Below are 72,089 nucleotides of genomic sequence, written 5' to 3'. Positions count from 1 at the left end.
TATTTCTCATCTGAATGCAACAAAATTGTTCAGAAAGAACATCTATCTTTACCAATAAAGTGAAATACTCCCTTTTCAATTGCCAGCATGGAATGACTAAGTTTAAATGTTTTTGTATTATAAAGTAGGAAATGGTTTCTGTTTTATTAAAAAAAAAAGGTACTGAACATGATTACAATAAAAGCTATCTAATGACTGAATGGAAGTTTGACATTTTCTTAAAGAGTTTATAAAACCATAATAGATTTTCATTCTGTCAACTCAGATATTTATAAGTCATTCAGTCTGGTCTTCTGCCACAATGCACCTATAATTCCTTGTTTTGAAATATTAATTAACTTTTATACACAAGTCCTTTAGCTCTGGATACAGCACTGCCTATATGAAGGAAATAACATGACTGAGGTGAAGAATGGTGTGTCTTGGAATAGGTATTGTTTGCCAAGCTGTATCTAAGAGCCCTACAGAATGTAAAAAAAGACATAGAAGACTGAGCAGACATTTTTATAAGGTCACTTCATTCAGACTGGAAAGTGGCCAGCACAATGTCATTATTTACAACAGGATCTGGGAACACTTGAGGAAATTACAGACCATTTAGTTTTGATTCCATTGTGGGGGGCAAAGTCTTAGGAAGTATTTTAGGAGATTAAATGGGGAACACTGAGAAAAGCACAGCTTGATTAAGGATAGCCAATGCAGTCTCTGGAATGAAAAAGTCATGCTTCGACAATTTTTTGACTTCTTTAAGGAAGTAAATGCCAAGAAAAGCAAATGAATGCCTCTAAATTCTGTACTCTAAATTTCCCGGAGATGTTTGTTAGTTTTGCTTGACAAATTAGCACACACAAAGAAGTGGTTCTTAAAATTGGAGAAATGCAGAGGCAAAGATTAATTGTACATTTCATTGTTTTTAAAGTAAAAAGTCATCAGGCAAATATACTTTTGGATGAAAAGAATTTTATGGAAACAAAGGCAATATAATAGTTTAAGTCAGTTGAGACACTCCATTATATTTACAACCAACATTGGCATCATATTTCTGTGTATTTATTACATAGTTGTGTAGAAATTTTCCATGACAATGGAAAACAATAAAAATCCCAACTCTCAGAAACATACAGTCTAATAGAAACAACACTGATTCAGAAAAATAGACAGAAAACTAGACAAATATATAATAAAATTTAATAAGGCTGACTCTTAGATTGCTAGAACCAGGGAAAACATATTGGTTTTTAAGATTCAGGAGAAGCATTCACAGAGTTTCTCTTTGGGAAGGGGAGGCAGAGATGCCATGAAAAGATGCTAGATGGAAGAGCAAACCCTACAAACACAAAGAACCAAGCAAAGCAGGGAATTTTCTGGGTGTGAGAGTGATCCTGGAACTCTCTGGGAGGCCGTCTAGTCTGAGAAGGTAGGAGAGAAATGGCCCTAGAAGGGTAATCTACAACTATACATGAAAAGAGAATTAACTGAAAATGAGTAAGGAGTAGACCAAAAATAAGCCAATGCTAGTAAGGTATTGGATTATACACCTCTACACCCTTTTCAAATCTAAGTACTATGATCTCCTAGAAGAGATACTACAAATTTAGTAAGGACAGGGCCTCAGTTAATCTCTTTGAATTAGACAGGAAAGACTTCCTGGATCATGTGACCTAAGGATCTATAACACTCTCAGGTGGCAAGATTGCTGGTATCATAAAAGGGGAGAGAGTTCACTACATCTCAGCCATTTGTTGAACACTATGTCCCAGACATTATGCTAAGTATTTAACATACACTATCTTTTACTCTAATTCTAAAATCCTAATAATAGGTAAATACTATAATTATCTCTCTTTTACAGTGGAGAAAGCTAAGTTAGAGAGGCAAGATAGCTTGCTTATGAGTCACATAGCCAGTGAGTGAAGCTACTGGAGCCAGTTATTTTAAGCCACTATATGAAACTGTCCCAATTCACTTGATCGTAAGATTTAATCTGGGTGATTGTTAAAAACAGATATTCCAAGCCCCTCCCCTGATGCTTCTAGGAAGTTACTATTTGGGATACCAAATTACTGTATCCCTAAGCCTAGAAAATTTTGGCAGCTGGAAGACTATGCAAAGGTAGGTATGGCCTTAACTAGAGGGCTGGCAGCCTAGAGCCCCACAGCAGCATCAGTCCATCAGGCTGCAGCCGCACATGGGCCTGCAAGACACACCCGCCCTCCTGGCTCCATCCTTTGTAAGCACACTCTCTGTGGCTTAAAGCAAGTCCCCTTGATAAACTGCACTTCAGAGAACCAGACCACAGCATTCTCTGAAAAATCCTTACATGAAGTAAAAACAGGTGAGTAAGAAAAATAGAAGCAAGTGGGATTGATTATCTAGCAAGGGATCATTTCTGAACAAAAGGGGAAAAAGAATATGAAATAAAAGACAGATGATAAAATATCTAATTTTAGGGAGACTGCAATTGGTTAATACTTGAACCCCAGTTATTTCTTATCATTGGTGTCTTTTTTAACTGAATACTTAATTGATGCATAAGCCTTTATTTTGCAATAAACAATGAATACATTACAATATGCAATCTATCTTCTTGGTACAAGAACTCTAAAAAGATTACACATTTAATTAAATGCACCAGAACTTCAAAGAGCTGCTAAGGTATCAACACACTCTTCAAGGGATCCTTGGGGAAACTACCACTTACATATTCAAATAAACATACCCATAGCAGAATAGGGCTTATTAGTGTTCATACTTCATTCAATTCAACAAACATTTATTGAGCCCCCTACTATGTGTCTGGCACTAGGACAATGCTCTAAGGTGAATATAAAGATGAATACAATAGCCTCTACCTTAAAGAAACTTATAATTGAGTAAATGAGATTTATACAAATGACTGTAATACCAACTCCAAATATCATGAATGACTCTAAAAAGTGTTCAAGGAGTTCAGAATGCTTCTAGGCTCTGAAAAGTCCTCAGGGAGAAGAGGACATTTGAGCTAAGACTGGAAGGATGAAAGGGATTTGTAAAGGGAGTTTATAAAATTCTCATTTTTCACCTTTGTGTTCTCATCTGTAAAATAGGGATATTAACAGTTGGCGCAGACTACTCTGCAATGGTGATCACAGGGTCAAGCCAACTTTGTGGGTAGGTCAGAAGTAACAGTTTCTTCTCTAGGAATGTCTATACTTGCCACTACCTATTATTAACTCATTTTAAAAATGTTTCCAGGGTTATCTTTCAAAGCACTTTGGAGTGATAAAGCATAAGTTTTAGAGTAGAAAGGTTACCTTTTGACAAATCCCACAAAAGCATACCATAAGAATGAATGTATTATCTAGCCGTGTACACATCTCTCTCTCTCCCCCAGCCCCCTGTGGGGTTTTTTCACAATTGGTTGCTATGTGTTGAGGTGAACCAGGTAGGTAAGCTCTCTTCTGTGAGTCAAGAGTAAAGAACTCATCAGTGTCTTGACTTGTCCAGCAAAATGACTCTCACATCTGTCTTGATTGTTCTGCTCCCACCGCCCTACTTTGGTTCAGTCCTTTATCAGTTACCTCACCATTACAATCTATCACACATTTCTTCCAAATGATCTCTTGGTATCTAAGCCTTCCATCTGCTATTCTTTTACATAAACCACCATCAGATTAATTTTCCTAATGTGGTGCTCAATTTGCTCAAAAGTCCTTCAGTGCCTCTCTCCTGCTCTCCAGAGAGAATCCAGGCTCTAGGGCTTGCCTTTCTGGACTCTCTACAACCTGGACACTTGTCTAACCTTAAATCTCTCGACACTCCCCTGTCTGTGACTTCGCTCATGCACCTCTCACTGACTAAAACACTCAACCCCCACCTTCATATATCAAAATAGTAACCATCTCTCAATTCCTGCCCAGCTCAACTCCCACCCTCTATCAATATTCTGTATATACTGCTTGGTACTGTACATATGTGAGTACATGGCTCACATATTCATTTGGATAAATGACATTAGCTGCTTACAATAATACACTATTGTTTCCTGCTCAGAGTTTGCTTATTTTAGGCACTCAAAAACTCATTTGATTATACAAATATTTAGTAATAGTAATAATATTTAGTGTTTATTAACTATTATGTTTCCAGTGCTATTTAAATACATACATTGCCTCACTTTATCTTCTCAAGGACCCTCTGAACTAGGTGTTGTTATTATCCCCATTAAGAAAAGAGGAAACAGGGGCACAAAAAGTAATTTGCTCAAAGTCACACAACTAGTAAGTTGGGCAAAGGCAGTCTGCTTCCCAAGGCCCTTAGTACACACACTCTGCCAGCTCCAATGTTTTTAAAGTCTTTACAATCAATAAAGCACTTCTACAAAATTTTCATTTTGTCTTTGCAACAAATTAATGAGAGTAGAATTATTATCCTCTCTTTCTAGATGTGGAAACTGAGGCTTAATGGTAAGCCCAAAGTTATCTAGTGAGTTACAGAGAGAAGATTTGAGCACTAGAGGTCATTCCTCCTTATTGCTCAAAGGAGTCACAGCATTATGTCCCCACAAAATGAACAAAGGCAAGCAGGTGCCAGCAACTATTAACTTAGTCCAGGACCTTTTCAAGATCAGCGTGTGAAACTAGTGCATTCCTGTTGGCAACTGACCATCTGACAATGTAACCCAAGTAACAAAATAGGGAGGTGTCCTCATTGAGCTCTAATCTTGCCATTCCCATTTCCCCTACCATGTTTAAAATCATATTGGTTTGGGGGAAGAGTATTTGCTTCTCACTTTCTGGAAAACGCCTCTTAGTTTGGGCTCCCTGCAGCTAAAAATTTGGGTAGAGAAGTTGTCTTGGGAGATGATTCTAGGAAGCAGAAGTAAAAGAATGATGCAAGTGGGACAGGAAAGGAGGAAGTAGCGATAGTAGGTGTGTTATCAAGATGGTTGTTGGGCAAAGGTGGCTCCATTACACACAGGTCTTCGAGAAATATGCAGAATGCCTTCCAGAGCTGTCGCCCCAAAGGCAGAAGGCCACAGTATTCATCCACCACACTTTCCCCACCTGGTTGACAACATCCTGGTGGCATTAACCCCATCTGCTTCTGGACTGCCTTTGAAGGTAGGTCCAGCAAGCTCCTGTATCTCTGGAGTAGATACTGGGCAAAAAAATAAAACATACAAGTGTATCTTTGAAGTGGGACAATATGAACCTGAGTCTGAACATGCACCTCTTGTCCACCACAGCCATGGCAGTAATCATAGGCAGGCTGGGGGTATGCACAGTGGGGTGCCAGAGGTTTCTCTCATACCAACAGAATTTCACCTGAAGAATTTTTAAATCTCCCATGGGCCACCTGGAAATTCAATTCTTTGGATCATAATGCTTTGGCAATATCCTAAAAAATCCTAAGTAACCAAAATATATATCCTAACCATAATAACATACCTTTGATAATATAGATCCTAATTATTTAAAAACTTCCCATTTTAAAAATGTGAGAAATATAGCCTATACAAAGATATCTCAGTTTTAAAGTTACCAGTTTGACTACATAAATATTGTTAGATTTTATGATAAATACCTGAGGATACTTTTAAAAATGGTTAAAAATATAAATTTGTAGTGTAGGAAACAAAAATAACTCTACAAGACACTTCAAAAATATTTCACCTAGCACTAGTAGGGTTTTGTTTCCATGAACATAGTCTTAGCTGAGTAGTATAAGGTAGGATAAAGAGGATAGGTTTTAGAATCAGACAAACTCATTAACTAAGAATATGAATTTGAGCCAGCATATCAGTCAGACACACTGAAATAAAGATATGTGACAACTCCAAAATTTCAACTGCTTATGCTTATAAGCATATATTTTTTGTACACCAAGTGTTTGGGGAGATTTGATTCTGATGGGCTCATCCAGGATTGGCTTGGCTTGGCTCCAGGCTTTGAATTAGGTTCAGGTCTACTTATGTTTCTCTTTATTCTCCTCAGAACAGTAGCTATGCAGGCAGGTTCTTTTCACAGTGAATAGCAGAAGCACAAGAAAGAAACCAGTTCACACAAGTACATTTAATCCTTGGTTCAGATCACTTCTGCACACAGACCCTTGGTCAAAGTAAGTTGCATGACTAATAATCTCCACAGCAGTGGGGTGAGGGGATGTACTCTGCCTACCCTTGGGGGAGGTGTTGAGAAGTCACGGCAGAGGGAGGCAGTGAAGAACAGGGAATAATAATCCAATCTACTTGATCTATAAAATAGGGACAATAACATTTCCTTTAGCGTCTGTTGTAAGGCTTAATTTAGATAATTCATGTGAAATGGATATTACACTTGTGGCACATAGTAATTGATCACCAAATATTAATTTCCTCTATTTTATCCCATTTCCTAACAATTAGGAGAAAGATAGAAGAAAGCAATGCTTCCTTTTTTAAATTTGGTAGAAAAATGATCAATCTTTCAAAGGGAAGAAAAAACACCTTCATTAACTACTCTTTTTTTCATTCTTGACTGCTTTAATGTTTATTACCACATTTCCTCCTACCTAACTGCAAAATAACCATCAAGATCAGGAAAATAACACTGATACAACTGCTGCTAAATTCTCAGACCCCATTAAAGTTTTCCCAATTGTCTGAACAATCCCGTTCAGAATCGTGCAAAGTATTCAGTTGTCTATCATTTCAGTCTCCTTTAATCCGGAACAGTTTTTCAGTCCTTCATTGACTTTCATAACTCTGTTTTCTACACTGAGTAACAATTGCCATAATTTAACAGCTAAAAATAACACATACGTATAATTCCAAGGTTTCTGTGGATCAGAAGTCCAAGAGTGGCTTAACTGGATCTCACCAAGCTGAATTCTATGTGTCAGCCAGTGCTGTGGTCTCATCAGAGGCTCTATTGGGGAAATATCTGCTTCCAACCTCCCCCAGGTTGTCTGCAGAATTCATTTCCTTGCTGCTGTAGGACTGAGGTCACCCTGAGCTGCTAGAGACTGTCCACAGTTCCTTGCCATGTGAGCTTCTCCAATAAGGCTGCCTATCTTACGGCAGCTTACTTCAAGGATAGTAAGGGGTGTCCCCTACTCTCTGGTTATGGAAACTGAGGTACAGAGAAGTTGAATACAATCAGGCCATAGTAGAGGCAGGATTTTAACCCAGGCCACTTCACTAGTGGATTAAACTTCCATTGATTCTCCTTCTCCTCATTTCTAGATACTAGTTTCCTTTCCAAAAAATTAACTCAACTCATTCCTGTTAATATGCTAAAAAGAAGTTGGTTGATACTAGTTAGGACTATTAAGATTCCATAATATTCACATGTTAATAATGAAATCTTAAAAATAAAACATCTTCAATTAACAAATTATTTTCAATAGGATGTAGAATTATTTCTTGAAGAAAAGTAATTTGATTGGTGCTTCTCAAATAAGGAGTGGCCTGTTTGCCCTGCTTATGGATATCAGGAAACAGGCACTGAATTAAATGAGGTATAATAGCTGTGAAATGTACCATTAGTGCATACTCTTAGTTTTTAGTAATCATGTTAATGCAGATTGGTATTACATAAACTAATCTCAGTGTAAATACTAAAAAAACCCAATACTGAAAAGCATCTTTTTAAAGCTAAATTGGAATAGAAATTTTGTAAGATGTATTAGAACCAATGTTCTCAAGGAGGTAAAAGATCTGTACTCAGAAAACTATACAACACTAAAGAAAGAAATTAAGGAAGACACAAGCAAATGGAAGCATGTACCATGTTCATGGATTGGAAGAATTAACATCATCAAAATGTCCATGCTACCCAAAGCAATTTATAGATTCAATGCAATCCCTATTAAAGTACCAATGACATATTTCACAGATATAGAACAAACATTTCAGAAATTTATATGGAACCATAAATGACCCTGAATATCTTCAGCAATTTTGAGAAAGAACAAAGTAGGAGGGATAACAATACCTGATGTTAAACTGTATTATGAGGCCACTGTAATCAAAACAGCCTGGCACTGGCATAAGAACAGGCACATAGACCAACGGAACAGTAAATGAGTGGATCAAAAAACTGTGGTACATTTACACAATGGAATACTATGCAGAGAGAGAAAGAAGGAGCTCCTACCTTTTGCAACAGCATGGATGGAACTGGAAAGCATTATGCTAAGTGAAATAAGCCAGGCCATGCAAGAAAAATACCATATGATCTGACCTTTAACAGGAACCCAATCAACAAAAGAAAAAAGCAAACAAAATATACCCAGAGACATTGAAATTAAGAACAATCTAACAACAGCCAGAGGGGAGGGGGGAGGGGACAATGTGAGGAAAGGTTTTCAGGAACTACTATAAAGGACACATGGACAAAACCGAAGGGGAGGGTAGAAGCAAGGAGGGGAGGTCGGTTTGGCTGGGGTTGGGGAAAGTGGAGGGGGGAAATGCAGACAACTGTAATTGAAGATTCATAAAATAATCAAACAAAAAAACAAATCAACTTTCTCATACTTGGTGAAATAAAGAAATAGGATTCACTGTTATTACTGTCCTACCTAAGAAAAATAAAAATTGTAAGACAATACCATGATCTAAATAATAAATATTACCAATGGGTATACAGTGATGGGGAAATTATGGGTAACTTTCAAGATTTTCTATATTTTTATATATTCAAAATAAATGTATCCTTTTGTAATCAGAAAAAAATGGTTACATGTTAGAAAACACTAAAGAAGCTTGTGTTCATAAGGAGAAGCTTTAATTGCTAAACATGTAAATAAAGTTATTATCTCCATGTTAGGTTTCTGCATATATAAATAGTTGAACAACTTATAGATTAATTTTATACAGGTACAATTAAGATTGCCACTCTGAAACTTACTACATAAAGAACTTAACATGAACTTTCTTACATGAAGACTTCTCTTGTAGTTTAGTCTTTACTACTAGAGGAGGCAGCAAGTAGTGGCTAAGAGCTTGGGCTCTGGAGCAACACAGCTCCGGTTCAAATCCCAGCTCCATCACCTGGCTGTGGAACATGAACAAGCTACTCATAACCTTTGTGGCTCAGTCTCCTCATCCATAAAGGCAGGCAATAATAATTCCTGTTTCATAGTGTTATGGTGAGGGTTAAATATGTTAAGCACTTAGAACAATTCCAAGATATGTATTTGCTATCATGATTATTACCAAGTTGGAAGCCTCTTCAAGGTAGGGGAGCTATTTTATTTACCAGTCTACAGTACCTATTACTGTCCCTTGCACATACAAAAACATCAGTAAATAAGTATAGAATGAATGATAGAATTATTTAGTCTGAAAGCTGCAATTAAAATAAGAACTACATAGTAACTAAAACAAAAGCTAGAAGTCTTATGAATTGTCATGTGGGAACTCTCAAATATCAACCCTGTCAATATTTTTCTTTGGTTCCCTACCAAGAGCTCTGGGAGAAAGAACCCACTTCTATTTTCTCACTGTAAACTCTAAAGATTTTACTGAGGGTACACAAATAAGAAACAATTGAGTATGTTTATTAGCAAGAACTTTAAGGTTTGAAGGTAATAGAATACCAATTCTAATCAGTTAATGTAAAAGAATAAAAAGGAATGTAAGTGGCTTATCTATTGCTATAATACAAGAAGAGAGGTGCTGAAGCTGGCCTTTGGGACATATGGAACCAGATGGATCAGTCTGCCGGCAGCTGTTTCTTGCATGCATTCTCTCTCCTTGTCTCAATCCTCTCTCTTTGCCTCTTGTTCTATTTCTCTCTCCCATGTTAGCTTTGTTCTCTGCAGTTGCAGGCAGTTTCTGTGTAGGGTAGGAGCCACGGCTGCCAGGAGCCCTAAGCTCACATCCTCAGGTCTTCTCAGACAGGGAGGAAAGAGATCTTACCCAACATCTCCATTATAAAACATGCCAGGGAAGGCTTTCTTGGGCCCTGCCTGGGTATTTTGCCCATCTCTGAATCAATCATCATGTGTAGGTAGGAGGATTACATAAAACAGGTACTGGTCTTCCCCTTTGGGGTTTGTTATTATTGTTTGTTTATTTGTACTCATTGGATTAGTTTAGTGACTTCTACATTCCCTCACAGTGTTTAGGCTTCTGATGTTGCTCCTCAGGGAGCATATCTCAGGACATGTTGTCACTCTTTCCATGACATGCCCAGCTGTTAACACCCACTAATGTCTGGCATTAGAGGAGAAGGGCTTTCCCCAAAAGCAGGTAGACGGGTAGTCCAGATGGGCTGCCATAGGTGTGCCAAATATCAGGCAACTATCTCAGTGTGTGTCTACTACATGAAATCACTACAGGGATTTAAGTGACTATATTAAATTCTGAAATGTATTGCTAAGATAGGACATTGACACTTAACTGAAAGTATTCAAAAGTCTAATGTCTCAGTTCTCTGCAAGGGTTAGATGTAGGATTAATATCTTCAAGCTCTTTAATTAAATTCTTTAGGTTCAATGATTAGTTACAGCTCTCTACTTGGAAAGCAGTTAAAGCCCAACAATATCTCCAAGCTTACTTAATATCTCTAATAGTCTATTAAATCAAAATATACATTATTTTGCTATCAATGCAAAGCATAGAAGTTAGTGGCTTTCTCTGGTTCTTTTGAGTTTTCTTGGATTATCCTGGGGGAGAATGAAGAAGACTTGGCATAATTATTATGTAAAGCATGGTTAGAATTGACACACAAAAAGATTTCTGAGCCACAGTGCAGGCCAGTTGAAGCTGAATAGCTTAAATTAGAGGCAGTCCAAAACTAATGGCCTTTTTATTCTTTTTTTAAAAAGAGATTTTATTTATTTGTTTTTAGAGAGGGGGAAGGGAAGGAGAAAGAGAGGCAGAGACACGTCAATGTGTGAGAGAAACATCGATTGGTTGTCTCTCGCACGTTCCCAACTGCAGACCTGGCTCACAGCCCAGGCATGTGCCCTGACCAGGAATCAAACCAGTGACCTTTTGCTTTACAGGACGACACCCAACCCACTGAACCAGAAGGTCAGAACCTTCTGACTAGTAGAAGGGGTCCACTAGTCAGGACCCTTTCACTCTTTATTTAATTTTTCAATATTAAAGGCATGAGACCAATTAATGCATACACACATAGTGTTTCAAGGTACACCAGAATTGTTTACATATATAATGTTTAAATATATACCAGAGTTCTTTCCCTATAAAGGTCTAAATAATGACCCTGGCACCTTGAATATTCACACTGTGCTGCCAGGCACTGCATATTTATAGTTTGCAGTATATAGATTCGTTTTACTGAGATCTCATAACTACAGAAGCCACCTGCTGACTAATCAGATAATAGCTGGTCAATTTCCTAGGCAGAAGATCTTATTTTATTCACAATTTAGTATTTGAAACTAAACTCCTTACTTTTGCTTTAAAATCTTTCTACAATTAAAATTTCACACCTAGGTGGAAAACAATGAAGAATTTCATACTAAAGATATTTTTCTTCTCTATGAAAATTGCCTTAAAACCTGTAGCTTTAATTAAAAATTGCAAGTATTCTTAGATCCAGCATTTCCACTACCAGGAATAAGCAAATTATTATGAATTTAGAAAAACATCTAGGTACAAGAGTATTCATTAAAGTATGGTTTTAGCACCAAAAAATGGAAATAAGCTAAGTGTACAGTAACAGTAAATTTAAAAATAAAGCATGGCATATGTATGCACTAAATATTATGTAATCAGTAAAAATTATGTTGTGGAAGAGTATATAATAGTATAAGGATATTCTAAGTATATTATAATATTATTTCCCATTATTTCCCATTATTTAAAATGTACATATATATTTTATATGTATATAAATGAAGAAAAATGGAGATAAACATTGTATATAGCAAAATATTAATAATACCTGAGCTAGGTAGTAAAATTATGGATTTTTTGTATCTTACATATGGTTTTAAAATTTTCTATAATAAATAAATATTTCATTTGTGTAGGAAAAATAAGAAATAAAACACCCACAATTGAGGCTTTAGGTATTATAAACACTTGAACATTATTGAGGACTCAATTGCCATTTGCAGATTATCTGTTCTCCTTTACGATGATTTTTCTGACTTTGTACACTATTTTACAATTTTGTCCTAAACTTTATCAAAATTCATAGACATATCTGATCTAAATGAAAATTAACAAAAATCTTCAAAAGAGCTGCAAGGGATGTTGCTTTTGTGAATAAGTGGTCAGCACTTGAGGACAGACATTGTCCTCTTTCTATCTAAGATTTCCCCGCTGGGCTGAACAGTTTTGCCCGTACCATGGCCAAAAGTTGACTGACCCAGTGTTGAATGAATGTCAAACTCCTTTAAGTCCTGCCTAATCGCTGACAGCACTGTACAGGGCTTGCTATGAGATATCCTAAACTGTACCCTGCCAAAATGAGATCCCAAAACTGATTTGGGGATCATAATTAAGGACACCACCTTTGCTTTATTAACTCTGAATTGGTAAAATAAACAGCATTGATCCCAGAGAGGAATGTGTATAAAGAGTTCACATTTGTCATATCTCAGTTGGTATTTTGTAATAAGATTTTAATAGGTACTCCATTTTGATTGCATTTGCTATGATCCAATGTGACGGCAATAGGTTGGATAAACTGTGTATCTCCAAGAAGAATGGAACAACTTCTCGGAGATACACAGTCCGTGCAGGACAACTGTCATGATTTTCAAGTGACATGCCTTTTGCCTAGCCAATTGTCCAAATGTATTTCAACTGCAGACATAGTTTCTAAATTCATTTTAGTTTTATCTGTTACCCAACAGGAGCTCTTATCTTCAGGCATGCTTTTGCCCTATCACTTTAGTAATTCAAATCACCCACACAAGTTCAAGGAAAAGATGGTGAGTGTAACAAGCCTTTACCCAAGTCCAGTGTATTTTGTTCACCTAGTTTACTGCTTTACCATCTGCCTTTCACTTCTAGAGGAGTTGCAATAAAGCAGGAGCCAAAGTAAATGCAGATACCCCACTGCTATCTATTTAACTTTCATTAAGTGAGTTGGTGCAGTGCTCAGGCGCCTTCTCAAAACCAGCCCATCATCTAAGAGTATTTACATAAGACTCTTTGCATTATATGCCGACCTCTGCAACATTAGTATTAACTACTGACATCTGCCAACTCTGACTGGTAAGTGCTTTACAGTATCAATTCATCCCAAGCAAAAAGCATTTCTGAGTGCTGCAGTGCTCTTGTTAATGCCAATAAGAAGTATCAAGGCTCATATGACACCTAGCAGAAATTAGTACCCACATTCAAAGAAAAGTCTTTGTTATTTCCCACAGTATTATGTGGACTTTATTGAGATGACTGCATCTGACACCTGCTGTAATATAAAATGCAGCTATAATTAGCCAACTGATGCTCACTGCAGTTTAGGTCGAATCCCTTCTGTGGGAATTATGCTTTAAAATATTCAGAACTCCAAGTGGCTCTCATTACATTTAATTTTAACTTAGAATTAGGTGGTCTAGAAAAAAAATTTAGGATTGTAATAGCCCCCTGCTGAATGCCACACAGCAACATGAAAACCCATAGGGTTTTTTCCCCTCTAAATTTAAAAAAAAAAAATGAGAACAGCAGACTACACGAGAGCCTTCAATTGAAGTCTGGCTTTGCTTAATTGTACTTTTTGCACTCATCAGTCTCTCCTCTTCAGAGCAAGCTCTAAAAATTGCCTGAATAGCCAAAGGAAAGTTTCCCACAGTCACTGGCCACAGAAAAACACTATTGTCCTTCCTCACAGTTTGATGGACAACATTTCTATAAATGGGTAGCCAGGCTGTCAATGGTACCCTCGCTGAAAAGGCAAAAGAAGAGAACAGATTCTGCCAATATCTAACAAAGCATGTTAACACATAATCAGGCATTCACTGGTCAGGCAGCTGCCCCTGGGACCTTCATCACACAGGTGCCTTTAAGCCATTTCCTATTCACAGATAAAGGAAACAAGCAAGACATACCTGGGAAAGGAGCAGTCTATTATGGCTTGCCAAATGTCCATCTTCTGGGCTATAAAAATAAAAGAAGAAAAAAGAAACTGTAGTTTCAACTGAAAAATTATAAAACAGCAGAACATTTACAAATCTATAATTTAAGCTGTGGTGTTTTCCCCCTTTCTCTTTCTTTTTCTTTATTTTTTTAGGGTACATTTTTTATTTGTTTGTATGATGTAGCTGCACTCACTTCAAATAACAAAGCTCTTTTTTTCTCAGTGGCTTGTCAGATGTATTTGTCCCAAAGCCCCTTCACACATTAATGCTGAGATACTTACCTGGCCCAACTGAGTCACAGAACATTTATTTTGTCACCTTAAGTGAGTTTTACATATGCACACATACACACTCCATTTCAAGATCTGTGATCAATAAAATGTAAGCGGTGAATTATGCTCCAATAAAAGAGAAACTCTGGACCATCTCTTAAGGAACTACTGAAGTAAAATACTCCAGGAGAATGATCACCATTGTTCATTTATTCATAATTGCTTAGACTAAGAACATTAGTTCCACATTGTGCTGATCTACCCAGTCAGAGGAAATATCAGACCTCAATACTCCATTAAGCCAATGGCCCTCTAGCATATTCATAGGACATTTTCAAACTAAAATGTCACGATTACTACCTTATGGGTATTAAATATAGATTTCTATTGTATTTCTTCATTTTCATTTTACTTATTACCATACTTTAAGATCTCCTATACTCAAAGTATAGAGCAAATATAAGGAAAGAACAAGTAACACAATTTTGAGAAGGATTAAATCCCCATGGAACTTAGATTAGCTAAATATGGTCCTTGGGATACAATTGGAGGACTGATGCACTAATACGCATAACTTTTTCTCTACAAGACAAGGTACAACTAAGCTACTGGAGAACAACAAAATCAGCACAGTGTATAAACCAAATGCTGTGAGTTAAATAGTGCTACATTTTCAACTTTTATTTTATTTTATTTATTTTAAAAGAGGAGAAGGGAGGGAGAAAGACAGGGAGAGAAACAGTGATGTTACAGAGAAACATGGATTGGTTGTTTTCCATACCTGCAACCCAGACATGTGCCCCAGTCAGGAATTGAACAGGAAACTTTTCCTATTGCAGGATTATGTTCAACCAACTGAGCCAGACCAGCCAGAGCTCAACTAACTTCTTGAATGCTACTTATATTGTATAGTTTCCTCATCAGTAAAATACAACTGCATTGTTCACTACAAACAGTTTTGGGGAGTTTGCTGAAAATTTCTGTTCTTGGGGTGAGAAGAGAGAACATCTGCTAAGTGGAACAAAACCAATCAAGGATCATGAATACTTTAGAAATACTCAACTGTCAAAAATGGATAGATCTTCCAAACAAAATATCAACAAGGACATTGAGGCATTGAACAGTGCCCTGGATCAAATGGACTTAACTGATCTATACAGAACCTTTCATCCCAAAGAAGCAAAATACACATTCTTTTCAAATGCACATGGAAATTTTTCAAAGATAGACCACATGACAGGACACAAAACAAGACTCAACAAATTCAAGAAAATTGAAATATCAAGCATTTTCTTGGACCACAAGGGCTTGAAACTAGAAACCAACATCAATGAAAAACTCAAAAGCACTCAAATTCATGGAGATTGAATAACATGCTGTTAAACAATGAATGGGTCAAGAATGAGGTTAAGGCAGAAATCAAAAAGTTTCTGGAAACAAATAAAATGAACTCACAACAATCTAAAACTTATGGGACACAGCGAAGGCAGTCCTAAGAGGGAAGTTCATAGTGACACAGGCCTACCTAAAAAAAGATAGAAACATTTCAAACAAACAACCTAACACTACATCTACAAGAACTGGAGGAACAACAACAAAGACAGCCAGAGAAAGTAGAAGGAAAGAAATAACCAAGATTAGAGCAAAATTAAATGACACAGAGACTAAAAGAACAATCCAAAGGATCAATAAATCCAGGAGGTAATTCTTTAAAAAGATAAACAAAGTTGACACGCCTTTAAGAAGAGTCATCAAGAAAAAAAGAGAGAGGACCCAAATAAATAAAATCAGATATGAAAGAGATTATAACTGATACCACAGAAATATAAAGGATTGTAAAAAATTACTATGAAGAACTGTATGCCAAGAAATTTGAAAACCTGGGTGAAATGGACAAATTTCTAGAAAAATATAATCTCCCAAAACCAAATGAAGAAGAAGCAGGAAGCCTGGACAGACTGATAACAGCTGGTGAAATTGAAGCAGTAATCAAAAAACTCCCAACACACAAAATCCCTGGACCAGATGGTTTCACAAAACATTTGGATTTTACAAAACATAGAATTTTACAAAACATTTAAGGAAGAGCTAACTCCTATCCTCAGACCATTTCAAAAAATCTAAGAGGGAAGACTCCCAAATTCTTTTTACAAAGCTAGCATCATCCTAATCCCAAAACCAGATAAAGACACAACAAACAAAGAAAACTACTGGCCAATATTCCTGATGAACATAGATGCTAAAATCCTCAACAAAATATTAGCAAACTGAAACTGCTTACTAAATAAAGTTCATTAGTTCCACATGTAAGTGAAATTATATGGTATTTGTCTTTTACTGACTGGCTTATTTCACTTAGCATAATAGTTTCCAGTTCCATCCATGTTGTAGCAAAAGGCAGGAGTTCCTTCTTTTTATTGCTGCATAGTATTCCACTGTGTAAATGTACCATAGTTTTTTTTATCCACTCATCTGCTGAAGGCCACTTGGGCCATTTACAGACCTTGGCTATTGTAAATAATGCTGCTATGAACATGGGAGTACAAGTATTCTTTTGAATTGGTGTTTCAGTATTCTTAAGACATATTCCCAGAAGTACGATTGCTGGGTCAAAAGGTAGTTCCATTTTTAATTTTTTGAGGAAACTCCATACTGTTTTCCACAGTGGCTACACCAATTTGAATTTCCACCAACAGTACATGATGGTTCCTTTTCTCCACATCCTCTCCAAAACTTGTTGTTTATTGATTTATTGATGGTAGCCATTCTGACAGGTCTGAGGTGATATCTCATTGTGGTTTTAATTTGTATCTCTCTGATGATTAGTGATGTTGAGTATTTTTTTCATATGTCTATGGGCCCTCTGTATGTCCTCTTTGGACAAGTGTCTATTCAGGTCCTTTTCCCATTTTTTTAAATTGGATTGCTTGTCTCCTGGTGTTGAGTAATATGAGTTCTTCATGTATTTTGGAGATTAAACCCTTGTCCGATACATCATTGGCAAACATGTTCTACCATATATTAGGTTCCCTTTTCATTTTGTTGATAGTTTCTTTAGCTCTGAATAAGGGTTTTAATTTGATATAGTCACATTTTAAATTTTTTTCTTTGTTTCACTTGCCCCAGGAGATATATCAGCAAAAATATTGCTACATGAGATATCTGAAATTTTACTGTCATGTTTTCTTCTAGGATCTTAATGCTTTTGCAACTTACACATAAGTGTTTTTTCCATTTGGAGTTTATCCTTTTGTATGGTATAAGTTGGTAGTATAGTTTCTTTCTTTCTTTCTTTTTTTTTTTTTTGCATGTATCTGTCCAATTTTCCCAACACTATTTATTGAATATTTTAAAAAATTTTAACCAAGGACTACTTTTACTTCAAAGGCATGGTCTATCTCCCTAACCAGATTGAAACTCCTTGAGGTCTAAGAGGAACCCCATTTTCAGCTTCCTTAATATTTTTTTGTGGCCAAACAAAACCTCTTAGGAATTTCTTTTTTAAGTATATCCTAAAAATTCTTACAACTTAAAACACTCTTTTAATTCTGGCTTTGGTTAAATTCATAGTTTCTCATGGTTGACCATCAGGTCGAATACAAACATTTTAGCCTGGTGTTCAAGTTCATAGGCATCTGATCCTAATGTGCCACTTCAACCTCTAATCTCACCCTTTACTCCAGCTGAGGAAATATCATCTCTGCTTCTTCCTTGCTCATTCCCATTTCTAGACTCTTAGTTGCTGTGTTCCCTAATAGAAATACACTTTCTATAAATTTGAGCCTAACATTTCTTGTTCATCTAGTGGTATATCTTTGTCAATGAAATTTTCTAAACTTACTCCACTCAACACTGATCCTTCACTTAATGTCACCTGTCCCTATTGCTTTATTATGTGGTCTATCACCATTCACGTGAATGAAATGATATTCTGCGTCATCCTCCAGTTCCTTCATGGAGCCCAGGCCTATGTTTTCTACCAAATTACAGCCTCTTGGAGAAAAGGAAGACCATAAATACATAAATAAATGAGGGAAGAATAAAATAGTTTATTCTAGTGTTCTATATAATATTCACTTACATTCAATCTTTGAAGAAAGTTATTCATTAATATCCTTCCAGTTCTATACCTAGAAAAGGAATCTGCACTCAAATTTGGCTTGAACAAAGAATGAATTAGAAGAGTTACCATCTCCAATCTTTTCCAGATGGTTGTGGAACTCATTAGCACACTAAATTTTCTGGTTTTTCTCCTGAGCAAATAAGGGCATTACTGTTGTTGACCCCATTTGAAGTTAGCATGGCCATATGATTTGCTTCAGTCAAGTAATGTGATCAGAAGTGACAAACAGCACTTCTAGGGAGAAGTTTTACTAGTTTTGCTATTCAACATTTTACTTTTCCTTTCTGCAGTGATTATGAAAGAATGGAGGTGGAGACCATTCCTCAACTATGGTCCCTAAATGAGAATGATGTGCAGCAGAATCCCTAGCCAACTTATGGTGGACATGTAATAGCAGCAAGAAACAAACTTACCTTGTTTTAAGCTGCTAAGATTTATTACTGAAGTATAGCCTATCCAATGCTGCCTAATAGCTTACTAAAGTCAAGATGCCACTCAGAATGTCAACACAGGACAAGACTGAAAAACAGAATAACTGGCTAAATTAAAACATGTTCAAATATGATCCAGAAGTATATAAGATTAGGCATGTAATTGCTTAAACTTGTGGGTGAAGACTCATGTTCAATAGATCCTTCAAGCATCCTGTTGTTTACAATTCCTTTTCTTTCTCCACTTTGGTATCCATTGTATCTTCAAACTCTGCATATTATTTTAGAATATTATAATTTTATACTAACACTGACTCCACTAAAATCTTAATCATTGCAAAGTTTAGTGGTAGATTTCCATGACTTTTATATATGTAATATTTCTGATTGAATATTAAAATATCATTTGTGTCCTTGTAGGTACAGCTGCAAAATGATATGTATATTTGGCATCATTTTCTTGTTGGTATTGTCCAGGTAGTCAAAATAAGAAATCACATGTTTGGCTTTACTAAAGCACTGGAGTTGCTTTTACCTATGATCTGTCTTGGTATGTAGCTCTTCAGGTTCTTCTTGTTTGGAACTCTATGAACTTCCTGGACATGTGTTTTTTTCCTTCACTGGGTTAGAAAAGTTTTCAGTCATTATTTCTTCAAATAGGTTCTCAATCCCTTGCTCTCTCTCTTCTTCTCCTAGTACCCTTGTGATGTGGATGTTGTTACACTTCATGTTGTCCCGTAGGTCTCTTAAACTATCCTCATTCTTTTAAATTCTTTTTCTTTTTGCTGCTCTGATCTGGTGTGTTTTTTTTTCCACCTTGTCTTCCAAATCAATGATTCAATCCTCTGATTCATCTAACCTACTATTTATTCCTTCCATTGAATTCTTGATGTCATATATTGTATTCTTCATTTATGACTAGTCATTTTTATGTTTTCGATGTCCTTTTCCATGCTGTTGTAACCCTAAGTTCCTTGAGCATCCTTATCACTTAAACTTTGAACTCTCTATCTGGTAAATTGCTTGCCTCCCTTTCATTTAGCTCTGTTTTTCTGGAGAGTTCTCCTGTTCTTTCATTTGGGGCCTGTTTATTTGTCTCCTCATTTTGGCTGCCTCTTTGTGTTTGTTTCTGTGTATTAGATAGATCTGCTATGACTTCCAGACTTGGTAGGGTGGCCTTATATATATTAGGTGTCCTGTGGGATCTAGTGCCACAGTCTCCTCATTACCTGAGCTGGGTACCCTAGGAATGTCCCTTGTGTGGGCTATGTGTTGTAACTGAGTCTTGATTGTTATTGGCCCGTTTGGGATCAACCCTCAGGTTGGCTGAGTGTGAGGCCCAGCCCAGATTGTGATGTGCAAGCTGCTGTGCAAATGCTGACCACATGAAGAAGAATTTGCTTTGGCAGGATTTGGTGCCTGCCAAAGCCTCCCTTTGAAAATACTGTTCGTGAAGCTTATTGGTTCCTGCTCTGACATCTGAAGAAGGAGACTTGACCTGGGGTGGTAAACACACAATATAATACACAGATGTTTTATAGAATTGTATACCTGAAACCTATATAATTTTATTAACTAATGTCACCTCAATAAATTCAATAAACAAGAACAGTTATGAAAAAAAGAAAAAGAAAAGAGTTGCTTTTACCTAGTTATGTCACAAATACACATTTTATTTATTGTTTTATCTAGTTATGGTATTAATATGCACTTTAAATATTTGTTTTTTGATATTTGTTCCAAAAATTAATATATATATATATCTCTAAAGTTTCAAATATAAAATACAAGAACCTACTGAGTATGCTTATTTTGTTTTTACTTTTATTCTTTTTTACAATCAAATATGCTGACAGATACATTCCTCTATGACCACATTCTTCACCACACATTAAGCACTACATAGTTATGAATAATGAATTGATTAAAAAGCATAATGAAAGAATGGTACAACTGTTTTTTCATTTCTCACTCTTGAGTACTCATTGTAGTATTTCCTGCCTCATATTGAGTTTGAGAGCTTCAAAGAAGTATCCTCAGAATTCCAATCTTTTGGAAAGAATAGTGATTCAATTAGAGTTTTTTAATCATGATTATTTTATGATAATGATCTTATATGGCTAAGATTTGCATTTATATTGCACTTAGATGCAACATTTCATTTTACCAAATTCTAAGAACCATTCATGACTTTTTAATTGTACCTAATCTTTACAAGTTCTGTATCCAAGAACCTCTTCATTCTCAGTTAAAATGGGGGTGCTATTGGATACAGTGATAAAGCAGTACCATCTGAAAAACATCACAAAACATGACACATCAGAACCATTTGAAAGCAAACCAGAAATCCTCATTTGTAGTTTTAAGGAATACAGTTTGAAATTGATTCAGAAACCAGTCTTTCAGAGATGACCTGCAAGTCTCTTGAAGTTTCACTAGAGAAATCAAGATTTTAGTAACACATCTGATATTAAGGCATTAGTATCCTCCCACAATTGAGGGAGGAACTGAGGTTATGCCACCATCACCATTTCTAACAGTATGCTGCCAGCTAAAGATGGAAGCTAGCCAAATTGCTGATAATGTCATTCATTCTAGTGGTCAGATATGAATAGAAATAGCATTTCAAATGAATTGTTTATTAGAGTGATTAAAGGAAAAAGTTTATTTTGTAAAAAAAAATCTTTAACCTTTTTTGCCATCCTCATTTAAGGTATTCAGTTTATCAATGCACATTCAACCAGTATCTATTGAATCTGGGTGTGTTATGAAAATGAAACCCATCGTATTGCATAGAGTAAAAGGCAGGTTAGGCTGCATGTCATAGAAGCAGCATGAAATATGCTGGCTCTCTCAGGAATGCTTCCAGTTACAGGAGACAGAGAAGGCTTGGTGGGAGAGATGATTCTTAAGCTTAGTCTTAAAAAATAGGTGAGATTTCAGGTGGTGTGGTTGAGAGTAATAAAACAGACAAAATGAATGCAAGGGGACCATATGGTGGCAAAGACATTGGTGTACTCTAGTAATTGTAGACCACTTATGCAAAAGGAAACTATGAAAATAGGATGTTTATAGTCAGTAAGTACAGTCAGAATTTTAGTTGTTGATAATGGTCATGGGGTTTTTTGTTTCTTTGTTTTTTGTTTGTTTATGAAGGGAGAGATTTAGGTGTAATGAAGTGATCCACCTTGGAGAGAGTCAAATCAAGTTCACAGAGGAAGGGGAAAGGATTGGAATGAGGAGTTCAGCCTTGCTAATAAAAAACACCTCTTCCTTAGAGTTAGAAACCATCCTTATTCACTAGGAAAGAACATCTAAGGAAACAATATCTATTGTGTGCTTCTTTTCCCCCTCCTCAACTTAAAGTATTTTGGCCTCTAGATCTACCTTTTCATGAATACATATATTCATTTCAACAATCATTGAGCACCTACTATCTGCCAGGAGCTGTGCTGGTGTGGTATATATACAAAAATCAATCGGCTATATCACTTTTGGCATACCATTGCCCAAACACGGTAACTGGCACATGACTGATATTCAATAAAAGTTTGCTGCTTTAAGGTAGAGATAAGGAAAAATGAGAAAGCACAACTAGTTAGCTTCGAACTTCTCAGTAAAGTGAGATGGTTATTGTCTGGTGAGAATGGAAAGGGTAGGTAGTGAATCAGATGTGTGAGCAGAGAGACCTGAAGTACCTGTAGGGGAAGTGTGCTAGGGAGTAAATGGAAATCAATATCAAGATTGTAAAGCAGCAATGAGAACCCCTTGGGAGTAGGATAGACTGATTTTGCAGTAGGCCACAGTATACATAGTGGTGTGGCTTTCTCCAAGAACAATATTTTAACAAAATTTTCTGTAATACAAGAAAAGTATCAGGGAAACACATGGGGTAGGGTGGTGATTGAAGGTGAGGGTTGTACGGCAGAACGATAGGGGTTTAAATGTGAAGGATAGGGGTAATAAATGTGAAGTTGCTCAGTCTTCTAAAGGTAAGCCCTTTCTACCCCGCAAAACTTTGTGTTACATGATATTTACCCATATTCTTAACCCATAAAAATGAATTATTAAATTCCTGTCCTGTTCTAAAATCACATTCCAACAGGACTACTGAAATAGTTTTATCATTAGTAAACTTATTTTAGTATTATTTGTATCAAAATGTCCACAGAAGGGTCCACTTACAATAAACTCCTATCCTAAACTTTTATAAAACTATACAAGGGTTAAATGCAAGATGTTATAAAATTAATATTAAACAAACAAACAAACAAATAAACAAATAAATAAAAGTTACTTTTCCATCGTGGGATTCTGGAAATTTTATACTATAAATCCTATAAGTTCTTTTTTTGAATAAATGGGGAGACCCTTTCAGAGGACGTTAAATCTGTACAAATTAAAGAACAGCCTCTACCGATTTAGCTACTATCATGTTCATTTATGCTGCCTGTCTAGTCAGGATTTACATATCCCATGTTTTTGCATATTTGAAATGACTAGAAGAAAATATGGCAAAATGGAATTAGCTTGTTCAAAAATGTTATGATTGAATACATCACAATTCTAAAACTCTATAGCAGAATTAGTAGCTTTTATTTTAAATCCATTTTCTAACACCTGGATTTTCCTCAGTTTAGACGGGTTCCCAGCCTTAGATGGAAAGAAGCTCACAATTCTGGTTATTCTCAATTCTTCTCTTTAGGAAGCCAGCTAGGTGGTCGGTATATGCTGTTACACAGTAATGAGGAAAATACCATTCAAAAGGGTGAAAGCTGAAAAGCTCTTCAAACATACAGAGTATCCTTTTTCTTGGGAACCCAAAATTTGTCAGGATAGGGCTGGGTTTACACCAGACACTCAAATACTCATATGACTAGACTTCATACAACTCAAGAATGGGTTTATATCTGGCTTGTTCATGTCTGGATTTCCACCGCCTACCAAAGTGTCAGACACACCTTGATTTGCAGAGGAAGGACGCCAGGACATCCAGAGATAGTTACCTCCAGTTTTAAGTAACTACTGTAGCAATCTCTCAGGCAGTATCTTGAAAGGGTCAGGCACTGACCAAAACATGGGCGCTTTCACAAGTGTCTTAATAATATCACATGTTATTAAATACCAAAGCACTTTTGGAGAGACTCATATTAAAAAAATTTAGAAAATTGCATTCAAACTATAAGTAATGTACATATGAAATCACTCGCAGTTAATGTGTTGCTTAATAAGCATACATTTGTTCGTGTAAATTTTGGTATTTTCTCTGTCCTTGATTTAACTAACTCACCTTTTCAAGAAAGTTGTTGTAAAGCTGTATTTTAAATGTCAATAATCTCTCTCTCTCTCTCTCTCTCTCTCTCTCTCTCTCTCTCTCTCGGTGGGTGCTGCTGCTGTCCGGGTGTAAGAACACGAAATAAAACTGGCTTAAAGGTTTTGTTATCATTACTGTAATAGTTTAAAGCAATAACAAAACAGATAACACAGTTTAGTATCTTCAGGGATATTTTCCAAGTGTTTTGGAACCCCATGTGTATTGACAAAAATAAATTAGATAAAATTGGCTGAAAAAAAGACCTCTCCATATGAGAGTTCAAAAGATGAATTATATTACCCTTCAGTGATTGATAATAACAATAATTTACCTGACTACTTTGGTTTATAGTTTACAGTATGCTTTCACATACTCAATCTCAATTGATTTGAACAACTTGTAAGTTAATTTATGCAACTAATACTAGCCCATTGATTTTTTTCTATTTCCTTGATCATTCAAGCCAATTTGTAGAAAATTAAAATACAGGAAAATATACAGAAAAAGACCACTCTGAACCAATCATAGAAAATATTTTGGTGAATTTCCTTTCAGTCTTTTTTCTACGAAACTATTTCAGTAATTGAGTTAATACTTTATACAGCCTATTATCCCACATTTTTCTTTTAAAATTATAACAAGCATTTTCCTATGTTGAGTCTTTAAATATTATTTTAATAATGACATAAGATACTTATGGTTTTTAAACATGCATAAAGAGAAAGATATTTTCCTCAAAACTTTTTTGTTATATTTCAGAGTACTTATTTTAGGATAGATTGTGAGGTTATATTTACCAAATACTAGAAGGCACAGACAGGATCAGAAAGGATTTGATTTTATGTAGTCACTCATTGCCTTTGAGAACAATCATACTTTTTACAATCCCTAAAAATCTATAGGAAGTTTTCCTTGCACTTCTCTTCAGTGTTGAAGACAGAAGCCCTTAAATCTCAGTTTGCACTGTTTCTTCTCATTATGTTCCCTGTTCTCATTATGTTCTGGAAGAAAATAAATAAGTTTCTATATTAGCATAGTAAGATATTTCAAAAGTATCATCAATTTTAATTATTCCTTTTTCAAAAAGATAAAATATTTATTTATGTATGTATTTATTTATTTATTTATTTATCTTTAGAGAGGGAAGGGAAAGAGAGAGAGAGAGAGAGAGAGAGAAACATCAATGTACCATTGCTGGGGGTCATGGCCTGCAACCCAGGCATGTACCCTGGCTGGGAATCGAACCTGCGACACTTTGGTTCGCAGCCCACGCTCAATCCACTGAGCTACGCCAGCCAGGGCTTTTTTTTTTTCCAAAAAGATAAAATCTTAATAATAATAGCAGCAGCTAATTTTACTGAGAACTCACTATATGTATGGCACAGTGTGCTAGCATTTTACATGCATTAATAAAGAAAACTACATGACTCAGAAAAGAGATGAAGAGTAATCACCTCAACAACTATGTGTAGTGACCCAATTTATTAACACAAGAGGTAGGTTTAGACTTCTGTTAAATAAATGTAGACTGTTAGAAAAACTACTTCTAATCAATCAGAAGATACACCAAGAGACAATTTCTGATCTTGAGGGAGGGTGTGGGATCTCTGGTTAGAAACCATTAAAATTAGAGAGGAAAACAATTGAGAGGAGGAAGTGACATGGTACAGTTTTCATTTCTTTCTTTTTAAAGTAATAGGTGGCTGAAAATAGGAGTAAAGATGAAAATATCAATGAGAATCAAAGAAAGAATATAGTCAAATTACTTGAGAAGAATGGTGGAAAAAATAGTTGGCTTATTGTATGGCTAACCACTCTTCTGAGACATTTTTTTATATTATGTATTTTCACACTTACAACTTTATGAAGTAGATGAAATTGTCTCCACACAACCTAAGAAAGAATTGACCAGCAAATGCTTGGCAAAATATAAAAGTCTGAATTAAGAGACATGGAAACATGAAACACACTGATAGCTGTAGGAGGAGAGGGTAGAAGGGGAAAAGGAAGAGAAGGAATGGTGGAAGGAAAGGGAAGGGACTAGTCACTGAACATGTGGGAATGGCCTGTGGACATGGACAACAGAGAGGGAGACTGTGGGCGAGAGGAATGCGTTGAGTGGAGAGGGGCAAAAGAGAAAAAAGAAATTGGGACAACTGTAATAAAATAAACAATAAAAATAATTTATTTCCAAAAAAGCTATTATACTGGATTGAAATAATAGAGATATATGCCATTTTGAGTATTTTAATTGCACCTTAATGAAATATATTTTATATTGATTTCTTTTAGTACTATTGAATGTATTGCTTTACTATTCTGTTACCTGTTTTTAAATAAATACTTCTAAAACAAAAAAAATAAGTAAAAGCCTGAGTTAAAAATATTAAATAAATACATTTAATATTTTCAAAGAGATAAAGGAGGAAATCAACAAGCAAACAAAAATAGGTGATGAAACATACACATTAATGTAGTAGTTAAGAAAAATAACCAATTATATGTCTTAGAAGTAAAAACTATATTTAAAATAAAAAACTCAGAAGATGGGTAAAATAGCAGGCAAATGGAGATGAAAAACAAATTCATGAGCAGGAAGATGGGACTGGGGAAATCCCCAGCATCAAAGTATAAAGAGACATAAAATATAAAAGAAATGTTAAGAGATACTTTGGACATATATCCAGTAGTAAAAAAACAGAATGGTGGGTGGGCAATATCTTAAGACAAAATCACTAACAATTTGGCAGATTTTTTTTAAGTTTTAAAAGTATGTTTATTGACTTTAGAGAGAGGGAAAGTGGGGGAGAGAGAGAGAGAGAGATCGATTGATTGCCTCCCATAAGTACCCCGACTGGGGATTGAACCGAACCTTCAACCTAGGTACATGTCCTGACCAGGAATCAAACCCCCAACATTTTGGTGTATGGGACAACACTCCAACCAACTAAGCTATATTGGCAAGGGCAGTAGAAATTTTTTAAAAAGACCTGTGTCTTCATATTTTAAACACTGATCAAATGCTGATCAAAATTAACTGGGGAAAAAACTCATATCTAAGCTCATGATGAAACTTGTAAAAAGTGAACTAAATCAAGCTTCTACAGAAAAAACACAGATTACTGTAAAGAACAAGAAATGTCATTAGACTTTTCATCAGTAACACTGGCTCTAGAGGAAATAAACAAAGAAAATACTTTCAAAGTACTGAGGTAAAATAACAAAAAAAAAATCCTTCGAGTCTAGATATTTTTGACAAGTCGAACTATCACTCAAGAGTGAAAATAGGACTTCTGGCCAAGATGGAACCTTAGGTAGACACACTGTGCCTCCTCACACAACCAAAAGAAGGACAATGACAATTTAAAAACAAAACACAAGAGCTGACAGAAAATCGAACTGTATGGAAGTCCCACAGCAAAGAAGTTAAAGAAGACATTTTCACCCAGACCAGTAAGAGGGGCAGAGGGGACTTGTGGCAAAGCGGCGGCTGGAGGACCGGGGCAGGCAAGGTGGTGGCTGGCAGCCCCAGCGAGGTGGCAATTGGTGGAGCAGGCGGTCCCACATTCACGTGCATGTAAACCAGCAGAAGCAACTGGGGAGCCAGACAGTCTGTGCAACCTAGGGCCCCAACACAGGGAAATAAAGCCTCAAACCACTGATTAAAAACACCTGCGGGAGTTGAGGCAGCAGGAGAAACTCCCAGCTAGGACCAGGAGAATTCACTGGTCCTAGAACATACATACCCCCCCCTCCCACACACACACAGGAATCAGCATCAGAAGGGCCCAATTTGCTTGTGGGTAGCAGGTGAAGTGACTGAAATCCAGCAGAGAACAGAGCAAATGCCATTGTTCCCACTGGAACCCCTCCCCCACTTACAACATCACAGCACAGTGACGTGGATTACCCCACCCAGTTGAACACATAAGGCTCCACTCCTAGCCTTGTAACAGGTGAGTCAAGACAAAAAAAAAATGGCCCAAATGAAAGAACAGATCAAAGCTCCAGAAAAAATACAACTAAGTGATGAAGAGATAGCCAACCTATCAGATACACAGTTCAAAACAATGGTAATCAAGATGCTCACAGAATTGGTTGAATTTGGTTGCAAACTAGATGAAAAAATGAAGGCTACGCTAAGTGAAATAAAGGAAAATGTACAGGGAACCAATAGTGATGGGAAGGAAACTGGGACTCAAATCAACAGTTTGGACCAGAAGGAAGAAAGAAACATCCAACTAGAAAAGAATAAGGAAACAAGATTTTAAAAAAATGAAGAGAGATTTAGGAACATCTGGGACATCTTTAAATGTTCCAACATCTGAATTATAGGGGTGCCAGAAGGAGAAGAGGAAGAGCAACACATGGAAAAGTTATTTAAACAAATAATAAAGGAGAACGTCCCCAATCTGGCAAAGGAAATAGACTTCCAGGAAGTCCAGGAATCTCAGAGAGTCCTAAAGAAGTTGGACCCAAGAAGGAACACACCAAGGCACATCATAATTACATTACTCAAGATTAAAATTAAGGAGAGAATCCCAGAAGCAGCAAGAGAAAAGGAGACAATTACTTACAAAGGAGTTTCCATAAGACTGTCAGCTAATTTCTCAAAAGAGACCTTGCAGGCAAGAAGGGGCTGGAAAGTATTCCAAGTCATGAAAGGCAAGGACCTACACCCAAGATTACTCTATCCAGCAAAGCTTTCATTTAGAATGGAAGGGCAGATAAAGTGCTTCTCAGATAAGGTCAAGTTAAAGGAGTTCATCATCACCAAGCCCTTATTATATGAAATGTTAAAGGGATTTATCTAAGAAAAAGAGGATAAAAAACATGAACAGTAAAATGACAACAAACTCGCAATTATTAACAACCACACCCAAAACAAAAACAAAAGCAAACTAAGCAAACAGCTAGAACAGGAACAGAACCACAGAAATGGAGATCACATGGAGCGTTATCAACAGGGAAGTGGGGTGGGGGAGAGAGGGGGAAAAGGTACAGAGAATAAGTAGCATAGATGGTAGGTAGAAAATAGACAGGGGGAGGGTAAGAATAGCATAGGAAATGTAGAAGCCAAAGAACTTATATGTACGACCCATGGACATGAACTAAAGTGGGGGAATGTGGATGGGAGAGGGTGTGCAGGGCAGAATGGAGGGGGGGAAATGGGATAAGTATAATAGCATAATCAATCAAATACATTTTTAAAAAGAGTGAAAACTAAAGATACTTTCAGACACGTAAGAATACAGAAAGTTTAACACCCATGGATCTTTGTTTTAAGATGTTTGGAGAAGTAGACTTATAACTGTTCTTCTTGAAGCAAACTTGGTATCAGAACCACTCTTTTAAATGGTGTTAAGTCAAAGTTAGGAAGTGAACTTTTCAGAAGAGGAGAAAATTAGAGGTAGAGTTATTGTCGGAAACACCTGGGAACTTTCTGTGCTTTACCCAACACCCTCTCCCTACCCTTATGAAAATGTAGCCCTACTGGATTAGCATGAATTTGGCTTTTCCAGTTCTGGGGGATGTTACCTATGGAGAGTGTTTCAACCACTGCATGACCCATAAGGTGATAAAAAGGCCTAACAAAAGCAGTGATAGATGTCTAGTTCTGACCCAGATGAAGTAACAAGGGCCAGATTTGTCCTCCCACTTAAACAACTAGGGGGGATAAAAAGCAACTGTTTCCAGACACTGGACACACAGGAAGCAGAGGACTGTGATGCCTGAGAGAAAAGAAACAACCAAGTTGAGCCCTACAATTGCACCAGTTCACAGCCTATAGACAGTTTACAGTCTGCAGCTCAAAGAGGTAGATGCAAATAAGCCTGTCTCACTAGGTTGAGGCAATAGTCATCACAGTTTGGGGTGACAAGGCAGCTAGAGTTTGTGGGACAGAGTAGTAGAGAAAAGGGAGCTCTGAAGAGAAGTTGTGGAGATGTGCAGGGGGATCCCTATAAGTCTTTGGTTGAGTATTGATCTAGGTACATGTGAGAGGAAACTACCCAGGACTAGAGAGTAACAGGCAGAACAATTCTCTGCTCACACAAGGATGAAAACAGTTTGTATTCTCACCAACAAGAGTGGAAAGCTCTTGCAAGGCAAAGGGCATTAATCAGAATACTCAAAATGTATACCCTCTTAGTTGTGGGGCTAAATGAGCCCTAGGCTAAAGCTGCTCTGGACATGCTAAGACAAAGCTTAAAAACAAGCCTCCAAAGCATCCAACTGATTATACATAACTAAATTGCATGCCAAAATAAAATCCTATTTGAATGAATGCTTCATCTAGGAACCAATAGTGTAAAATTTGTAATATCTGGCAATCCAAAATATTAGGAAAATATGACTTATAACCATAAGAAAAATTATTCAATAGAAACAGACCCAGAAATAAAAAAATGGTGTAACTAACCATTTAAAAATAGTTAATAGTATTAAAATAGTTAATATAAATACACTCTATATGTTCAAAAAATGAGAAAACATAACCATAATGAGGAGAGATGTAGATGATATAAATAAATAAAATTTTACTTTTAATTTTTATTTTACTTTAAATTTTTATTTTATTTATTTAAAATAAATATAAATTTTTCTTAAGGTTATGAGTCATATTTTCCTAATATTTTGGATTGCCAGATATTACAAATTTTACACTATTGGTTTATGGATGAAACATTCATTCAAATAGGGTTTTAGTTTGGTGTGCAATTTAAAATAAGATTCCAATGGAACTTCTAGAGAAAGTAAGTATAATGTAAGGAATGAAAAAAAAAATACACTAGATGGGATTTAGAACAAATTAAACACTTCAGAAGATAATATCAGTGAACTTGAAGACATACTAATAGAAATAATTCAAAAGAATAGGAAAAAATGACTAGACATCTAAGATATTATCAAGTGACCTAACATATGTTTAGTAAAAGTCCCAAAAGGAAAAGATGAAAAGGAAGTGATAGAAATAATATTCAAAGAAATAAAAGTTAAAAATTTTCAAAATTGGTGAGACCTACAAACACAAAGATCCAGGCAATTCAATAAATCCTGAATAGAATAAAAATAAAGAAAATGATGCCAAGGCACAGCATAATCAAAATTTCTGAAAACAAGCAACAAAAAGAAAAATGTTAAAAGCAGCAGGGGTCGGGGGGGTGGACATTAAATACAGAGAAGTGAAGTTAGGAATTACAGCAGACTTCTCAAGAAATAATGTAAACCAAAAGATCATGAAAATACATCTTTAAGGTACAGGAAGAAAAATAGCAGATTTCTTTGCCCAACAAATATATTAAAAATTAAAAGTAAAATAATTTTTCAGAAAAACAAAAACTAAGAGAAGCATATCTTTACTACAAAAAAAGTTAAAGAATGCTCTTCAAACACAGAGAAAGTAATGCTACATTAAAATTTCAATCTATACAACAGATGAAAAACACCAGAAATAATGAATATGCCCATTAGCATAAAATACACTCTTTTATTTTTTGGTTTCATTAAAAGATAATTATGCAAGGCCAAATAATCATTTTTTTGTGGGAGGTTATAACATTTTCCTAACTATTCTTGTTCATCTTTCCACATTAACTTTAAAATGAACTTATAGGTCCAGAAAAAAATTTGTTGATCTTTTTAATAAAATTTTATTAATTATATACATGAATATGGGGGGAACAGTTGACATCATGATATTTAATTCTTAGCCAAGAATATGGAAGGTTTTTCTATTTGTTCATTTACTTTGTGTTTCTCAGAGGTGTCTTACAGTTTTCTTCATATAGATTTTGTTGTACATTACCTGGAAAACATATCTTAAATATTAGGAACTACTGACTTGTGAAAATAAATTAGAAATAAGTACAAACTACCTCTGAAATTAGAATACAAATAGGAAAATAGATTAATTTGGTCAAGATTGATTTACATGGTTTACCAAAAAAATCTATTTATAATATAAGGTAAGTGTTCATTGAAAATAAATAAGGTGATTAATAACTATAAAAAATGAAAGGACAGACTTCCAGTCAATATGGCAGGATGGATAAACATGGCTCACCTCCTTGCAAAACCACATCAAAACTGCAGCTAAAATATAGAACAACCATCACTCAGAACGATCAAAAATTAAGTTGAATGGAAGTCTAACAGCTATAGAATTAAAGAAACCACATCCATCCAAATGGGTGGAGATGTGAAACAGGCTGGTCCCACATCCACATGTGGTAGGTAAAAACTTGATAGAGATATCTTGGGAGCAAGGAGTCCCAGCTCAACACCAGGTGCTCCAGCCCAGGGTTCCAGTACTAGGAAAATAAGTCTCCACAACTTCTGGCTGCAAAAATCAGCAGGGATTGAGCTGGTGGAAGAAACTTCTGGAACCCCAAGCAGTTCCTCTTAAAGAACCCAGACACAGACTTACTCAGACCCACTTCATCTGAGCTCCAGAACCTGGGTAGCAGCTTAAGAGGCACCAGTGGCATACAGGGAAGAGCTGAAGTGTTTGGTATTAAGGCGGGAGCTGGGGGACAGTTTTCTCTCAAACAGAAAGGTGAACAGAGACCATTGTCCCTTTTTGGAATCCTTCCCCCGCTGAGTCACAGAGCCAGCTGGCAGGTTCCATATCTGAGACTCCATTAACCAGGCTAACACTTTTTGCCCCACCTACGAGATCCCCTGAGTTCTGTCAGAGCCAACTTTGGGGCCTACCCAAAATATGAATGGCTGGTCTTGACTCATGCTTCACAACTTCCTAAATCCTCTCAAACAAGTAACAGCTGGCCTCAGTGAGCTCCCAGCCCTGATACCTCTTGCTAAGCAGCCCCAGGCCTGACACTAGCAGCAGCCAGCCTAGATTCACAGCTTGGCTTCATCTGGGACTCTCCAAGCCCAGCATAAGCATCAGCCATCCCAGATAGTTTTATAGCTCAGACAGGATGGTCCTAGACAGAAAACAGGTGGGGGCTGACCTTGGCCTTCACCACCCAGGAAACCCCAGAGCCTGTGTACCCATGGATACAGCTACCAACCACCTTGGAGCACCACCACCCTGCCCCTGCACAGCTGATCCTCAATGGAGGGTGGAAGGCAGTGGTCAATGGACACAGCCAGTTCTTGCAGCTGACTGGCCTGGGTAAATCCCTCCCATTGACCTACCAATAGCAATCAAAGCTCAACTACAAGAGGAGGGGTGTACACAGCTCACACAAAGGGTGCAGCTCTAGTATCTGGCTTGGGTGATAGGGGAGGCTGTGCCACTGGACTCTACAGGACACCTACTACATTAGGCCATGTTACCAGAACATGAAGTCACCTAAAACATAGAAACAAACAAAAGGAGGCTGCCAAAATGAGGAGACAAAGAAACATGGCCCAAATGAAAGAACGGATCAAAACTCCAAAAAAAGAGCTAAACAAAATGGAGATAAGCAATCTATAAGATGCAGAGTTCAAAACACTGGTTATAAGGATGCTCAAAGAACTTAGTGAGGACCTCAACAGCATTAAAAAGATCCAGTCAGAAATAAAGGATAAACTAATTGAAATAAAGAACATTTACAGGGAAACAACAGTATAGTGGATGAAGCTAAGAATCAAATAAATGATTTGGAACATAAGGAACCAAAAAATAACCAATCAGAACAACAAGAAGAAAAAAGAATTTAAAAAATGAGAATAGTACAAGCAGCCTCTGAGACAACTTCAAGAGGTCCAACTTTTGCATCATAGGGGTGCTAGAACGAGAAGGGAAAGGGCAAGAACTTGGAAATCTATTTGAAAAAAAATAATAAAAAGAAACTTCTCTAATTTGATGAAGGAAATAGACATGCAAGTCTAGGAAGCACAGAGAGTCCCAGACAAGATGGTTGCAAAGAGGCCCACTCCAAGACACATCATAATTAAAATGCCAAAAGTTAAAGACAAAGAGAACACCTTAAAAACAGCAAAAGAAAAGAAGCTCATTATCTACAGGGGAGTCCACATAAGACTATCAGCTGATTTCTCAAAGAAACTTTGTAGGCCAGAAGGGTTTGGCAAGAAATATTCAAAGCCATGAAAAGCAGGGGCCTAAAGCCAAGATTACCCTACCCAGCAAAGCTACTATCATTTAGAATTGAAGGGCAGATAAAGAGCTTCTCAGATGAGAAAAAACTAAAGTTCATCATAACCAAACCATCATTATATGAAATGTTAAATATTAATAAAACATTTTTATTAAATGTTATTCAATGAAAAGACCAAAACTATGAACAATAAAATGGCAATAAATACCTATCTATCAAAAATTGAATCTAAGAAACAAACTAAGCAAACAAGAAGAACAGAGACAGAATCATGGATATGGAGGGCTATTTGATGGTTGATAGATGAGAGGGGATTGTGGAGGAATGAGTAGAGAGGTGAAGGGATTAAGAAGTACAAATAGGTAGTTACGGAGTAGCCATGGGGATATACAGTACAGTATAGGAAATGGAGTAGCCACAGAACATATGTATGACCCATGGACATGAACAATGGTGTGGGGATTGCCTGAGGGAGTGGGTGGTACTGGGTAGAGGGGGGCAAAAAGGAGAAAATTGGGACAACTGTAATAGCATAATCAATAAAATATAATTTAAAAAATGAAAGGACAAATTTTTAAAATGTACTTTTCTTCCCTTGAATGAGCCATTTCCTTTTAGTTGGCCTATCTTCTATTAAAATTAGTAATTTACATAGTGTTTTCTACTTCTACCAATTACTGAGAGAAAGGTGTTGAAGTTTTCAAACATAATTGTGGATTTCTATCTTTCTTTCAGTTTTATCAGTTTTTGCTTCAGATATTTTGAAGATATGTTGTGGGTGCACGAACAACACTGCTAAGTTTTTATTGTTTTTTGTTGTTGTTTATGCTGTTATAGCTATTCCTGCTTGCACTGTTAAGTCTTGCTGGTGTGCTGACTCTTTTAAATTTACAGACTACTGTTCTGTCTTCTTTGTCTGATATTAAAATAGTCATTCTGGCTTTATTTTTATTGGGGTTTGCATATATACTTTTTCGTGTTTTATCTGCTAACCTATTTCTGTCTTTATATTTAAAGTGAGTTTCCTTTAGTCAGCATGTAGTTAGATTTTAATTTTCAATCAGTCAGTCTGTGTTTAGATCATTTATATTTAATGTTACTGTTGTTGTGGTTGGATTAAAATGCATTACCTTGTAAGTTATTTTGTTTATTCCCTCTATTTTTTGTTTCTTTCTTCTTATTCCAACCTTTTGGATTAGTTTTATGATTCCTTCATCTCTCCATTATTAGCTTATTTATATTTCTTCTAAAAAATTTTTAGTAGATGCCCTAGGACTTATAATTTACATCTTTGATTTATCACAGTCTACCTTCAAATAATATATTGCTTTATGTGCAGGGTAGGAGCCTTACAACTGTACAGTTGCAGCTCTTCCCTCTTGATTTCTGTGCTATTGTTGTCATAGATTCCTTGTGCATGTGCTGTAAACCCACAATAATTTGCCACTATTGTTGCTTTAGACAGTTAATATCCTAAGAAAATAAAAATAAGATAAATTTCTTTTGTATATCACTTTATTTTAACAATTTCTTAAGATCTTAATTTCATTGTGTAGATACAAATTTCTTTCTGCTATAGTCCCCTTGCCTGAAAATCTTCTTTATTTCTCCTTCATATGTGAAAGTGAGATACAGAGCCTAATACTTTCCTCTTGACTGTGGACCAGTAAATTGTACCTAACGAACTGAACTAGATGACAATGAGAGACTAGGCCCTAAAAGGCAGTGTGCCTCTCTGTCTTATTGGCTTTCTCCATAGTAGATGATAGAACAACCAAGCAAAGCTACTCCACAATTTCTCAACCAACAGAACCTGGAAGATAAAAAATGCTTGTTGTTTTAAACCACTAAATTTGGGGGTAATTTGTTACACAGCAGTACATAATTAACATTGGAGTTCTCTAGGTGTCTTGGTCTGTGGTCTGGTGCCTTCATTATTTTTGGAAATTTCTCTACCACCATCTCTTGAACTGTTTCTTCTGTTCTCCTTTAGGGATTCCAATTACACATATGTCTGACAGCATGGTGTTGTCCTACAGTGCCTGTATGCTCTATCTGCAACTTTAAGGCAGTGCCAAGTCAGCTTCTTCATGTCCCCACTTAAGACATCAATCCCAGCTAGGAGTACCCCCTTTTCTGAAGGTCTCCACAGAGATGTTCCTTTAAGCTCCAAAATTTTAATATTTCCAAATTCTTCCCTTGTTCCTCCACCCTAGAGGAGTTAGCTGCTTCCTGAATCTGCTAACTCTGTGACATATTATTGTTCTTTGTTATCTTTTCAGTTAATTAACAACTTACCCTAATGAACAATTTTTATTAAAATTTTCTATTACATAACAGGCATGGTTTCTGTCTCCTGACTAAGCCTTGGCTGATTCAAAAATTGATACAGAGAGCCCCAGTAAACAAATCCTCAAAGACGGAACTTTGAGATTGGTTTAGTTGTGTCCTTGGGCCTGACTGTAGTGCTGAGTTCCTTGCTAATAGGAAGTGGAATGTTGTGATCCATTGTATGACATGGCAACACAGTTAGGCAATATAACTCCAGCCTATTTAATCATGCAAATTTTTGTTGAAAGAAGCTTCTTACGTGGCTAGTATTCAGCAGAACAAACTTTGGAAAATGGTGGCTTAGCCATACTTCTCTGTTCAATGGGATCCTCCCCAAACACATCAATCATGTTTAAGTTGTCACTCATGTTTTACCTATATCAAAAATTTTTACTGATCATTTGGGCCTCAGTCCTTGTTTTACAGGTGTTTAGAACTTTTTCTGACACTGAACCCAAATATTACCCCAAAGAAAATAATTGGTTGTATGTTTTATACATTCTTCCAACATAATCATTGTCACATTATATCATAGTTGTTTGCTTTCATATATGTCTTGCCCACTATAATTGGAGCTTTTTAAGAGACACTCCTTGTCCAAACTCATCTTTGTACTTCCAATGCTGATCAGAGTGTCTGGCATTAAGTAAGTATAATTAATTTGCATGCATAGCATTTATGAGAATGGTTTATGGAGTCCAGCTATATTTATTCCTTAAGGAAAATCAGAGCACTTTGTGAAATAAGCCAGGTGGTGAGGGACAAATACCATATGATCTCACCTTTAACTGTAACATAATCAACAAAAGAAACAAGCAAGCAAAATATAACCAGAGACACTGAAAGTAAGAACAATCTGACAGTAACCAGAGGGGAGGAAAGAGGGGACATTGGGGTGAAGGGTTTTCAAGAACTACTACAAAGGACACATGGACAAAACCAAGGGAGAGGGTGGAAGCAAGGGAGGGAAGGGGGTTTGGCTGGGGTGGGGGGAGCAGTGGGGGCAAAATGCAGTCAACTGTAATTGAAGAATAAAAAAAATCTGAGCACTTTGAATTGGGTATTACAGAAGAGGATAAACAGACATGATTCATTATATGAAGTGAATTGTTTATAGCATTCTTAGTATGTTTTACAATTTCACCTCAAGAGTAGAAACTTGGTTGTTGTTTTTTTTTTTTTTCCATTTTACAAATCTGTTCACCTCAGATAGGCAAACACCTAAGTTCAGCTCAACAAGCCTATGCTGATCAACTACTCTGCCAGGAACTGTGCTAAGCCTTAAGAACATGAACATGATACATATAAATGCCCATAGTTCAATGGGGAGAGAGATTCATAACCAAATATTCAGTATCAATGTGACATCCACAATAATGAAAGAATATGTGAGTTGTCGAAGTAGTTTAGCAGAGAAGATAAAATCTTTATGAAAAGGAATATGAGGAAAGACTTTCCAGAGACTTCTAAGCTGGAGTTTGAAAGTGAAATAGTTTTCCAAGAAGGCAGGGTTATACATTTAAAAAGATGGAAGCAAAAAAAACAGTGAAGCTTTGAAGTAAGAACGATTTCAGGAGCATTAGCACCAAATGGTTTGTGATAGAAAATGAGGCTGGAAATTTAGGCAAAGGCCAGATCATGAGAAGCGCCTTAGTTGCCATTCTAAGGAACTTGGACTTACCCAACAGGCCATAGTGAGCCAGAGAAGGCAAATAAACATTTATTTTTTTTGTTTTCTACATTAGAAAAAAATTATTACTTCTATACATTGCACAAATATCTCTTGAGCACATATAGTATCTCAGGCATTTGTTGGACACTGGATTACTTAACAGAGTTGTACTTTTAAAGCTCTTTACGAAGGATGTTTTTGTTGGTAAGGTAGGTAGATAGCTTAGATTTCAACTAGTGTTTCTATCCTCCCAGTAGGATCGACCTGCAGGACAGCATTTGTAACTCTTGCTAATGCCAAGACCAACAAACACTTTGAATCATTTCCTCCAAGCAGTAGATTTTTCAGCAACCCATTTTATGAACTGTAATTAGTCTTTCACAAAAGGCGAATTATTTCCTTTATTCCCTTTCTAGATTTCATTACTTCACCTTATTTTTGTTATTCATTGCTATCTATATATTTCTATTTAAAGTTAGCCCAATGAAATCCACATCTTTTTAGCCTACAAACACTTTTTTTAAAAAATAGAAGAAAATTTAAATTCTTTTCCAAAATGAAAGTAATGGACATTAGGAAAGAGTAAGACTGGTCCCTGGAAAGAAAAAATAATGCATAAATATGTTAAATTCTAAGTAGTATCTAAGCCAAGTATTATAAATGCTAAGATATAAGTGGAAGCGCAGAATTACTTTGTGCATCTATTAACACGAAGGTATCAGAAAGCCTAAGACAGTTAGTAAGGGTGGTATGCCTAATGTAAAAATGGATGTAATTAAGCATGTGTGGTATCATTTGATAGATTTGGGGGTCTGTGAATGCTCAAAAATATTTTTATATAAATTAATGGTAATTGCATCTTCGTTACACCATTCTGTCTTATGATAGGTTTGATTGGAAAGTTCTACTTTTGGATATTGTGGGGGAAATGACTACCAATTAATTCTATTTTAGGAGTTCAAGGAAACAAGTAAAGCTTGAAATTTCAAAATCAGTGATGGCAAATCAAGATAGAAGCAGTACCTTATTTATTATATCTTAAAGATTGTATTCTTGTAATATACAAAACATGTTCTAAATCTGTTTCACACTAGTGTCCTAAATATTGGGAGGAGGAACCTTCACACCTAGAGGAAAACAAATGATCTGAAAATGGTTGCTAATGTGTTGTAAAACAAGAACTGCTAGTTAACCCATTATAATTATCTTCATTTTAACAAGAGAACCAGGGGAAAAGAAAATGTGCTAACATTCCAAAGAATCATGCCTGTAGGTTAGATAGGGGAATGAATGGCTTGAATGAGAAGGTTGCTCAATATGGGATTAGATATTGTGATTTTTTTCCTGGATATCTCTAGACATAGGCTGGATTATAAACTTTATATCTTGCTGGGAACAAGGGAACAGACAAGACTTCTCAAGATCCTGTGAAGCCTGCAATCTTTAGATGTAAAAGCCTAATTAAGAGGCTCCCTGGGGACAGGTCAAAGGAATTCTTTTCTCCATACAGTCCTTATCCCAGTTCTTTGGTGCCTCAGTCCTCCCCTCTCATTCAACTACTCAAAAACTGAAGAATACACATTGTGCAACTTTCCACCTTTGCTTCCTCTACTGTAATTCACGAGACTATAAGAATTACGGATTTTAAATCCCTTATCTCTAAACTGTTATTTTTAAGTGTTTTTGAATAGAGCTTAACACTAAAAATCCTTCTAGACTCGTTTTTTTTTTCAATTGGGAAAATTTTTTTTAAATGTTGGACTTTTACTATGAAATTACCAATACCTTTTAATAAAGCTATATAATAATTAATACTTAGTCAAATTTCAATTCAGATTTATGTGTTCCTCCTTATTTCAAAGATTTTGCTGCATGCAACACTTGGGATAAATTCTTTTTGGAATCATATTCACAGTGTTTCACTTCTTTGAAACAGTTTTGGGGTAAATGTCCCTACTGTATAACTCAGAAAATAGCAATGGATGCACGTTATAAAACTTAACATAATTATATACCACAATAATACAAAGCATTGTAAGAAATTACAATGAACAACTACATGCCAAGAAATTGGACAACCTGGGTGAAATGGATAAATTTCTAGAAACATACAATCTTCCAAAACTGAATCAAGAAGAAGCAGAAAGCATGAATAGGCCAATAACAGTGAAATTAAAGTAGTAATAAAAAAAACTCCAGGCACACAATAGCCCTAGACTGAATGCTTCACAAGCAAACTCTGGTAAACATTCAAAGAAGAACTAATTCCTATCATTCTCAAACTATTATAAAAAATTCAAGAAGAGGGAAGACTCCCAAACTCTTTTTACAAGGCCAGTTTATCCTAATTCCAAAACCAGGTAAAGACACAACTAAGAAAGAAAACTATAGGCCAATATCTCTAATGAACATTGATGCTAAAATCCTCAACAAAATATTGGCAATCTGGACTCAGAAGTACATTAAAAAGATCATACACTATGATCAAGTGGGATTCATCCTGGGGATGCAAGGATGGTACAATATTCACAAATCAATAAACACAGTATACCACATAAATAAAATAAAGAACAAAAGTCACATAATCATCAACAGATGCTAAAAAAGCATTTCATAAAGTCCAGTATCCATTTATGATGAAAACATTCAGCAAAGTGGAAATAGAAGGAGCATACCTCAGCATAATAAATGCCATATATGAGAAACCTACTGCTAGCATCATACTCAATGGGCAAAAACTAAAGGCTTTCCCCTTAAAATTAGGAATAAGCCAAGGGTGTCTGCTTTTCAACACAGTACTGGAAGTTCTAGCCACAGCATTCAGACAAAAAAAAAAAAGAAATAAAAGGCATCTGAATAGGAAAGGGGGAAGTAAAACTGTCATTATTCACTGACAACATGATAGTGTACATAGAAAACCCTACAGTCTACACACACACACACACACACACACACACACACATACACAAACAACTACCTAACAAGTGAATTGGCAAAATAGCAAAATACAAAGTCAATATTCGGAAATCAATGGTATTTTTCATACACCAACAATTGGAAAGAGAAACTTTAAAAAATTCCCATTTACTACAGCAACAAGAAAAGCAAAGTACCTAGGAATAAATTTAACCAAGGAGGAAAAAGACCTGTACTTAGAAAACTAAGAACACTGAAGAAAGAAACTGAGAAAGATAAAAATGAATGGAATCAAATACTGTGTCAGTGGACTAGAAAATAAGCATCATTAAAATGTCCATACTACCCAAAGCAATCTATAGATGCAATGCAATTCCTACTAAAATACCAATGGCATATTTCACAGATCTAGAACAAATATTTCAAAAAATTGTATAGAACAAAACAAAAAGAATCCAAATAGCCTCAGCAATCATGAGAAAGAAGAACAAGGTAGAAGGGATCACAATACTTGATATCAAACTATACTATAAGACAACTATAATCAAAACAGTCTGGTATTGGCATAAGAACAGACACATAGATCAATGGAACAAAATAGCCCAGAAATAGATCCATTTCTCTACAGCCAATTAACATTTGACGAACAGGGACATGAGCATACAATAGAGTAAAAATAGCCTCATCAATAAGTGGTTTGGAGAAATGGACTGGTACATGTGAGAAAAAATGAAACTAGAGACGTCCAGCCAAGATGGAGTTGTAGGCATACACACTGTGCCTCCTCGCACAACCAAAAGGGCAATAAATTTGAAAGCAAAAAACAACAGATCTGCCAGAAAATCAAACTGTATGGAAGTCTGACAACCAAGGAGTTAAAGAAGAAACATCCATCCAGACCAGTAGGAGGGGCAGAGACATGCAGTCAGGAGGAAAGGACTCCCAGCAAGGTGGTGGCTGGAGAACAGGGGTGGGCAAGGTGGTGGCTGGTGGAGGGAGTGGTCCCACATTCACATGCGGATTAAACCAGAAGGAACTGGGGAGCAAGACAGACTGTGCAACCCAGGGTTCCAGTGTGGTGAAATAAAGACTCAATACCTTTTACAGAAAAAACCTGTGGGGGTTGCTGTGGCAGAAGAAACACCCACCCTCACAGGAGAGTTCATTGGAGAGACCCACAGGGTCCTAGAACACACACAAAACCACCCATACGGGAATCAGCACCAGAAGGATCCACTTTGCTTGTGGGTAGCAGAGGAAGTGACTGAAAGCCAGCAGAGAGCTGAGCAAGTGGCATTGTTCCCTCTTGGATCCTTCCCCTACACACAGCACCACAACATGGTCACTTCAGTTGCCCCACCCTGGTTAACACCTAAGGTTCTACCCCCCACTACATAACAGGCAGGATGAGACCAAAAAAAATGGCCCAGATGAAAGAACAGATCAAAGCTCCAGAAAAAATACAACTAAGCAACAAAGAGACACTCAGCCTATCAGATACACAGTTCAAAACACTGGTAATCAAGATGCTCACAGAAATGGTGGAGTATGGTCACAAAATAGAAGGAAAAGTGAAGGCTACGAAAAGTGAAATGAAGGGAACTAACACTGAAGGGAAGGAAACTGGGACTCAAATCAACAATTTGGACCAGAAGGAAGAAATAAACATTCAACCAGAACAGAATGAAAAAGCAAGAATTCAAACAATGAAAAGAGGCTTAGGAACCTCTGGGACAACTTTAAATGTTCCAATCAGAATCATAGGGGTGCCAGAAGGAGAAGAGGAAGAGCAAGAAATTGAAAACCTCACTTGAACAAATAATAAAGGAGAACTTCCCCAATCTGGCAAAGGAAATCGATTTCCAGGAAGTCCAGGAAGCTCAGAGAGTCCCAAAGAAGTTGGACCCAAGGAGGAACACACCAAGGCACATCATAATTACATAGTCCAAGATTTACAGGTAAGGAGAGAATCTTAAAAGCAGCGAGAGTAAAGGAGACAGTTACCTACAAAGAAGTTTCCATAAGACTAACAGCTGATTTCTCAAAAAAAAACTTTGCGGGTGAGGAGGGACTGGAAAGAAGTATTCAAAAAGTATTCAGAAGTATTCGTGAAAAGCTAGGACCTACAATCTTGATTACTCTATCCAGCAAAACTATCATTTAGAATAGAAGGGCAGATAAAGTGCTTCCCAGATAAGGTCAAGTTAAAGGAGTTCATTATCACCAAGCCCTTATTATATAAAATGTTAAAGGGACTTAGTTAAGAAAAAGAAGAAGATCAAAAATATGAGCAGTAAAATGACAACAAACTCACAACTATCAACAACTGAACCTAAAAAGAAAACAAAACCAAAAACAAACTAAGCAAACAACTAGAATAGCAGCAGAATCAAAGAAATGGAGATCATATGGAGGGTTATCAGTGGGGAGAATGGGGGAATGGGGGAAAAGGTATAGGGAATAAGAAGCATAAATGGTAGGTACAAAATAGACAGGGGGAGGTTAAGAATAGTATAGGAAATGTAGAAGCCAAAGAACTTATATGTACAACCCATGGACATGAACTAGGGGTGGGGGGATGCAGGTGGGAGGCTGTGTGCAGGGCAGAGGGGAATAACAGGGGAAAATGGGACAACTGTAATAGTATAATCAATAAAATATATTTAAAAAATGAAACTAGACCACCAACTTACAGCATCCACCAGAATAAACTCAAAATGGATAAAATACTTAATATATGTCATGATACCAAAAAAGTCCTAAGGGAAAAACATAAGCAGTAAAATTTCAGATATCCTATGTAGCAATATTTTCTGCTGATATATCTCCTTATGGCAAGAGAAATAAAGGAAAAATAAACAAATGGGACTGCATCAAATTAAAAAGCTTATGCAGAGCTAAAGAAACCATCATCAAAATGAAAAGGGAACCTACTGTATGGGTGAACATATTTGCCAATGATATATTGGACAAGGATTTCATCTCCAAAATATATAAAGAACTCATATTACTCAACACCAGGAAGACAAATAATCCAACTAAAAATTTGCAACGGACCTGAATAGACAGTTCTCCAAGGAGGACATACAGACAGCCCATAGACATATGAAAAGATGCTCACTATCACTAGCCATCAGAGGTGCAAATTAAAACCATAATGAGATATCACCTCATATCTGCCAGAAATGGCTATCATTAATCAACAGAGAAGAAGGGCTGCCAAGGATGTGGAGAAAAGGGAACCCTAGTGCACTGTTGGTGGGAATGCAGACTGGCACAGCCACTATGGAAAACAGTATGGAATTTCCACAAAAAAATAAAAATAGAACTGCCTTTTGATCTCACGACTCTGATGCTGGGAATAGATCCTAAGGATCATGAATCACTGATTGAAAAGAACTTATGCACCCCGGTTTTCATAGCAGCAATAGTTACAATAGCCAAGTGGTGGAAACAGCCTAAGTGTCCACCAGTAAATGAGGGGATAAAAAACTGTGGTACATTTACACAATGGAATACTATGCAACAGAAAGAAAGAAGGAACTCATACCTTTTAGGACTGCATGGATAGAACTGGAGAGTATTATGTCAAGTTGAATAAGGAGTCTGTAAAAGAGAAATACCATATGACCTCACTTATAAGAGGAATCCAATGAATAAAGTAAACTAATGAGCAAAATAGAACCAGAGGCAATAGAATCATGCAACAGACTGATAGCTGTAGGATGGGAGGATGGAGATGGGGACTGTTTGGAAGAAGATGAAGGGATTATTCAAGGAGTTTATATGAACGACCCATGAACATGGACAAGGGTGTGGGAATTGACTGTGGGGGCAGAGGAGTGCAAAGGGGGGAAATTTGGGACAACTGTAATAGAATACCATTAAAAATTTTAAAATATAAAATGACATGATTATTTCGCAGATTTTAAATGCCATTCTCTTGACTGTAAATGAGGCATAATAAAGCACTTTATTGTTTATATGCTCGCATGAAAAATTAGCGACGTTAATTTGTGTAAGTTTTAAACTACCTCGTAGAGATGCAAATGTTCTATCCAATTAGTACAATTCTGCTTTCCAGGGTTTAGAAATACATACGGGCACCTGCACCCCTGACCAACAATCTTTCTCCAGACCACTCCACAGAGCTGTTAAAATGTCAACTTTTAAGTTGAGACTAATATGCTACCATTTAACTATAAATTTCCTCCTACCAGCACTCGTAAGCAACATCTAACAGTCAAGGAAAACTTCACAAAGCTACCCCTCAGTGAACCACACCTGCAATTATCACCCCAAATACTATTTCCAGCCCCACGCAGGTGGGCAGTTACCCAGTCTACGAAGCTATAGCTGCATCTGATTGGTGCATCAGATTGTCAGTCAAGTAGAAAGTGTGGGTTCTCAAAGTCCGGCTTTGGTCGAGCGCTGTGTTTTACGTCATCACCGAGCGACGAAAGCTGGAGAAAGGAGGGGATGGTGTTGGGGGCGACCTGCGAAGGTGTCATGGCTGCTGTCGCTGAGCTTAGTCTTCCGTGCACCGGTGACCGAAGCCTGGAGCAGAGCTGCAGCCCCAGCCTCTCGCAAGAGGTGCTCTTCGAAATCTTCCGCTCCTTGCATACGCTGGCTGGACAAGTGAGTGATGGCCTGTGAGATGTTGGTACGGGAATCCTCCCGCCCCTCCTTTTTCCTCCAGCGGAGGCGGGGGGCGGGACGGGGGCCACGGGGCTTGGGGACCGCGGAGGCCAGCCTAGGACCTGGCCGGAGTAGCCGAGGCCGGGGTGGGGCCGGCGCCCAGCCAACTGCGGTCGGAGTGAGAGTGGCCGCGGGAACCCAGTTCAGGACCCGCTGCGGGCGAGATTTTCTTGCAACTCTTCTCCCCAGGAGTGAGTGAGGTTAGTGGAAACCTGGCTCTGGGAGGAACCGGCTGAACGAGTGCGGGAGAGCTGTGAGGGCTTGGTAGGCTCCTGGAGCTTAGGATACCTTTTCCTCCAGTTCATTCACTGTGGAAACTGGTAGGTTAGTATGGCCTGAGATTTCTGGAAGATCTCTCCACTTTTTTTTTATATGATTTGCTCTTAGGAGTCACTGACTTTTTTCCTTTTGGCCGTTGTGTACTTCAGTTACCTTTTCAAAGGGGGAGGAACATAAAATAAATTAATATGAAATAATTAGATCAAAAGTTGTATGAGTTATCCATGGTGGATACTGTTCACGTCAGAACTGTTGTTTAACTGTTAACTACTTATAACTGGCTGATGCATAGCTTTTTCAGAAACGTCAGAATAAAATTCTGTTTAAATAAAAGTGCTTCTTACACTATTCCAGTCAAGTCACTGTTTCGTTTCATGATGTAAAATGCAAAGCAAATTTTAAATAAGAAGCAACTTGAAAAAGCTTGCTTTTAAAAAGAAATATTTTCTCTTATAGCTTAGACGGAGTATTTTCTAACTATAAAAGTTTGTTGAGGGGCTGGTACTAGTGCATGTAGTAGGAACAGAAGGCGTTTGTGTCGGAGATAATGTAACTTCTTTTATGAAAAGAGAGCGTTTGTCTGATTTGTGAAAATTATTTTTAAAAGCTTTGGGTAGATGGAGAATCAATTTTTAAAAAGTTATTTCAGTATTTTAAAAAGTCCTATTATGTTTGTCGTGATTTACAGAGAGCATTGCTCTAAGTTAAATATTCAGTTTGGTGTAATAGAACAATTGTTAATAGAATCTGCTAAAAGCTGTAACTTTTAAATTCAGTTATTTGCCATGAACTTATAATAAGATATTCCAAAGACTTGGGAACGTTAACATTTCAGTCTTAAGACCCAAAACCTGTAAATGGTTTAAAAGTTGGAGCACTTTTTCTGGCCTGCACATGGAACTTCTAAGGTTTTTAGTTTTTTGTTTTATGTAATGAGATTTTTTTAAAATGACAAAAGACATAATTTTAACATGTCTTTTAAAATATTTGTGTACTGAAATTTTAAAACATTTAAAAATTTAAACATTCAGGTATTCTGTAGGTACAAGTAGAGATGTGATTAAAATTTACTCATGTCATCTGTCAGAAATGTTTAAATATTTGACAGTTTACTTAACACAATGAAGTGACCATGTATTCAAGTGTTAAAAAATAAGATTGTGTCACCAATTAAATGGCTAACCATTTTGATAATACTCTGTATTTTGAGATTTATTTATTGAAGATGAGAATGGAAGCCTGAGTACCATACTTAACAAAATTGCCCCTGGAGAAAATTGCTATTTCTTTTTGCAACCAGTTTAAAGGATTTTTTAAAAAATGTATGTTGTGATGTGCCTAAGTTCATTCTGTATATTATCATTGTATTATTAGAGCTCAAAAAAGGAACATAAAATTGAATATACAAAAGTTTCTATTTCAGATTTCAAATTTATTGATTTTTAACCTTACTGCTTAGCTCTGGGTGGGCCGTTTTGCCAAGCTGAAGAATTGCTTATTTTTAGCTTGGATTGTTATGTTAATTTTAAAAAGTTTTTATTGAAAATGCATATTTAAATAGTTCACATTAATGGCAGACTAATGTGTTTTTGAGTGAGTGTTTTACAGTTATAAGTTCTATATAGTAAAAATAGAATTTGTATTATTCTATAATACATAGAATGCATAGAATTTAGAATTATTAACATAGAATTTATATTATTAACGGAATTTGTTGAATAACTAATTGGATGTGTTGGGATAGTTTTAATTTGTAGCAGTATTATGTGGTCTTCTGAAATTGCACTTCTTTAATTTCACTTGAAGTTTTACATAATCTTGCTGACTTAAAATGAGAATATCCAAATATTATGATTTATTTTCTGTAAGCTATTATTTTCTCTAGAAAATCTGAGTCTGTCCTTTGGTTAAGGATTGTTTGCTTTATCCCCAAACAGTGTTCATAAGTTTGTATAGTCAAATATAGATCTCTTTGAGGAATGTAAAACTATAGTAATAGTTTATTCCCATACATAAGTTGTCTAAAAAAGTCTTTATAGACATTATACCACATTAACCACATTAACAAGATTAATGTGGTAATCTTAATATAGAACATTAGTAAAATTGATATAAACTAACCTTTGCCAGTGCAACCTACACAAAACTTCCTTTTTCTTTGTAGTTGTCTAATATGGACTTTAAATGATTCTGGTCTTCTGTTCAAAGAGTGGTAAATGTCTGTCTTACAGTATTCATTCAATATAGTGTCTTTTGAATTTCTTTGGTTCTTTGTACAGTTATTCATCTGTTTGTTTTATTATAGTTACAACTCATAAGACTTGTATTTGAACTAATGTCATGCTTGTCTTTATTTTATAGAAAATGTGACTAGTTTTTAAAAAATAATTCCTGAAAAAAATAATATAGTAGTGAACTTGATCCTTCTATGCAATATATATCCTTACAGTATAAGCACGTGTTCCTAGAAAAGTTTATGGAGGTTCACTTTTATTCATTCAAAGGACGAAGGATAGAAGCTTTCCCTCTAACATTTTTGCTGATTTTGATACTAATTTTATATTTAGGTTCTTGGTAGTTTTCCATATGTAACTTTATTTAAATAGGTCACACTTACCTCACTTATTATAAATTGAAAATACAATTCAGCAAAATATCTGGTCATTTCATCCAGTTTATTTTTTATTTGAAGTAGATGAACATGTTGTCATTTATCCCTAAACTTTATATGTGAATAATTATGACTTTTAAATTATTATTAAAATTTTTTAAAGTTGAAAACAATGAAAATGTGATACAGAAGACATCAGAGTAATAATATAGTTCGGTTATCTATTTATGTACATATCTCACAGAAAGAACGTGTCCATCAGTGCTTTCATAAATGTGCATGCCCCTCTGTTTAATGCTCTGAACCTGAAGTGTAGGATTCTGAATAGCACAAGCATATCTTGGCCTCTGTCAAAAGGTTTTTAGATATTGAAGTGTCGAAAAAGCCTCATCTTTTCATCTTTTGTGGATGGTTTCACCCCCAAAATGATCCTATTACAAAGAACCAAGAATAGAATTAGAATGAGATGTCATTTTACTTTTTAATGAAAATGGCACCTTTATTGGCCTTTTAAAATGGTAACTTGATAGAGCTTGTTACTAATGTATCATTAAAAACTTGATAACTTTGAGCTAAATAGGCATGTGATTGTACAGAAATCTTTTTTTGTGTGACAATCCCATATATGTACAGCTTAATCGTATAATTTTTGTAATGTTGCTGGTTTGCCCTTTGAAGCTTAACCTCAGAGATGATGTGGTGAAAATTACAATCGATTGGAACAAGCTCCAGAGCCTCTCAGCATTCCAACCTGCTTTGCTCTTTAGTGCACTCGAGCAGCATGTTTTATATTTACAGGTAAATTCTTGTTTAAAATGTTAACTCGATATAAGTATTAAGTGTACTTTAATTATAAGCTGGAGTATTTGTCAGTTCTATCTTAACACTGTATTAATAGTATTAATAATAAAAGATTACTTCATCCAGATTGGATCCAAATCTGTCAATTTACATAGTGATCAGAACAGTTACAGAAATATAGCCCAATAGGCCGATGTGGGTATGAAGATTGAATGAACACAATTCTATTCAATTCTAGACTTGCACTGAAAATTCAATACAGTTGCATCTATGGTGGGTTATAATTAAGCAATAAGACACGGCAGGTGTGTGTCATGCCATGATAATGATTCCATGCCTTGGGTGAGTTTGGAGGCTCATGGAGTGCTTTCAGTGGTTCAAGAAGTGGCATTATCCCAGCATGACACATCCTGGAGTGTCTGTTGCAATTAAACAGTTTCAGCATAGTTTTTAAAAAGAAAGTAATTTCTGTGGCATTAGTGTCTCATCTTAGTCAGTATCCAGTCACTAGGTTACCTTTTCTTTTTCTTAACAGTTTGAAATAATTCATACCTTGTATTAGAAAACAACATTAAATTGTTATTTATAATACTATTGCTATGTTATAAAATATTTAGTATATTAGTTCAAATAACTGAATAGCATTTTGATCTTGCTGGTTTTCAGTTGAACATGTCTACAATTATAATTGATGCAAGTTTGCAGTTTATCTCTAATCAAAATATAAAATATGAATTGTCAAAAAGGTAACTGGAAGAACTGTTTGGACTGGTCAGTTTGTTGCAATTGCAGTGTAAGGTTTTCAGAAGAGTATTTGACATAGGAAACAATGGAAGCAAAATTGTAGGTATGAAAAAATAATTGAAATATTGACAGGTGCTGGTGTGTTTTGATTAATGGAAGAGACATTAATTTTCAGCTCTCTTTTAATGACTTCAGGAAATTTTAACTCTGTTTTATATTAAAAGTAATAGCCCTAGTTTTAAAGGGCAGAAGCAATGACTATAGAACTTAGTTGAGGCCTAATTGTGGTAGGGACATGGGTAGTATAATTCACATTATACAGCAGGGTTTTTCCCCCTCTAGTATACTGATAGGCATCTGTCTCTTTTCATCTGTGGGTCGTGGTAGGTTTCTTTTTTGTTGTTTTGTTCATTTTCTTTGTAAAAATTTGATTTCGTGACCCAAGAAGATACCTTGCCATGTCAAGAAAAGCCTGAGTGTTCACTCAGCCTAACACCTATGTATTTCATGTCTATACTCTCTCATTCACTTTGGCCAACTGCAGTTTCAAGTGGAGAATCTCCAGTGATATAGTGATAATGCAGGGCTTTGCTGAGTGAGAGCACTGGCTCTCATGTTAAAGAGGAAAAATACTAAGCCTAGTGTTCTGAGGAGGCATTTGAATGACATGTTAATTAAGTGGCATTGGTGCCAGAGGCTGAGGCTTTGATATGGCACAAAATAAAAGATGAGTGACAGAATGATTCCCTCAAAGAAAATTTTAAATTTCCTCAGGTTTTCTGTCTCTCCTTTAAAAAAAAAAAACATAAAAAACCCAGATATATAACAAATGATAATGGTCACAATACAGAGAACAGCATACAGTTACTTGTGGTCAGATTTATGTATTCTGATATGCTAACTTTTTATATTTAGCTATTTGACTCTAAATATTACACTTATATGTAGCAGAAATTTATATAAACATGGTAAATGTATAATTGATTTTGATCAGTTTGAACCCTAGCAAATGGATTGTGTTCTTCTCAGCCTTTTTTAGCAAAACTTCAGCCTCTGATTAAAGAGGAGAATACAACTGTTGTTGAAGAGATAGGAAAAGGAGAAAAAGGGAACAAGAATGAAGTAGATGCCACATTTCCCATAGGCGACCTACAAAAGGAAGAGCAGCACAAAGATTGTGATTTAGGGGATGTGAAAAAGACGCAGGTCCATTTTGATCCTGAAGTAGTTCAAATAAAGGCTGGAAAAGCAGAAGTAAGAAGGTTTTATTTTCGGGGGGAGCATTAGTTTTTAGATATTGTTATATTCCAGTTGTTTAAACATGCATACTTACTGTTTGTAGATTGACAGACGAATATCGGCATTTATTGAAAGAAAGCAAGCTGAAATCAATGAAAACAACGTCAGGGAATTTTGCAATGTTATTGATTGTAATCAAGGTAACTATCTAGAAGAATAATTTTCATAGGATTTTAAGAACAGTTTTTACAGTTGCTCTGATCTTTCACTTGTTTTTAAAAACATTATGAATGCAGTTTATTTCATAAGTTTACTTAGAAACCAAGGTAACAGAATTTCCTTCTGTTTAATAATTGACTATATTGCAAAATGGTTTCATTTACACAAAAATCAAATAAATGGTAACATAATAAAAGGCTCATGTTTACCACAGGTGAAATGTTTTGAAATTTTTTTAGAAAATGAAGATGAAGTGTGGGTAACAGGGTTGCTGGGTCTCAGTAAGGAGGAACTAAGCTATATAAATTTCATGCCTATAAATGTACTTATGAAATTATGATGTGAACTTACATAAAGTGAACTTAGTAAAGTTAATACTCCTCAAGAGGGAGCAGTTTTCTCAATACTCCTACACTGTTCAAAATGTTTTATGTCACGATAAAACCAATTTGTCATGAAACTGTAATGCTTATGCTTTTTTCTTTCTCTCACTTGCTGTTTTTCATCAGATTCTCCTTTTCCTCCCCAGTTGATGCAATAGTATATTTATAGATATGCAAGTATGCTGCAGAATACAAAATATTGTAAAGCACTGGCATAGAGCATTCAGGTACCATAGTAATAATCAGAACAAGTAGTCTTATAAAAATTATGGAGAAGAGTTTCTAATTGGAACGAGGATTTTCCTTGTTGCTTCTAATATCTCATGGCTAATTATCATGAATATAGAATTGTCAGATGAACCTAGAATTGACTCTTACTATATCGGTACACTGATTCTCTTAATAATGAAATAATACATTCTCAAGTTGTCCTAAATTCAGCCTTTTCTACTATTAACCTTATATGTGCATATAGGTTTGGTATATTTTCCTGTTAGTTTCTCAAAACAGGTGCAGCAGTGGCAGAATCTCAGGTACTACAGTCCAACTGCAAACAACCCATGAGAAAGAGTTTGTTGAGGGAGCAAGCACATGTGTCACTAATGTTATTCCTCTGTTCTCCCTGCTAACTCTATTATTATAAACCACCAGGGGATAGAAATTGACAAGAATTGAAATGCTCAGCAGGATTCCTTGGCCCATTCAATTTCTTGCTGGCTCAAAACAGTGCTAGCAAGAATTGCTGTAGAGAGTGACTAGCACTCATACATTCACTGTCTTCACACCATGCTGAATTTCTGTCTGATGGGTCATTTAATCTATATGTTTGGAATATAGCTCCAAAATGGATGATAGCTTCTTTTTTTAACCCTTAGCCCTGTGAAATTTTAGAAAGGGAATAGAGAAGTGATAGCCCTTTAAATATATTTTGAGGTGTCTCAAAACAAAAATCAAAAGAAAAATGACTGTTTAGTATCTATATATATAAGGTAAGTGAATTTGGCATTTATTCACACAGTTTGGTTTTATCAACAGAACTATTAAGAAAACTTAGACTGAAAAAAATACAAATGTATTATTGTAATGTGTTTGTGCCTTTCAATACTTCTCATTTTGATTTAAATATATCAACAGTGGATTTTTTAAAAAAATTCAGTGGGGAAAAATTTTTCTCTCAGTATCTCTTTTGCCATTTTATTATAAAATAAGGACAACATTTCAGAAAATGTACTGTAATGGATGGTTTTTGCCTAATATAATTTAAAATATTTTATAATATTTGAAATATATGTTATGTTAACATCTTTCTAGTAGTCCCCCATGTTTTTGAATTTATTTATTGATATGTCGTTTGTAAGAAACTATAATACTTTTAATCTCAGAAAAAAGAACAAATTCCCACAATGTAGCTTTCATAAAAGTGCATTTTTTCGAAAGGGGCAGTCTGGGAAGAGATAGATGGCTTTGTGATATGGGGATTTTTTTAAAGGAGCATTGGAAATCTGGATAAAGTGTTTCTGTGGAGTTCATAAATAAAAATGTGAAAGTGTATAATTAATCCTTTTTAGTTAGATGTTCACTAATTTGGTCAGTATGTAATATCAAATAATGCTGTAACTTTTAAAAAGAAAGTTCAGTAAAAATAATTAGTTCTTTTTATTTCTATGTTGAAATAAAGTGAATAACATCTCTTTGACTTAGAATTAAGATATTCTCTGTACTATATAAAGTTTTCCCCCAAAGGCCCAGATGGTTTTTAGGGATATTGGTATTCATTAAAAATTGTATTATGCCACGGAATGTTGAGGACTTTTGTATGTATATATTCAAAAATTAGATTAGGTATTATACATTTTAGAGGGCAAAGATCACTACATTTTATCCTGTATGTGATAGTAATTTAATTACTATCACTTAAAATTATATTCTCTTATTATAAATAATATATTAACTAATACAAATTATTGGAAGTTTGTCAAAATCTCATACATTTGAAGTAAGAATATACTTATATTCATCTAACTTCTCCTTAGAAAATAGTTGTGCAAGAACCGATGCGATTTTTACCCCTTATCCTGGATTTAAAAGTCATGTAAAAGGTAAGTACTGCGTGATGAGGCTTATTATAGATTATAAGCAAAATGTGATAAAAATGACTGTCCTATCTAAATTTTGTTTATTTTAAACCAAAAAATCCTGCCTTTTGTTATACTTGGGTTTGTGGTTAGATGGTCTTTATGAAAAATATATAAAGTACTGTTAAGGAAAAAGAATTCTTAGTTTTTGAAATGTAACTTTACTAGGCTCAAAAGTTTCTTAACTTAGTTTCTAGAGTTGTGAATACATATGGACCACAGACTCGGCCTGAAGGGGTGCAAGGGTCAGGTCATACACCGAGCAGCATGCTCCGAGAGTGTGGTAATCAGGCTGTCGAAGAGCGACTACAGAATATTGAGGCTCACTTGCGACTGCAGACAGGTAAGCAGAGTGCTGGGCAGTGCTCTATAATGTAACTGTGCAAGTGGCTAAAGAAGTTCTAATTTATTTAGTCACCAAAGTTTTATTCAGCGCCTGTTATGTATTGTACAAAATATGGTTTTGGTTGGTACAAAAATGAAAAACAAACCATAGTCCCTGCTCTCAAAGAACTTATAGTTCATATGTTTGCGATCTTCTTTCTCTGCTCACGAGTTTGAGAGTTTTAGTAGAATGGGAACAGGTTCCAAAGAGATACTGACACTCAGTTTATTAAAGTCAGAGCTGAAAACTAACATAGTCTTTTCCTGCCATTAGTTTTATAACCTAACCGTGACCATTGTTTGTTCCTGTCACCTACGTGTACTAGGTACAAAGTATTGATAAATGTGATCATAGTCGTCAGGGAACTCTCACTGAGGGTAAGCGTATAAATAAATGAATGCCATGGGGAAAGTGAACTAACATTCATTGAATAATAGTAAGTGCCAGTCACTCTGAGAGAATTCTGCATATGTCAACTCACTTAATATTTAACAGTGCCCTTGTGAGGTGTTGGATCTGTTGTTGTCGTTGGATAAAGAAACTGTAGTTCAGAGAGCTCCAGCAACATGCCCAAGGTAGCGACAGCTAGAAGTCAAACCTAGATTCTAACTGACTGTAAAGCCTGAGTCTCCCTCCTCATCTAGTCACGAGATTCTGTTGATTCTCTCTTCAAAATCTCTCTCAAATCTACCCACTTCTTTCTATCTCCACAGCAACTACTCTAGTTGAAGTGACTGTGTTCTCAGACTGGTGGAATGATGTAAACTGGTCATTCTGCCATTGGACTTCCTTCTTGAGACCAGTTTTTTACCCTGTGGCCCAAATGCTTTTTCTAAAGCTCAAATCCTGTCTTGCCACTCCTCAGCTAAAAATTCTTTACTGGTTTTCTGTTGCCCTTATATGCATACCAAACTTAGTACTTATTCATTCCACAAATAGGTATTAATTTCCTATGATAAGCCAGGTACTGTTCTAGGCACTGAGAATACATGTAGACAGAAATTCCACTACATTATTTATATGCTACCCTAGGAAAGAAGGGCTATGGATGGAGCAGCTTGACCAAGGAAAGGGGAAGGAGAATCAGATGGGTGGGGGTAGTATTTTAAACAGCATGATCTACATCTTTAGTTTCAGCCACATCTCTGGGCTCCCCAAGCTTCCTATTCATTTTGCTATCATAGGGCCTTTACTCAGGTTTTTCCTTAACCCATGCTTTCCCTCCCGACCCCACACTGGTGTGGGTTACCCTTCTTGGTACTCTTGTCTCCACTAGATATTAAGGTCAATGAGAGCAAACTGTCAGGTTCATTACTATGTACCTAGTGCATTGGCTGGCACAAAACAGGTATTTAAATGTTTGCTGAAGGAACGATTTGCTCATTTTACCTTTTTAGATACTTGCAAGGTACATTGGGTACACAAAGTTAGCGTCTAGCTGTCTTGGGAGGTCAAGTAATGGTATCCCTGGTAAAGTGACCTTTGAGCCTTTGAAGTGTTAGTAGGAGTTTTTCAGTGGGCAGGAGCAAAGGGTTCCAAAAATGAACAGCATCTGCAAAAAGTTCTGAAGCACAAAATATGGTTCAGGAAACTTCTGAGTCTAGTCCAGCTAGAGTATTTGCTGGATAGAGGTAAAAGAGAATGAGTATATCTTCTTGGGTCATAAGAGATTAGTGTTCAAATTAATCTCCTTGCCCAGAGCTAGATGAATTTAAAATATAGCTGTATAAAAGATTGACAGGTGTGTTAAGTCTAGTAGTATCAAGTAGTTAATTTTGAAAAATACCTATTGAATGCCCACTACATGCCAAGCTCTGTTTTAGACATGAGGGATACTGAGATGATGTAGTCATAGTCTTGCACTTCAAGGACTTTATAATCTATTTGGGAGAAAAGCAGATTAATAGTGAAGTGGAATGTTAAGGGGGCTGTGAAGGAGTGTGATGGGGGCACAAGGAGCAGCGACATGAAGTGATTTGGGTGATGCTTTATTGAATCAGTGAAGCTTGAACTGGCTCTTGAAAGGTGCAAGGTTGAGGCAGAGGACGTTCTAGGTACAGGGAGCAGCAAGAACAAAGTCAAATGAATGAGTTATTCATTTTACCTTATTCAAGATCAAGAACTACCAAGATCCTGAGATAAAATAGATATTTTTGGAATTTTTATATTTTACAGGCTAATTCTTTTGATAAGAAATTTTCCTGTATTCTTTCATTGCACAATCTTGGGTTCATTCATTCATTAAATAGTGAGCACCTGTGTAGTCTATGAACTGATGCTTCCTAGGTTTGTGCAGGGTGCAAGCTGACAGCCATACCCAATGAACAAATCATAAAATTACGCCCTCCTGGATCTCAGAGTGGAGAATCAAGCAATAAATAAAATACATATACAGAATATTGGGTAGTAGTAATGGTTTGGAGAAAAGTAAGGGAGAGGAGTGAGGATAGGGGTACCAGGTAGGGGGAGGTGGTAACACTGGTAGTTTTTAAAGGGTTGTGAACCCTGACCTGAGGTTGGTGAGAGCAAGCCTTGTGAATATGGAGGTAGAGGGAGCCACAAATGCTAAAACTGAAGGTGCGTGGCCTCGTTGAGTAAGAAAGAAGGAATTAAGAGGCTGGGATGACATGACTATGAGAACAATGTCCAAACTCTGTGGGACCTGTAGACTTGTAAAGGCTTTGACTTGGAGTAAGATGTGGAGGTTTTGAGCAGAGAAGTGACATTATCTGTCTTACATTTTGAAAAGATCACTGGCTGCCTTGCTGAGAATATGGTCTGTGGGAGCCAGGCAACAAGGAGCCCGGTTTGGAGGCCATGGGGGTGGTCTGGGAGAGGTGGTGGTCTGGGCCGGAGCGGCTGCTTCGGAGGTGTTGAGAAATGAAAGGATCTGGGATGTGGTCATAACCTTGAATTTTGAGTAACCTTAATTTACCATCCCCTACCCTGGAAAGTTTGTTAAGAAAATTGTGAAACTCCTCATAATGTTGTTCCAGGTTAAAGGAGAAAATATGGCCATGTGAAGAGTAATATAAATTGAAAAAAATGATCAGCATATTGCAGCCACTGAGTTGAATTATCAATTATAACTGCATTTTCTCCTCCCAAGTAACTATCAAAGTCTATTAGAAATACAAATTGTTCTGTATAGGAACTGCTCAACATCTTATAAAATGGATTTAACATAAAACAAAACTCATAGTGGTATAGGAAGCCTAAATGGAACTTGAGAAAGAGGTATAGTATAATAATATATCCTATAGTTTATAATATGAAAATGTGAGCTAAGGATTTTATTCTAATGTACTCTTAATTTATTTTAATTTTAAATATTTCCCATTCCTATGCATAAGTATCTTTGCATGGTATTTTAATAACAAAAATTGTAAGGAGAATTGTTCAAAAGTATCTCAGAATGTTTAAATGTATTCAGGTGGTCCAGTGCCAAGAGACATTTATCAGAGGATTAAAAAACTTGAGGATAAGATCCTTGAATTGGAAGGCATCTCTCCTGAGTATTTTCAATCTGTAGTAAGTATAAGTATCTTTTAAAAATAACTAAGTGTTGTTTTATTTTAGGATTCTTCATTATATAATAATGTACTTGTTGATCTGCAATACGTGAAACACTTTCAATAATTCAAAGATGAATGAACATAGTTCTGTGTAGGGTGTTGCCTAGTTCTTTAAAAATTATGATTCCAAGTATTGTACTGTAGACTCATAATTTTTTAAGGGGGTAATTTCATTATACGTTACGCAGTTTCTGAAACTTAAGCCATTTTCGTGTCATAACATATCAGTCTAGGTGGTGGTCCAACTTGTCATTGTGAACCTGCTGTCTTGTAACGCAAAGGCTGCTTCTGGGACCCAGCTCTGTCAGTTCTCCTTCCTGTCTCTCTGATCCTTCACTCTTCACAGACTCCTTTCCTCAGCTCACGCACATTTACATTTCTCCCCAACACGGAACAAACAGACCGCAGTCTGCCACCCTGCCTTTTTCTTTACCTTAGCCACTGGACTTTGAAAGACTAGTGTATATTGTCCAATTCCTCAACTCTAGCATTTATTTGGTCATTTATTCATTCTTATCTCTTCCAAGGACAGTAAGAAACAGTGTTGTGCTGATAGCTATCTTCTTTGTAACATCGTTGTGCTTTAGACAGTGATCCTGAGCTCACTGTATTATTCCCTCCATCTTCTGGAGTGATTTTTCCGTAACAGCTGCCTTTTCTGAGGTCTGGATGTGTGATTTTGTTTTTTGGTTTTCTTTTAAGCCGTGGCATATTAGAAAAAACTAAATAATGTAAAAGTGAACAAAATTTTTAGTAATATTTTTTCTAAAACTGTGAAATATTATGTAAAATAGCTCATATCAGCATGGATCATTATAAGTCACTGGTGAAACTATATTTAAAATTATTTTAGGTATAGCATCAATCTTTCCAAAGTCTTAAATTGGGTATTAGAGTGAGGTACACAGAAGAAGTTATTTCCAGATGAAGAAGGCAGGTTACATAACAAGTGAGCAGTGAATTCTAAAGATCACAAATTTAGAGAAAGAGTTTTAGTGATTTACTTCCCTCAAATGTAAAATGGTGTTTGTTAAAGAACTAAGGGCTAATGCAAGGAGGATTAAGTGAGATAACACCAGTCAAGCACTTACCACTCTCCCCAGCACACAGTAAAACCTCAGTATATATTGCCAGTTACTGCGTTTCAGGAGCCATCCATGAAGTAGCTGTATAAATGTGAATGTCACACAGTTCTTCTAGCCTACACTTATACAATTTGAGAATTGTTGTTTATACTACATGATTTCAAAGGTCTTCATACTTCTAGGGTTATTTTTTTAATGTATCTTTCTATCTTTCTAATGTAACTTAATGAAGTTCTAGGAAACTTCATTAAGATTTTATGCCTTTTCCTACAACAATCTACCATAAGTTTTCCCATTAAAGTTGCTTTCATTATGTAATACCTAGGCAGGATATTTTTCCAGTTCAGTTTCATACCTTGTTAGTATAATTCTTGTTAACAACAGAATTGATCTTACAAGAGAATATCATAGTATTAGACACCCCCAGTGAAACGTTGCCCCATCATTTATCTCTTTTCTCTGATTCTGATTTATAAAAGTTTAACATATACCGGTTATGTAACTTGGTTAACAAAAGAACAGGTTCTTCAAATCATAATCTTGTTTTGGGGGTTCTACTATACATAGGATAGAATTTTTAGGGTGTTTGGTTAAAGAGGTAGAAGTAGTCAGATTATAGAGGACCTTAAATGGTATACCCAGAAATTTAAAGTTTCTAAAGTTTTAATGCCCTTAAAAGCATTTAAGCATAGAAGTGACTTGTTCAAGTGTTATTTAGATGATTTATCTAGTATTGTCCTGGGAGATAAATGAAAATGGAAAGACTAAGAATAAGGAGACAGTATTATACTAAATTAGATGTGAAGTGAGATCCTGAACTAAGGACATGAGAATAGAAAAGATTAATGCAGGAGTCGGGAGGAAAGAAAAGTTGACAAATACTGTGTAGATCATTAATATGTGGAGAGACATAGAGCAAGAGTGAGTCCAGTTTCTTGTTGGGAAAACGATGCGATCATTAATAGAAATAAAATCTGGAGGAGGAGATGTTTTGGGGGGATGTGAATTTGAAGTCATAGCAGGATATACAGATAGAAATATTGGGTAAGCTTTTCCAGATGGAGGACTCAGCACTTGAGACATCTAGGTGACACTGAAGTGCAGCGCATGAAAAGGGGAGCATTGACAGAAAAATAAGACACGAATTATACCAGGTTTACAAAATAAAACTGAACAATGTAAAGTTATGTTTATTTATGAAACTCTAGACATGAAACTCTAAAAGTAGTTAACATACATAAAGTAGGAATTACGACAGAATAGTATTTTTTCCCCCTTTAATATAATCATTCCAAAAATCTTTACCCTTCACATTCAAAATGGAAAGATTTGTGTGGTAGTATTTTTAAAAATTTAAGGGCATCCCATAACAGACCATTGAAAAGGTACAATCCTTATGAGTATTTCCAAAGAATTACTGATTTTAAATTATGACCCTTGAAAACAGTGAGTATAACATGCTTCACAAGTATATTTCCACAGCACTTTGTTCATTCGATAGCACTTATCACTTATAATTACATGTTTTCACACCTGTTTTTCACACTGTATTTTGAATCTCTGAAGGACAGGGACTGTCTCATTCATTTTTTAACACACAGAATGTAATAGGCATTGAATACATGTACAAATGAATGGGTAGGACTTGACTGATAGTTAATTATTGAACTTTTGAAGGTGTGTTAACTTTGTTCCCAAACACTGACTAGGCAAAATCTTAAATTTGTTCTGTATGGTAACTCCTGGTTCTTAGGGAAGTGTCAGGAGAGGGGGTTGCTGAAGACCAAGACAACCTTGTGCGTACAGGCCAGGCCTGTGGGCCCGAAGTAGGAGGCAAACACTGGATCCAGCTGGAAAGTTAAATTGCAAACATATTTAGGAGGGCCTTGAAGGTCATGGGAACCAGTTTGCAATTCCAATGTCGCTGAGAAAAAGAAACCTGTAATTTAGGTTCCTATCTGATGGCATTATGAGGTATGAGTTGGAAAGAGATTAGAGTCAAGGAGAGTAGTTCAGGAAACATCATTGTCCATACCAAGGAGAAATGAAGTTTGAATCGGGGCAGTGGGGCCAGAAGGGAAGAAGCATTTAAGACACAGCATCTTTAAAGTCAGTAGTCCTGAACTGATCAGGAGTAAGGAAGGGGGTTGGTCAGAGAAGAGGCCTCCTTACCACTGAGTTTCCTTGGAGCATGGGTTCCCTGGATCTCTGTGTGTGTGTGAGAGAGGGAGAGAGAGAGATCACCTTTTCATCAGGACATGGGCAATGCAGCTAAATTACCTGCTAAGGTAAAATCACAGGAGAGAAGAGTCATTTTTAAAATTATGTCTCTTTAGCTATTTAGTGTGCTGTGCTCTCAAATATTTCTCCCAGATACCAAAAACTTAAAAATTGCTACCTTGTGCCTAAAAACAATACATTTTAAAGCTTGTCCATAGTAGATGTGTTTCTAAGTGTTCTACCTGTTAAAATACTCTGCTCAGGTTTCAGATAAGTCTCTTAAGACATCATAGTGGGTTTTTGTGTTTTTTTTTTTTTTTTCATCCTCACCCAGGGACATTGTTTTTCATTGTTAGTAAACGAGGAAGGAGGAGAGAGAGACAGAGAGAAACATCAATTGCTTGCCTCTTATGGGCTCCTCAACCAGAAATCAAACCCACAGCCTTTCAGTTTATGGGACAACGCTCCAACCAACTGAGCCACACTGGCCAGGGCCCACATTTTACTGTTTCTAGTCGTTGCACCACCGATGTCCTTACTTGCCTTGTTCTGATACTTTTCACTTTAGTGTCATGATACAATGACACTAAAGTGTCTGATTGCTCAGTGATATGGAAACTGGCAATACTGTACAGATTAAACTGTTGGGAAAACAAAGGGGAGTGAGTTTATTTTCATCAGGTTTGTAAAAAGCCAACTCTGGGGAGGGTGAGACACTGAGCAGTGACCAAATTAAACATTAAGCCCTTACCTGCCCACAAGTGCCACCAGTGGTATTCAGCTCAGTTTGGCAAAGGAAGGAACATGTTCATAAAGCAGTTTTTCCCCATATTTAATAATTCTCACACTTGAATGATTTCCCATTTATAAGTATTGATAAGAGGCATACCTCAATATTCTTTGAAACAGCTTTTGACACAAGGAAAATGTGTCTTCACCTTTGTTCTAAACCTCAGTGGTCAGAAATGTTCATGAGAAAATTTTGTCTTCTACATTAACAGTTTCTTTGTCAAATGTACTAATATACTAATTTGCCTTTTGAAAGCTTGTGGTTCTTTGAAGCCAAAAACAGTATCTAGACAATTCATTAGGTCAGTATTTAAAAAGTTCAACAGTGTGTAAGGATGTTGTCAGCTTAATACAATAGAAATTTAAACTCAAAATGGCTTAAACAACATAGAAATTACCTTATAAAAGAGGAAGTTCAATGCTAGTGCAGTCCTCAGGGTTAAATGATTTATTGGCTAAATCATGATTGGCGAAGAATTGGGCTCTTTCCCCTCTCAGCTCTTCTTAGCGATGGCTTTTTCCTCAAGTAGATGGCAAGGTGACAATAGCACTGTCACGTGTCTGGTCCAGCAGCAGTGTCCTGAGGAACTTGCCTCCTTTTAGGGTTTTCTCTTAGAAGTGAGGAGATTTTGTTCAGAGGCTCTCCCCCTAATCCGCATCAGACCTCTCCTCACTCATGCCCATTGTGGGCACTGACAAGACTGGTGGGGTGGGACCTGAGTTCCCCAGTCGTACGGAGAGGCAGTGGGTAGGTGCTCCCTCAGCCACAGTGTCCTGTTGTAGTCGGGCAGGAGTGTGTGTGGTGTGTTTTCACCCTTTGCCCTGGTAGTCCAGATTCTGTTTTCCTCCGTCGGTTGCTGCTTCATTTGTTCAGTATCCTGGGATGGAAAGATGATAAAAAAGAAACTAAGAAGATCCCCAAAGCACCTCTTTCCACAAACACTCAACCTCATTAGAAGCTGAGAATTAATGGGAAAGTGTGTGTAGCCAGGGACAGGCATGTCGCTGTGATGTTGCTACTATATACTTTTAATATCTCTGGAGAGTAACTTCCAAAATACAGGAAAGTGGATGATGGTTGCAGATAGTGGTTGCTGAGTTTGTGGGCTTTGTTTCTGCCAGGGTTGTCCATATTTTATTCAGGACTCTGTAAAGGAAAATTGTTTAGATTTTGTAAGCATTAATATTTTTTATTTTCAATCTAGAACTTTTCTGGCAAAAGAAGAAAAGTTCAACCACCTCAAGTAAGTTACTGCATTTTCATTTTAGCTTCTGAAACAGTTTGATTTGCTGTATACCTTTCTTAATAAAAGTTTCTACTACTGTTGCTTTTTAGGTCATACCTTGGGATTTAGAACTAAAATAAAGTGCACCATAAATTAATGTACCTGAATTAGAGAATTAATTTTAGTTCAAGGGCATGGGATGACTCAGATGGGCCTAGTAAATATAAAAGTCTGTATTCAGCTGTTAATAGTAGAAGGGATGTATCAGTTACAAAATGCTAAAAAATCATAAATGCTTAAGTAATTTAAATCTCACCCCCACCCCCTTTTGCAGACACCACTAATTAGCAGCATCTAAATCAAAGAAGAGTGACAGAGGGTGTCTTCAGCCCATCCCTGTCCACAGTAATGATGTATTAATTAGCTTAATCATAGTTAGTAAGGTTTTGTTAGCCTTCAGTGGTGGTAATATAAATTTAAGTTGGGGAAAACTTTTTAAAAATTTTGGTTGGGTTATTTTTTAAGTGTAGCATGTTACTTATTTTTTTACTGTAAAATTTAGAGGACATTTTTTAGAGGATCCATTTTTTTCCAGGAGAGGTAGTTGATTGCAATTGAAAGACAATTTCCAGGTATTTCAAGCACTCATGCTAATCCTAAACTTTAATTTTTGTTTTTTTCATTGTTGATTATGAGTATGGTCAGTTAAAAAAAGTTCTTATAATCCTTTCACAGAATAAAAAGCCCAGGAGAGCTTTCATTAGGAAAGAGAAAAAAAGAAATATTTAAGCCTTGTTATTTTATACCTTAAAATTCATGATAGAGTCAACATATATGGTTCAATTTTAAAATTATTCTCATGAGAAAAGAAGACATTTATCATGCTTTTGAATGTTTTAAATATGTATAGTTCATTTAGCACTCTATCTGCATTGAGATTCTTCAGAGTCTTACTCAGCAGTTTGTGTTCTTATTGTTTACAGCAGAACTATTCACTGGCCGAACTTGATGAGAAGATCAGTGCTCTCAGGCAGGCCCTGCTTCGGAAATCCAGAGAGGCAGGGTCCATAGCAACTCACCACCTTCCATGAAAAACTCCTCTTATCCTTGTCATCTTACTTCTTATAGTCATGTGTGCGACTTACTTTGAAATTAGTTAAATGGATACATATTTTTCAATGTAGATGTCCCTCTGCGATCAATGTTTGTTTTCACATGAGTCCATTTTACAACAGTTAATCTTCAGATATTCCAATGAATTTTGAAATAGTTAATGCATTGAAAATAGCATTGTCAGAATTTATTTCCTTCTGTTTTAAAGGAGGTATTTTGGAAATTAAAAAACTTAATTTAATACATCTTTTTTGTGTGTGTGTGTATGTACCACAGAAGGAAGATTTGCTTTGAATAGTGATATTTTAAAAGGACTTTATATTTGTAACACTGATGTTAACCAGTTTATTAGTTTAAATTTTGTACATAATAAGGCATTCAACAAAAACCTAATTGACCAAAATGATTTTTAAATGCATGCATACTTTTTTCAGATGTCTATTGCAATGTAAATAAATAGTATATTCCACCTTTATCCCCTATTGACTGTGTGACGTTGAGCAAGTTATTTATTGATCTCTCTCTGTGCCTTGCTTTCCTTGTCTGTAAAATGGGACTGATAATAATAGAACATATGGTTGTAGTGAAGAATAGGTGAAATCATGCATGTACGACTTTTGAAACTAGCCCAAAGGAAGTGCTCAATGAATGTTAGCTGCTATTGTATAAAACCAACTCTGCCTCCGGTAAATTGTTAAAACATTACAAATTATAGTTCCTCTTGAGAGCTTCACTTTTTTTTACAGTACCCCAGTTATGTTAGGCAGTACATATATTTCCATACTTGCAAAGTAAACATTAAAAAGATGCAACTACAGTCAAGGAGCAGACGTAGAAGTCAAGAATTGTTTGGTTGTAAGAATCAGAAGTAGTCTGTGTAGTTAGGAAAAGGGGAATTGTCTAAAAAAAATCAGAAACCTGGAATTAATTGCAGAAAGTATAGCTGGACATGGTGATGTCTAGAAAGTCATTAGCAGTTCATCTCACTATGCCTCTAGCTGCCTCTGTCTCTTTTCTCTCTGGTTCTGTCTCTGCCCTCTACCCTCGTTTCCTGCTCTCCCTCTGTCTCCCTTTTCCTAATTTTTTTTAACATATAATCCCCTATGCATCTTCTTTATTTCTCTCTCTCTGAACTGGTTTCTCTGAAGACCTCTTCATTTCTGCTTCCCCACTCAGGGTGACACATTAGTCCTGTCTCCATGGCCTTGGCCTCTTCATGCCTCAGAGCTACCATGGTACAAACTCTGAACCCAATTTTATAGAACCTCACAATGCCATTGACTGCTGCTGCTTACCTGTCTTTGTATCTCTTAGTTGAAGTTATTCAGAGACTGAATCTCATTCAGTGCAATGAGGAGTCTCAGTTGTGGACAGGATGATGGCGCAGGAACCTCTCCATAGGACTACGGTGTACACACAACCGTGCACAGCCGTTTGTGGCAGCCTTGAAAATGGAATCACCTGGGAAAAAACGGGGGTTTTGGAATCATTCCCAAGAAGTGGATGTACACACTAGGTCAGTTCTGCTAACTCTTACTGTATTTCTTCTCTGTGGAGTAAACGCATCTTTCAAGATAGCTTCACCTAACATGCTCCAGTATTATAGGTACAGCTGCTACAAATGCCTGCCCCTCAGTTTCCGTCTGGTCCTTGTAAGCACCATCCTGCTAGAATGACCCCCTCTGGGCTTATTGGCACATTTTACCACCATCACACCACCAATGCAGTAGGTAAGCCATCAATCAAAATGATCACTTAGAAAAAGAGGCTGACTTGGTTGTGGACAAGAAACCTAGAAAACAGCCCTGGTTGGTGCGGCTCAGTGGACTGAGCTCTGGCCTGCAAACCCAAAGACGGTGCTCAGTTCACAGGGCACAAGAGTGAATTGCTGGCCAGGTCCCAAGCTGGGGGCATGCGGAATGCAACTGATTGATATTTCTCTCCTTTCCCCTCTCTAAAAATAAGTAAAATCTTTAAAAAGAAAGACCCAGACAACAGGATCACATACAGGTCACCAGTCTGCCCCCTAAATTAAGGCCATGAGTATGTTTACTGACTCCTTTGGCACTAGACAAGTTCTTCAGTCATGCCTGACAGTCCCAGGGTCTGGCCATTAGGAGGATTTCCTTTTTTCACTGGCCTTCAGGGCTGCTTTTCTAAAGGACATTAGAGTCTTCCCCTCTACGCTTCAGTGAATATTGTCTAGTGCCAGCATCCTTTTCTACTTGAGTCAGAGCCTCCAGAAGAGGCCAGGACTCAACACTGTGTTGGGATAAGTTGGTATAGGTGCTTGTTCAAGAGAAAAGTTCTTCTGGTGATAACTACCTCAGAATTTCAGTGGGCTTTCAAAATTGTCTTTCTTGAGTACATCATTGAGTAAAAGGCATGCCAGGAATTTCTGCAGGGTGAGTTTGCTCCCTTACTCACCAGGCCGCCTAATGACCATACTTGAGGATTTTTGTTATTCAGCTTTTCTTAGACCCATTGTTAATGGCCCTGTCCTCAAGAGCATAAAGGAGAAAAAGTGACTGGAAAGAGATTTGCAGGACAGGAAGCACTTCCTGTGGTCTGTTCCTAAATATCTCTCTCCTCCACAGGTTACATTCCAACTTGGGGAGGTGTTTTATTAGGAGTTGGGGCTGGGGCAGAGGGAATAGGTGATAGGCATCAACATGTTTAGTCTGTGGAAAAGAGGTGGGCTTCCCAAGCTTCTAGCCACTGCTAGACGCCTTCCTCTCAACTGCTAGGCTCCTGAGCCCTGGGCTTTTCCAAATTCATGAATGATAGCTGGGTTTGATTTTCAGCAATCTGAGCAGAAAATATTTCCCTTGATGAAATGTAACTGTAATTTGCTGCTTTTCTCTGTCTGCTTTTAGCTAGGCAACCTGGTATAGAAAACCCTCTTTGCCACTGAATTTTAATTGTATCTAGTACATTCCTAATTTCAATATTTGACAATTTTTAAATGTGAAGCTTTGCCTTTAGTGACATATGGTTTGTGTCCCAAGATTTTAGACAAGTGTTTTTTAAGTAGCTATTTTGCCATCTCTTACCTCAACACTGCCAGTTTTCCACGGAACAGGGAAATAAGGTTCTTCTGGCGCTGACTGGCCTGGGGTTTTAGTGGGCCCTGTCACCTGCCGGTGGCCCAGCCCTCTGCCTTGACTCCACAGCTGGTTCGACATTTTCACTCAGAGCCTGTTACTTGCACTCCCATTCCTAGCACTAATTTCTGTTTTAGGGATGTGTTGTTTTCAAGGAACAGAAATCTAATTCTAACTTAAGGAAAGGGATTTTGTTATAAACAATGTGAATAATTCAAGTTGCAGGAAGTTTAGTCAGGTTTTGTCACCTTCTTCCCATCACTGGACCATGTCCTGATTCTATGTATCTGCTTCACTCCGTGGCTTGGCTTCTCTGAAGACATCTTCTTTCCTGCTTCTTTGCAGTTTAGTTTTGCTCTAGACTTTGGGCTCTGTGGTGCTGCTAGCCCCGACCTAGCTCCTGGCTCCAGTGTCTCTTGTTTGTTATGATTCAAATTCTGGAAAAAGAGGAATTTGTATCTCAACTTGGGTCAACTGTCCACCCATGGACAAATTTATTATCTGTGGCTTGAGTGTTAGGCTCTCCAAGACCACTTGCCCAGCGCCTTGTGGAGTGAAGGGCAATTCCAACACAGAAAGCGTGGCCTCGGAACTCTGACCCTGTGGTCTAGACTGGTGGACAGCTGGCCTTTTTAAAGTGTTCAGTTCTCTAGGAAATAACTTTTTTTCATGACTTTAACCAAAAACTTTTTATGATCCTTTAACCCTAGAGATACAATCCAGGGCTACTGAACAGAATTTTAGTTTTTTGAGCAGTTCTAGCTGTAAGAATTGATGTTTAATGACTTTTAGTCATCCCTAATATTCTCCAAGAGAATAAAGATAATTTCCTTTAAAAAATAGAATAAAACTCATATCTTTCAAATCCCACATAGATCCATTGGGCCCCTTTTATAACTCTGAGATACATTATAGGGTCTCAGTGATTTAACTTTTCCTACCCCTTTTGAAATATTTTGCTATTTTTATTATCCCAAGAAGTATTTAATCATCACTAATCCACTATTCCTCAAAAATACTAAAATAATAAAGAAATGCAACAATGATAGAATCACCTAAAAAGAGAACATAATAATGTAATAAATTATCACTATTACTTAATCCTTCAATTTTCATATAGCATTGACCAAAGACTTTTATATCTTCAAAGAAGACACACCACCCTTAGAGTCCTTTGTTGTAGGCTTTCAATGACTATAGTTGAGAGTTTAAAAGTTTTCATTTTAACCATAATGGCAAATAGGAGAAAGTTAGCAGAGAAGTTTTCACACTTATTAAAGGAATCACAAGATGAACGTAAAATAACAAGACTACTCTACATCCTTATGATGTGGACTAAATTGATCAGGTAAGCAGAATCTCAGACTATGACTCTTCGGGTGCATGTTCTAAATGAGTTTTCTCAAACTCAAGAATAGATAAGTGGACTGTGTATTTCTAAGAACAAAAAGGAAGTATGGTGTTCTCATCCAGTTCTTCAACAGGAAGGGCTTCATCATACAATGTTTTACAACAAGAAGCTGGACCCTCTAATTTTGCTAAATGGGTGGCGTGGCAGTATTCTTTCACCTTTACTGATGTTTATTCACCAAAATTTACTTGATTTAATTGCTAAGTTGAAACATTCTGAAGACAGCTATGTATACAAAGGTGATTGAAAGGAAATAAATAATGTAGAAATGAAAAAAAATAGATATCATACTAATTGGTACTTCTAAATATAAAAATGAAAATGTTTTCCAATAATCACTACCATTTTCAACAAATCATGTCATCAAGGTTTTTAAAAAGTATTGCATTTTGGTGATGCAAGTGCAAAAAAGAACCAGAAGTAAAGAAGTTGGAACCTAAAAGAAATGTATTTGAAATCTGGAGTCACTATTTACAAGATGAATATGTTCCAAATTAATGCATGACAGGTGATGTTACGTTCAACCAACTTTGCCCATTTCAAGTGTATATAACTTCAAAGTCTAAAAAAACAAATAAAAATTGTTTACTATGCTTAAGTTCTTATTAAAGTTTCTAATTAACCTATTTCCTTATACTTCTATAAATTATTCATAAAATTACATAAATACAGTATTTTTTAAAAATTGTAAGACTCCTTGGACCCAGGTGGTAAATAATGATGACTGTTTTTCCTGGTATATCTAGAGTTCATATATTTTTATATCTTAAATATAGGTTAAATCATTTTCAAGGGTTTATTTTTTTAAATGGCTCCAAGAAAGTTAAAGATACGTGAAATTACTTCCCCACCTGCTTCCTAAATAATAAGGAAGTGGAACAATGGAATCTTTAGTCAAGAGAAATGAATAAATCCAAGAAAATCCTTCGATTGCAAAATGTTCACGTTTCTGCTTTTTAAAAATCCTGAATGTTTTAAATAGCTGGCAGACTGCTTTCTCTACATAAAAAGTTGTGATACTTTCCAAAATAATCCTTCCCTGTAGGACAAAATACTTCAAATGTGCTTACTTATTTCTTATAACTTGCAGCTCTTGCTAAGCATACAGAACTATCTGAGAAATTTAATTTATTATAAGTGCTATTTTCTTGTCTTTCAACTGGCATTTGCAGGATGACCTTTATCTACACTTTTGTAAATCACTAGGAAATAGAATTTTTTTCCAAGTTATCTTAAAATTAAAATATTGATGTAAGTTTAAACTGTCAAACAGAAGGGGTTAATAATAGATTTTTTGCCATTCTAGAAATGTGAGATTAACCTTTTAGAAAAAAGTATGAACTATTTCAAACACACGGCAAAGAACAGACTGCGTATCAGACAACCATGTTTCACCACCCAGCTTTAACAAATAACATTTGCTATGTTTACTTCAAGTTTTTATTTTGAAAGTATTAGGCCAAGTACAGATATAGAGAAAATCAATCCTCCCCACCCCCAAGGGAACCACAATTCTGAGTTTGATATGCATCATTGTCATGCATTTTTAAAGTCTTCTTTTGGTTTTAACATGTTACATTAATTCTATCATACCTAAAACTTCCTTTTCACCGGACATTGTTTTTGAGTTTTAAGCGTAATGATTTATGCAGGTCTTCTTTACCTACTTGAACTTCCATTTAATATTTCAAATGTATGAGTAAACCAGAGTTTATCATCCAGTTCCCAAATGAGGGACACCTAAGTTGTTCCCACTCTTTCATTTCTGGGATGACGCCCTGGACTGTGTGTGGTGGCCTCTGCAGTGGGTAGCTTGCAAGCACATAGCTTCCAACCCTGGCAAACAAGCTAGCCCAGAGACTTACTGAAATGTAATTTTAAAACAGGGATGCAAATTAACAAGTTATTTATTTATTATGGCTAGAACCAGGTATTTCAAGTGGTAGACAGAAAAGTATAACCAAGCCTAAAATGTACATTCACTTTTCAATATTTCTTTCCTGTATCATCTCGGTTGATTTAAACATTTAGGTTTAAAAGCATGGCGTGTATGCTTTGAAATTCACTGTTGCTAAAGAACTTCAGCCTTCTTGTGGCAGCCTATTAAATAGTGCTATTCACTGCCTGTTTTTCTCTTGCTCTTGGAATCCCACTCTCATTTTTCTGTCTCAATAGAAAGCTGAGCATAGATGAACTCTCATGCCAATTAACAAATCTAGAGAAAAAAAATATGCCTGATGCTAAAAAAGTCATGGCCTCTGACCTCTATTTACCTTTATAAGGTAAAATCAGAAAAAGGGAATTAAAAGGGCATTCTGTACACCTTAGTCTGTGGCCTGAGACTGTCAGCCCAATGAGCCATTATGATTTTTTAAAGGGATCATGGAACATTAATTTTTTCATTTAACATTTATTGAATAACAAGCACTACAATGAGGCTGGGTAAATACTGATACATAAAACCCAGAGAATCTCTACACTCAGAATGCTTATCCTTATCCACAGCAATAACTACCCCAGTCGCTTCTTTTCAAGAAGACTAGGGGGATCTGGAGATGCCCAAGAAGCATAACTAACTTAATCAAGAGAATATATGAAAAAAATAACCAGAAAAGCTAAACATTATTAGGATTTTTATATCATACCAGTATTGTATAGATTATAGAAAAATCCCACTCAACTGGCTTAAACATCAAGGGGATTTATTACGACGCATATGGTAAGTCCAAGTTTGGGTAATTTATTAGTTCATCGTTACTGAAGACCCAGGTTCTTCCCATCTCCCTGCTTCACGGGGGCGAGGTGGCTGCCACACTTGCAGTGGTCACATCCAGGGAAAATAATGCAGAAGAGCATGAGAAGTAGTATTTTGCCATGTGTAATGCATACTTTTCTACTCAAACGTTTGAAGGAAA

At 36.3% G+C, this 72,089-nt stretch overlaps 1 protein-coding gene across 2 annotated transcripts; it reads left to right on the top strand.

The window, feature by feature from the left end:
- The first annotated feature begins 45,619 nt into the window (after window positions 1-45,619).
- LOC123825216 (MAP3K12 binding inhibitory protein 1) lies at window positions 45,620-65,141 on the top strand. 2 transcript variants are annotated; one of them, XM_045848562.1, is made up of 9 exons: window positions 45,620-45,795; window positions 49,424-49,543; window positions 51,320-51,544; window positions 51,633-51,729; window positions 54,165-54,230; window positions 54,457-54,609; window positions 58,085-58,182; window positions 63,526-63,564; window positions 64,533-65,141. In XM_045848562.1, exons 1-9 carry the CDS (start codon window positions 45,637-45,639, stop codon window positions 64,635-64,637), a joined length of 1,062 nt encoding a protein of 353 aa, XP_045704518.1. In that variant the 5' UTR covers window positions 45,620-45,636; the 3' UTR covers window positions 64,638-65,141. The 2 variants fall into 2 exon arrangements, with proteins under 2 accessions (XP_045704518.1, XP_045704517.1); XM_045848561.1 differs by having other exon boundaries at window positions 64,530-65,141.
- Window positions 65,142-72,089: the final 6,948 nt, after the last annotated feature.

The sequence above is a fragment of the Phyllostomus hastatus genome, unplaced genomic scaffold (genome assembly GCF_019186645.2).
Source record: "Phyllostomus hastatus isolate PE091 unplaced genomic scaffold, TTU_PhHast_1.1 phas_contig_62, whole genome shotgun sequence".
In the NCBI taxonomy this organism is placed as follows: domain Eukaryota; kingdom Metazoa; phylum Chordata; class Mammalia; order Chiroptera; family Phyllostomidae; genus Phyllostomus; species Phyllostomus hastatus.
Note: the sequence above shows the minus strand (reverse complement) of the source record. Positions and strands in the feature narration are given on the sequence as shown.

Bases quoted from the DNA above. Each gene is read 5' to 3' on its own strand.
- LOC123825216 (XM_045848561.1), top strand. From the start codon at position 45,637: ATGGTGTTGGGGGCGACCTGCGAAGGTGTCATGGCTGCTGTCGCTGAG. The intron at 51,730-54,164 runs GTAACTATCTAG...ACTTCTCCTTAG, and splicing joins TGTTATTGATTGTAATCAAG to AAAATAGTTGTGCAAGAACC. The intron at 54,231-54,456 runs GTAAGTACTGCG...TTCTTAACTTAG, and splicing joins ATTTAAAAGTCATGTAAAAG to TTTCTAGAGTTGTGAATACA.